This window comes from Carex rostrata, chromosome 13, assembly GCF_964058835.1.
Source record: "Carex rostrata chromosome 13, lpCarRost1.2, whole genome shotgun sequence".
NCBI classification, from domain to species: Eukaryota; Viridiplantae; Streptophyta; class Magnoliopsida; order Poales; family Cyperaceae; genus Carex; species Carex rostrata.
This window is the reverse complement of record NC_135930.1, coordinates 4,260,590-4,325,196: the sequence shown is the minus strand read 5'-3', so window position 1 is coordinate 4,325,196 and position 64,607 is coordinate 4,260,590. Positions and strand designations below refer to the sequence as shown.

The 64,607-nt window shown below is 34.1% G+C and overlaps 6 protein-coding genes and 2 non-coding genes across 12 annotated transcripts in view; 2 read left to right on the top strand and 6 right to left on the bottom strand.

Moving 5' to 3' along the window:
* The first annotated feature begins 7,538 nt into the window (after positions 1–7,538).
* LOC144564672 (vacuolar protein sorting-associated protein 9A-like) lies at positions 7,539–11,191 on the top strand. The gene is made up of 6 exons (XM_078314275.1): positions 7,539–7,738; positions 7,998–8,145; positions 8,537–8,707; positions 9,340–9,519; positions 10,220–10,508; positions 10,830–11,191. Exons 1-6 carry the CDS (start codon positions 7,644–7,646, stop codon positions 11,009–11,011), a joined length of 1,065 nt encoding a protein of 354 aa, XP_078170401.1. The 5' UTR covers positions 7,539–7,643; the 3' UTR covers positions 11,012–11,191.
* Positions 11,192–15,138: 3,947 nt separating this feature from the next.
* LOC144563960 (uncharacterized) lies at positions 15,139–25,013 on the bottom strand. The gene is made up of 15 exons (XM_078313413.1): positions 24,857–25,013; positions 24,682–24,751; positions 24,234–24,361; positions 23,923–24,095; positions 23,691–23,824; positions 22,366–23,061; positions 22,095–22,235; positions 21,314–21,616; positions 19,913–21,137; positions 19,570–19,697; positions 18,819–18,926; positions 17,509–18,522; positions 16,936–17,400; positions 16,278–16,506; positions 15,139–15,959 (listed from the first exon to the last, which is right to left on the bottom strand). The coding sequence occupies exons 1-15, from the start codon at positions 24,934–24,936 to the stop codon at positions 15,502–15,504; spliced, it is 5,352 nt and encodes a 1,783-aa protein (XP_078169539.1). The 5' UTR covers positions 24,937–25,013; the 3' UTR covers positions 15,139–15,501.
* Positions 24,972–26,150, bottom strand: LOC144564519 (uncharacterized). The gene is made up of 3 exons (XM_078314113.1): positions 26,049–26,150; positions 25,184–25,695; positions 24,972–25,093 (listed from the first exon to the last, which is right to left on the bottom strand). The coding sequence occupies exons 2-3, from the start codon at positions 25,683–25,685 to the stop codon at positions 24,972–24,974; spliced, it is 624 nt and encodes a 207-aa protein (XP_078170239.1). The 5' UTR covers positions 25,686–25,695; positions 26,049–26,150.
* Positions 26,151–28,622: 2,472 nt separating this feature from the next.
* On the bottom strand, positions 28,623–28,704 carry TRNAS-AGA (transfer RNA serine (anticodon AGA)). The gene has a single exon. It is a non-coding gene; the product is annotated as a tRNA-Ser (tRNA).
* Positions 28,705–29,189: 485 nt separating this feature from the next.
* ICS2 (isochorismate synthase 2) lies at positions 29,190–33,178 on the bottom strand. 4 transcript variants are annotated; one of them, XR_013514593.1, is made up of 15 exons: positions 32,772–33,165; positions 32,334–32,578; positions 32,110–32,227; positions 31,876–31,992; positions 31,632–31,781; positions 31,474–31,548; positions 31,319–31,387; positions 31,070–31,188; positions 30,921–30,978; positions 30,543–30,653; positions 30,310–30,394; positions 30,081–30,165; positions 29,866–29,958; positions 29,687–29,765; positions 29,190–29,417 (listed from the first exon to the last, which is right to left on the bottom strand). XR_013514593.1 is itself a non-coding variant. In XM_078313906.1 (15 exons), exons 1-14 carry the CDS (start codon positions 33,081–33,083, stop codon positions 29,691–29,693), a joined length of 1,725 nt encoding a protein of 574 aa, XP_078170032.1. In that variant the 5' UTR covers positions 33,084–33,178; the 3' UTR covers positions 29,190–29,417; positions 29,687–29,690. The 4 variants fall into 4 exon arrangements, 1 of the variants encoding a protein (XP_078170032.1); XR_013514594.1 differs by having other exon boundaries at positions 30,081–30,178; positions 30,310–30,360; XM_078313906.1 differs by having other exon boundaries at positions 30,081–30,178; positions 32,772–33,178.
* A 5,131-nt stretch (positions 33,179–38,309) lies between these two features.
* On the bottom strand, positions 38,310–38,530 carry LOC144564885 (small nucleolar RNA U3). The gene has a single exon (XR_013514776.1). It is a non-coding gene; the product is annotated as a small nucleolar RNA U3 (small nucleolar RNA).
* Positions 38,531–50,009: 11,479 nt separating this feature from the next.
* On the top strand, positions 50,010–53,591 carry LOC144564518 (putative disease resistance protein RGA3). The gene is made up of 2 exons (XM_078314112.1): positions 50,010–51,831; positions 51,976–53,591. Exons 1-2 carry the CDS (start codon positions 50,010–50,012, stop codon positions 53,589–53,591), a joined length of 3,438 nt encoding a protein of 1,145 aa, XP_078170238.1.
* Positions 53,592–63,218: 9,627 nt separating this feature from the next.
* Positions 63,219–64,607, bottom strand: part of LOC144563958 (uncharacterized) — a 4,397-nt gene continuing 3,008 nt past the window's right edge. The window contains exons 5-6 of one of the 2 annotated variants that reach the window (XR_013514509.1): positions 64,275–64,361; positions 63,219–63,660 (exon numbers count right to left, since the gene is read on the bottom strand). The gene's annotated coding sequence lies outside the window, so the exon portion shown is untranslated. Of the gene's footprint in view, positions 63,661–63,965; positions 64,373–64,607 lie in introns of those variants that run through there. The other variant, XR_013514510.1, reaches the window with a different exon arrangement.

The window sequence follows — 64,607 nt, the reverse complement described above, 5'->3', positions numbered from 1 at the left end:
AAGGGATTTTGAATTCAAAATAGGCACAGCAAGAATCCACACAATTTAAAACAGTTTAGAGCATCATTAAATTAATATGTACTAATTTAGAGCACCATTCAATTCAAAACAACTATGATTTCTTCTAGTCCTTCGCCACATTAAAAAAATCAAGTGACCATCCCCACCATTTATTATCACTTACATATATAAATAAATCATATATTTTTGCCGATCTTGCTTATTATTATCTTCTATTTATTTTTTTATTTGAAAATATATCTTTTTAATAAAGATATATTTTTGATAATTGACTTACATATAATCAAAGATCTTGCTTATCAATTAATACCCATGGGTCATGTCCACCATGCAATTCTTTGTTAATTGACCGTACACGGTACACCGGGGAAAATTAAATTAATGGAATCCTTATTAAATCATTTATTTTGTTACCAATTTGTACTCAAATTGCTCTGCACCGTAGAAACAGTGGTGTCAATTACAATCTGCACCAGAAATATAGTACAATTTAACGAAAATGATTTGAGTAAATTCTACCAATTCTGTGTATGTAAATAAGAAGAATTATTCCTCTAAGCTATGATTTTTGAAATTTGAGTATTTGAAGTTTATAATTAATATAGATAACTAGTTATTAATTAGAACTATATCTTGTTTGCACATAACAATTTTATTGATAGTCTAATGAAAATAACTACTTGCAAGCATATTCCCCCAATAAGAATTAATAGCAACAGCATATATATATATATGCATATACATATGAGGAGGGTTCAAATGCCTCCATTTTTTGTGCCTCCATCATGCCTCCATTTTTAAAATCTTTAATAACTCAAAATTTAAAACTTAAAAGTCAAAATAAAACCGTTAGATGTGATCTATATTATTTTCTCTATCTGCTCATAAAAAATTATTACATTTCAATTTTGTTTTTATATGAATCAATAAGTTGAAAAATCAACGTCTAGAAATTATCCACATTAGTACGTTTTTTACAAGTTCTTGATGACAACCAAAACAAATTTGAAATGCCATAATTTTTTACACGTGCATAGATAAAATGATGTAGATCATATCCAATGGTTTTATTTTAACTTCTAAGTTTTAAATTTTGAGTTATTAAAGTTATTAAAAATGGAGGCATGGTGGAGGCACAAAAAATGGAGGCATTTGAACCCTCCTCTATACATATAGAGAGAGAGAGTGACTAATGTGTATTCATATGCATATGGTCCGATATGCATATGGTCCAAATTTGAAATTTCAAAATTAAAAATGTCGATCCGAACCGTTCATCTTGTTCTCCATATTAATATGTGCTTGGAGACCAAATTTTACATTTTTCTAAATTTTTTTACTATTTATTAAGCCACTTTGAAAATTGCTGATCCAACGGTGGTTACTGATTTTACTGTTTTGTTAAGCCACCGTTGGATCAACAATTTTCAAAGTGGCTTAATAAATAGTAAAAAAATTCAGAAAAATGTAAAATTTGGTCGCCAAGCACATATTAATATGGAGAACAAGATGAACAGTTCGGATCGACGTTTTGGATTTTGAAATTTCAAATTTGGACCGTATGCATATCGGGCCATATGCATACGAATGCACATTAGTCACTCTCTCTCTCTCTCTCTATATATATATATATAGCGAGAGAGTTGGGCTATGGTGCATTGCAATGTATAGCCTCTTTTGTACATTGGACTATAAATCACTGGATTCAAAGTCCAAATTGTTGGGGTTTACGGTGCTTTAACCAAAAACCCGTTTAGGCTTAAGTTGCGAAATGACCGTAGAACAAAAATTTCTACGGCCAACTTAAGCTCAGGATTAAACGGGGTATGTCCGGAAACTTTCCAAGGCGGTCCACCTTCAGTATTCTTTTGGCATCAAAACCCAATTTAATCTTTTTTACAGATCTACTCCATGATTGATTTCTAAAACTTTAATCTACTTACCAATTAAATAGATTAATATAACATATTTATACCTTGTTTCCAAATCACAGTTGGAATGCAGACCGAGCGAGTAGAGCCTCACTAGGGAAGGAATCGACTCAGAGTATCACACGTGTGATACCTCTATTGGTTATCCACCAGGACTAACCGGAGAGCGGTTTATTTCTTCTGCCAGAAATACCGTAAACTGCGGAATTCTGCAAAAACACTATTCACGGGAAAAAGACAAAAACCCGTAAACACGAATTTTCGATTGCTCAGTTTCATCAATATGCAAAACTGACATACCGCAAAATTCGATAAAACACTATTCATCGATCCCGTAAATATACTTCACAACAACTCGCAAGATTATACGTCAACTACGTATAACTTTCTTTTCTCAACCGAAACACTATTTGGGAGAGAAACCGAGAAAGAGAAAAAATACCGATCCGTTTCGACACGAAACGGTACGAGTGAATTAGCAAATTTCTCTCTACCCTTCCACCCCTATTTATAGGGTTTAGGGTCGGTTGCCAAAAGACCAAAATGCCCTCCAAGTTCGGCCTATTTACAAGATATGTCATTGAATGGATAAGGATGACAGGTCATGTGGATAAGATCGATGACGTGTCATCTGAATAGGATCGATGACATGTCGTGCGGATAAGCACGAATCTGAAAAAACCCGAATGCCCTCGGCCCGAATACAAATAATATTCGTATAATTATTCTGAACAATTATATATATTTTTCTTGCGGTTGTTGTTTCGGTAATTTATACAATGTGTCCTGCACATTTATAAATTAACCGGTTAACTTTTATACAACGTGTCACACACGTTTATAAATTAACCAATGTTTTTCCTTGTTATTTTTACATAACATTTATAATTTAATTATAACACGTATAATTAATTATAACCATCTTACTATTGATCATAACCAATTTATAATCAATCACAATAAGATTCTCCGATTAACTCCTATATGGTGTGACCCAATAGGATCTGTGTTATGTTGGTAAACAGAGTTAAAACTGTTTTAACTTCTATAATCATGAGCGGCATCTGGCAACACATCATGACCATCCAATTACACAGATGATGCTGTACAGTACAATATCACGATCTAGTAAACAATTTACTTGTGTCTGTTCTTCTGTCTCATAGCTATCAGATTAGTTTCAAGGTAGATGTGTGTCATCCTTGCTAACTGAATCTTTTCTTGATCTTGAGCAGATTATCAAATATAATTACTCTTGTAATTATACCGCTAGCAGATAATCTTACTCTATCAAGGGGCCCAGTGATGCTATAGCTCGTATAGAGATACGAGTGACAAATAGTATTCTTGGTAAACTATCACTACCTCAGCTAAGCCATGTATACCGAAGAGCTACCGTTATAACTGCATTTTACCGACAGCGTTTGATAACAATCACACATATACATTTCTTAGTAGGAAAGATGAATACCTCATACTGTAGAACTTGACACTGAATGAAAACATAAATGACACGAACACAATTATATTTAATGTTTCATTCGGGGTCTGTCAAATACCATGTTCCTAGAACATGTATCTATGTGATTAAAATGACATCTCGTGTCAGGTGGTTTGTAAAACTTAACCATCTTTTAATCCACATACTAACCTTATCGCGGTAATTAGTGTTCCTGCTAATTTCCTTGGTCAGTGACTTTTTAAGAGTATATATTATCTATATTATGGAGTTTCACAATTTCAGTCATGAACTCGAAATGATCCATAAATTCAATAATACTCAAGGCAACAAAATGATATTAATCATCCAATTCATGAACAAAGCTTTATGATAAATTATCGTATTATTGACTTCTAGATTATTACACTAACACAAATAACCGATCCAAGTCGTTAATCTTGCTCTTCATATTAATATGTATTTGGAGACCAAATTTTACATTTTTTAGAAATTTTTTATTCTTTTTTTAGATTTATTGAAAATCGTTGTTTTTTTTTATGGTCCAGATTTGTCTTAAAACAACAATTTTCAATAAATCTAAAAAAATAGTAAAAAATTTCCAAAAAATATATAATTTGGTCTCCAAACACATATTAATATGGAGAACAAGATGAACGGTTTGGATCGGTTATTTGGACTTTGAATCCGGTGATTTATAGTCCAATGTACAAAAGAGGCTATACATTGCAATGCACCATAGCCCAACTCTCTCTCTCTCTATATATATAGCTATATATATATAGAGAGAGAGAGAGAGTGAGTGACTAATGTGCATTCGTATGCATATGGCCTGATATGCATACGGTCCAAATTTGAAATTTCAAAATCCAAAATGTCGATCCAAACCGTTCATCTTGTTCTCCATATTAATATGTGCTTGGAGACCAAATTTTACATTTTTCTGAATTTTTTATACTATTTATTAAGCCACTTTGAAAATTGCTGATCCAACGGTGGCTGCAGATTTTACTGTTTTGTTAAGCCACCGTTGGATCAACAATTTTCAAAGTGGCTTAATAAATAGTAAAAAAATTCAGAAAAATGTAAAATTTGGTCTCGAAGCACATATTAATATGGAGAACAAGATGAACGGTTCTAATCGACATTTTAAATTTTAAAATTTCAAATTTGGACCGTATGCATGCATATCGGACCATATGCATACGAATGCACATTAGTCACTTTCTATATATATATATATATATATGTATGTATGTACGCTTCTGTACAAAAATAATCAAACAATAGTTTCTGAATAGAAAATAAAATTTACCATTAATCCAATGCTTCGGTGGTCGGAAATAATAACGTATTGTGGGCATCAAACATGTTGTGTATCGCTGTCTGCTAACTTCATCGGTTCATCTCTCTCCTCCAAAATGAGTTTTGTGCTTAATAGTTAATAGTACGTGTGACATGGTCATGCATAGTGGCAAACTAAATCCAATTTTTGTAAAAAAAAAAATTAGGTTTTAAAACTAATCTGACGAATTTTAAATTTAATTAAGATTTCATACTTAGTGAAGTTAGGATCATCTTAACTTTAATCTTAGGAAGTTCCAAAATGTAAAGCTAGTTTTCCTTATTTAAATAATTAAATTGACCAGTTGTTGTACTAGGCAATCTCATTATCAGAACCAATCATTTATTCATTTTAGTCCATTTAATCATTTATCTTGGAAATTAAAAAGAAAAATTAATTGTTTATTCCATGCTTATATTAAATTCATCTAAAGAAATTATTTAAGATATTCGAAATGATTCCTTCATTTTTCATATTTTCGAGATTTTGTTGCTTTGAAAGTAATACAATTAAAGAAATTAAGACATTCGCAAATTACAAGTACAACATCTCTCTAACTTTGATATATTTTTGTGGAGTTTGGCTAATATAACATCAGTGTCATTTCAGCCTATATAACACTAACTCTAAAACCTATTAAATCGACTTCGAACAACTAATTCAAACCGTTCGAACCGATTTACATTATGAATGATGCGTTTACATACAAAATTTATAACTTTTCGAATTTATTTAGTATCAAATCAAGCGGCAAAAATATTGAAAAATTAGTGTATTAAAATTAATTTAAAAACTCACACATTTGACCGCTTGACTTGATGCTAAATAAATTCGAAAAGTTATAAATTTTGTATGTAAACGCACAACTAATGAAGTAGATTGGTTTGAACGGTTTGAATTCATCGTTTGAAGTCAATTTGATAGGTTTTAGAGTTGGTGTTATATAAATTGAAATGACACTAATGTTATACTAGTCAAACTCATTTTTCTGTCTTTAAACAGAAGTCTGTGGTTGCTACAAAATCCATTCTTAGTGAACACATAAACGTAAGAGATAATTTCACATCGCCTTTAATAACTTCGGCTTCTTAATCCAATACCAATTTATCTGTCTGATAGCTATCCCTTTTTCCCAAATTAATTCTAACTTCAAAAAATGAAATAACATATTATCAACAATATTTATAAATTGGAACCTGATAACTGCCCCTTATATACATATTCAATCTTTGATTAAATCTCTCAATTCTAACTATTTTTTTGAGTAAATTCCGTCGGAGGTTACTAAACTTTTTACTTTGTCATGAATTGATAACTTAACTTTGATTTGCCCCAATCAAATTACTCAACTTTTTTTTTATTTGTTCTAAATTAGTCACTCTATAACTTTTCCGTCCAAAACGCTAACGGAATATGCTCATTATATTCAAAATTCTAACGGAATGAGCATATTCCGTCCGAAATACTATCGGAATGAGAATATTCCGTTAGTATTTTGGATGAAAAAGTTATAGAGTGACTAATTTGATACAAATGAAAAGTTGAGTGACTAATTCGTGACAAAGTACAAAGTTTAGTGACCCCTGCAAAAATGTACCCTATTTTTTACTAGAACCATCTTCTAGAATGTTGCTAGTGCATTTACAGTTTGTGTTAGTTAGCGCATGCGGATGTTTAAACTTAGGTTTTAAACCTAGCATCTTACAACACATTATTTGTCTAATCATTTTTTAAAAATAATTATTATTTTATATAGATAAGAAATTTTAAATAAATATACATATTTTTAAAATAAATCAAGTTTTACTACAACTAATTTCAAGGTACAGCCGAATATTCATTTTAATAATTCTCATATTCATTTCTGTATAGACCCATATCCATGGGTTCTTGTGAATTTAGTATTGCATTCTCATCCTCATTAATCTTAATCTGTGTAATTCCGTAACAAATGAACACGTCTTTAATATCTATAAAAATTAAATTAAAATTTGAAATGCTACAATTTGCTCATTCACGGAAAACTCTACATATAATATATTATACGATTTTAGATTTACTGGATTATGATTAGTAGTCTTTTCTTATGCTAATTGTTTAGCTTTTGTTTTTGTTTACTTAGTGGTCTGTTGTTGTTTTGTGTAATTTCTATTACCTTGTTGGTTATTTCTTGTATGTTTTCTATCTTTTGCTATGGACACTTTATTGTTGTAGACCTTTACATATTTGGTTATGGTACCTAATTTGGGTATCATATCAAGTATGTTTGATTTCAATGAAATTGGTGGTATTACTACTACTTTTCAAAAAAAAAATATTATACGATTTTATCTTATTATCCTAATTTTACTTTTTATTATTATTTAATTCGATTAAAAAAAACTAATGTTAATTGATTATTTGATTGCATAATTTGCAATTGTTAAAAAGGACGTCTCCTGTTTCGTCAATAACTGGAGACGACTGAACTCCACCGTGCACCCATGGTTGATTGACTGTATTCAGATCCCGCAACTCAAAATTTGACTTCAATGCGGACCGTTCGTTTCTGATCGGACGAATAATAAAGGATTAATCAGCATGATACGGATCCGACTTGATTAACTCAAATTTTGAGTTTATATCTCAACCGTCCGAGGTAGAAAGCTGGTCCTTCGATGATCTGCCGAAACAAATCTGACGGTCCAGATCTAAAATCAAAATTTGTGTTACTTTAGGTGATTTGAATTATTGAAATTGAAATTCGAGGTACAATCAATTATACTTGCAAATTATCAAAAGAAGCAAAGAGAAAACAAGGGAAGGAATCATCTGCTCTTTATAGTTTATAGTATGAGCTTCTGCAGTACGAAGAAAGGGAGAGAATAGCAAACTCTTGAGTGCTCAAATGGATTGCTCCAGTTCGTCGGCGCCGGATTACTACGGGTTTCTCGATCGCATGCGCCGACCCGCCGCCGCTGACCTCATTCGCTCGATCAAGAGGTCTCTGTCTCTTTTCCAGCCTAAGATTTCTATATTTTTCAATTTAGCCCTGCAAAATAAATTTATTTTTATTTCCATCCTTGCGATGTTTTGTTCATGGAAATTTTAATTGTTCATTGAAAAATCACACCTTACTACACTTAAACACTGTAAAATTCACGTATGAAGAAATTCATTTCAGAAATTCAAACTGAAAAGTATGTGCTTTTTACTAATTGATTGCAGATGCAATTCTAATTTAATAAGTTTCCATATGCAGTTTCATTGTGTCATTTTCGTTGGACGCAACTAATGCAGAAGAAGATAGTAAAAGAGTACAAGAATTTCTATTGACCATGGAGGGTACAATCAAAGATCATCCTTTGTGGCTTAATGCATCTTATGAAGAAATAGATAATGCAATCGAGGTAATTCTGTTGCTTATCTAATAATTGTGTCTATATACTCAATTTTGGTAATGGAAATCTCTAAATAATGAGGGGAAGATCCCCAATTCTAATTATATCTGTTGATGATACATCTATCTACTCTGCATCCATCAGAAAGAAATTGATATGTATCATAAAATTGTATTATGTTTCATAGTTTTGCTGTCCTAATTTCTACGAGTTACAGAGTTCATTGTGCAAAAATTAAAGGTATAAGGACTACACTGCAAAGTTAGGATGTGAAGGAACTGCATGCCAAACAATTTACACTGTACCATTGTATTTTTCATCATGAATTAAATTTTTTTCTTTACTTTCTGATTTACATATTTATGTTTAAAAATCTGATGAATTTCTTTTGTGCATATAGGGCCTTGAAAAATTTATCATGACAAAATTATTCAATCGCACATTTGCCTCATCACTGGAAGATTCTAAAATAGACTCAGATATATCAGAGAAAATTCGATTGTTACAATGCTTTATCAAACCCAACCATTTGGATGTGCCTAGACTCTTGCATAATGAGGCCTCATGGCTGGTATATTTCCTTGTTACTCAGTTTAATATATGTTTTCAAGGCTGACTGATACTTACACTATGTGCTTATGTCTTAATTGCTTTTATCCTGCTATTGTCGTAGTATCTTGTATGCCCCTGCAAAATGTTGAAATCATGCATACCTAAAATACAATTTCTTTGAATGGGATGAAAAGCAGATTAATTTGAGTATTTGAAAGAAATCTGGTAGGGGCATATGTGGTGTTTTGCCAGTTTCCAGACAAGATTATGAGTTATTTGATTTCTAATTCATTTGTAGGGTTATGCACGATGCTTTTATTCTTTATCGGGGCAGCATAAAATTATTTTATTATCTTGTATACCCCTGCAAAATGTTGAAATCATGCTTATCTCTGAAAAGCATAGGAATGCCCCATATGCTGCTAAGATATGATTGCATCTGTAACCCTCTATATTTCCATTCGCCTCCAGAAAATGACAAAAATATAATTTCTTTCAATGGGATGAAAAGAAGATTAATTTAGGAATTTAAAATGAGATTACGAGTTATTTCTAATTCATTTGTAGGGTTATGCATGATATGTTTATGCTTTACAGGGGCTGCATAAAATTGTTTTTGTATCTGATGCTACTTCAAAATTTTGACACCAGCTAGCGGTGAAAGAGTTGCAAAAGATCAATGCTTACAAGGCTCCAAGAGAGAAGTTGATGTGCATCATGAACTGTTGTCAAGTTATAAACAACTTACTACTGAATGCATCAGAATCCCTGCACCATTCTCCAGCTGGTGCAGATGAATTTTTACCAGTTCTAATTTATTTAACTATCAAGGCAAGCTCACGCCCCTCTTGGTAACTATCAATTTTTTCATTTTTTTTATATACTTTCCTGTTTACTCATGTCCGGTAACTGTACCGGCTAGGGTGTTTAAATGGTAGGTTCAGTTCAAACCAAACTAAAATAGTCAAACCAAAATTACATTCGGTTTTCAAAAATCTAACCGAACCAAAAAAACCCAGTGATTTTGTACCTAAAGAAAAAAATGGTAAAACTATTCCAAAAAAGATAAAATTTGGTCTCCAAGCACATGTTAATATAGAGATCATGTTGAGGAATTTGGATCGACTGTTTGGACTTTGAAAATGGAGATAAGGATGTGAGGCATAATTGGGGCCCAAAAACAATGGGGCATTTTAACCCTACACCTGCATTAGGGTATTTTAAGTGCTGCTTTATGAGTAAAGTAATGGTAGAAGAGTATATATACTACATGTCATGGAAAGGTCAATCTTATCATTTTGTTACCCTAATTCCTTCACTAGAAGTAGTAGTTGTGATTATGACCATGTAAAACATTATGAAGTTAATTGTCATGCTCTACAAGCTAGGTATTTTCTTGCGAATGATGAAAATTCGAAAATTGAGTTTTTTTTTATATTCTTTCCAGAAAGTTTGGTTTTTTGTTTTGCAGAAATCTTCAAGTTAGTAATAACATCACTGATAACTATATAACATGTCTACATATTTATAGGCAAATCCACCACAGCTGCATTCAAATTTGAAATATGTTCAATTATTCAGAAGAGAAACAAAGCTTGTATCAGAGATAGAATATTACCTGACGAATCTCATATCGGCAAAAACATTTATTTTAAATATAAATACACGCTCTCTTTCAATGGAAGAAGCTGAGTTCGAAAATCATATGAGAGATGCAAAATTGGCCATTGAACAGTCGACAACTGATGGTGGGCCCCACTCAGCAGATAGGGACAGTGCTGCTGGTTCAAAAAGGAAGGGGAAGGAGATCATTAATGAAGGTATATTTATAGTAAGTTAGTTTCTTTCTTTTTTTACAAATGACACCCTGTGTTTTCCTGTATTTGCAGAGGTGTTGGGATCTCCTTTGTCCCTGAAATATGTTTTTCTTTTTTGAGCTAATAGGCAAAACACTTACTATCTATGTAGTATTTACTATTTTAAATTAAATAAGAAATCGAGGATTGAAGAGTTGAACAAGAGACAGGTAGTTATTTCTCTCTTTGCAAATAATTTAGACTAGTACCAAGTGTTAAGCATTACAATAAATCCTTTTTATCTTCTAAATATTGGGAGTATATGCTTTTGCCTGTTAATTTCAGAAATTAGGTTTCCATTTATGGATGCAAATCCAGAGGAATTAACCCGTGAAGATGTGAACAACCTACTTGGTACATACAAGCAATTGGTGAACCGGTACGCTTCTCTCTCAGCAGCTCTTAAAAGACTCTCTATAGATGAAGACCGACTTCTCTCTATGGGGTACCCACCTGTAAGAAGATAGTTTCTAGCGTGCCGAATCATTCTCTTAAGAACCGGTACAATTATTTGGTACATAACTTCTCCTGTTCTTTTAAGATGCAATGATGATAATGTTGCATACCAACTTGTATAGTTTTTTTTACTACATAACTTGATTGTTAAATTGTAATATTAGTTTCTAAAAACTATGTTCTTGATCCCATTTTTTGCTAATGAACTGATTGTACTTTTAAGGAATGGAGAGGAAAATAGATGCCAATTACTAAAAAAGTGTGCTAGGTTGAAAAGTAGTAGTGCAACAAGGCTGATAACATTTTAATTATTTTTTTCTTGTTGTTAATATTTACTTAGAAAAAAAAAAATTAAATGATGATGAGAGAATAATCTAAGATTTTTCCGTTATTTATGAATGAATCCTTTGCATGTGATTTACTTGGGGATGGAGCCAAGTAGAGTTAGGTGGAGTTCGGATCTCCTAAATAACCCAGTAAAGATTGGGACTGTCAGATTCAAATCGGACCATCAGATTAAAGGGACCCCATGCGCTCCACCTTGAATCAAACGGTTGATATCTAAACTAAAAAATTGTGTTACTTTAGAGGATCCGGACCCGAGTTAGGTGTTGCCGTGTTGGCACTTGTATATTTTTTATTCAATTTTTTTTTCAAGAATATACTATTTTTTATGTGCTTTATTAAAAAATATTATAAAAATATACTCGGCTTAAAAAAAAAATTGCCTACTCCTAACCTTTTTTTTTTTCAAATATGCTTTTATTTTAATTTTTTTATTAAATTTTTTAAAAGATACTTAATATTCAAGATAATATAAAATTATGCGTCCCATCCAGCTAATTATCCTGGCTACGCCCTTGAATTTACTGATGCCATTAATTTGTTGTTTGGCCAATAATGATCTTCTCCAATGATACTCGTATTGTTTGACTACAAAGAGTACACATATATCCTGTCATGGTTGTGAATTTGTGATGGCATCTAATATCAACTTTTGTGCGGTATAACTCAAGGGATTTTATATCCCATAATATTCCTATCTAGTTTATGATAACATCTTAGCTCTTAGTGAAGCTGGGCTTCTAAACATAGTCTTCTCTAGGGCTGCACAAAAAGTTTGTAGTTTGTGATTTGATTGAGTTTGATTCGAAAAGGTTTGAAAAAAATCAATTCGAAATAGTTCAAAATTAATTCAAATCAAATTCAAACTGGAACTGGTTCGTTTGAAATAGGTTCACGAACTATTTTAGTTCAAATCTCAAAGTAACGTGAACCGTTGATTTTCACTGATGATTTATATTCGCTGATAACTTAAAAGCTAAAACATAAGACCGCCCAGTCATAAGTCATAACTTGTAAGTCGTTATTCTCGCTCTCAGTTCTAAAATCCTAGACGACTTTCACCTCTAACTTTCGGCGACTATGACCACTCTTTCTTGTCGTAAAAAATTTCGTAAAAGATTTGAAATTGAGTTCGAAAAAATTTGATTCGAAATTAATTCAAACCAAACTTAAACTGAGGTAAGTTCGATTCGGTTCGATTCGTTTGCAGCCCTAGTCTTCCCGATCAAATTCCTAATTAAATTAAAAAATAAAAATATTAAATAATGACTATTTGATAGAATTAAAAATATTAAATAATGACTATTTGATAGAACAACATTGAGACAAAACATGTTAGGTATTTTCTTGCATCATTTTGTGAAAATTTTACACATCTCGTAAAATTTTGATACTACGACCCATACTAAATTCAGAACAGAAAAAAAAATCTGATGTACCAAAGGTCTGATACAGGATGTTACCTTGTAATTCATATTTCGGAAAATTATAGTACGGTGTTGCCTTGTTGACTATAATCTAACAACTGATTGACAACCAATTGTTGATAATATCTTAAAACTCAATAACCAGGTTTTAGATAAGGAATGACAATTTGCCGCAACTGAAAATGGGGATGGATGGTGTCATTGATAAATTACTAGTGTCGTTTTGGACAGATAAAACTGCTACTGCTATAACCAATTCTCCTTAAGACTCATTTTGGGTGGTGTCACCATAACCAATTACTAGTGTCGTTTTGGACAGATAAATTACTAGTGTTACCTTGTTACCATCTTTAAAAAAAAAAAAAAAAAAACCATTTAATCATTTTTTTTTCATTTTTACCACCTTCGTAGGTTTAAACTGCGGAACACCTGTTTAAACCTGTGAAACCATATGGTTCCAATTTTACCATCCTTATATTCACTACGGGACCAATCTAGTTCCGCAGGTTTAAACTGAGAAACCACTCGTCTCGTTCCGCAATTCAAATCTGCAAAGGTGGTAAAAATGGAAATAAAAAAAAAATGGTTAAATTATTTTTTTTTAAAGATGGTAAAAATAAAAATGTTGGAATATATCTACAAAATAAAGTAGAGGCATAGAGCCCCGATTTTTTTATTTATATCCAAAAATTAAATTAAATTTCAAAAACTAACCGAACCGGCTATCAAATTTTAAATCTACCCAAACCGGTTAACCGTTAACCGGACCAAATTTCCGGTTAACGGTTAACCGGACCCAAACCATGGGTCCGGTTAACGGTTAACCGGATTCGTTGGTTCGCTGAACCGTTAACCGAACCCAATTTTTTTTATTTTTTATTTTTTTATTTTTTTTTTACTTTTTTTTTAAAACAGAAAATTTTTAATTTTTTTTTTCTATTGAAAATATACATGAAAATTCGTATTTAGATTTATCAAATTTACACCAAAAATTTTTGTAAATCAAATATGAAATTTAAAATTATAGAAAAATACACATACACATACACATACACATACACATACACATATACATATACATATACATATACATATACATAAATAATATACGGTTACCAATTTTTTTATTTTTTTTTTACTTTTTTTTAAAACAGAAAATTTTAAATTTTTTTATTTTTCTATTGAAAATATACATGAAAATTCGTATTTAGATTTATCAAATTTACACCAAAAATTTTTGTAAATCAAATATGAAATTTAAAATTATAGAAAAATACACATACACATACACATATACATATACATATACATAAATAATATACGAATTTGATATTTCATAAATAATATACGAATTCGTATATGTATATGTATATGTGTATGTGTATGTGTATTTTTCTATAATTTTAAATTTCATATTTGATTTACAAAAATTTTTGGTGTAAATTTGATAAATCTAAATACGAATTTTCATGTATATTTTCAATAGAAAAATAAAAAAATTTAAAATTTTTCTGTTTTAAAAAAAAGTAAAAAAAAAATAAAATAATTGGTAACCGTATATTATTTATGTATATGTATATGTATATGTGTATGTGTATGTGTATGTGTATGTGTATGTGTATGTGTATGTGTATGTGTATTTTTCTATAATTTTAAATTTCATATTTGATTTACAAAAATTTTTGGTGTAAATTTGATAAATCTAAATACGAATTTTCATGTATATTTTCAATAGAAAAAAAAAAATTAAAAATTTTCTGTTTTAAAAAAAAGTAAAAAAAGTAAAAAAAAAAAAAAAAAAAAAAAAAAAAATTGGGTTCGGTTAACGGTTCAGCGAACCAACGAATCCGGTTAACCGTTAACCGAACCATTTCAAAGGGTCCGGTTAACCGTTAACCGGAAATTTGGTCCGGTTAACGGTTAACCGGTTTGGGTAGATTTAAAATTTGACAGCCGGTTACGTTAGTTTTTGAAATTTAATTTAATTTTTGGATATAAATAAAAAAATCGGCATAGAGCCTATACCTACCATTTTAGAAATTATCTGGTTCAAACAGGAAATGCATTGCATAATTTCACTCTCTCAATATTAGATGAGTAATGAAAGAAATACAAATCTGGGGGTACTAAAATTCACAAATAATAAATCTGGAGGCACCTTGTGAAAATGTTGGTAACAACCTTAGTTGTATAATTTAACCAAACGAGATACGGTCACATAGCTGGGTAATATCTTTCATTGATTATTTAATTCTAATATTTCTCATATTACGAGATTATTAACTGTCAACAATTAAAGAATGATGCGTTAGTAATTTTGTTATGCTATTATATTTTAAAGTGATAAATGATCAGTTAATCTCATCACTAATATTTAACTTGGGATCTGATCATCTCCTATGATTAATCTCAGTTAATTAGAAGGCATCACATATACTGATATACATAGCATAGCTAAAACCTCTTCACCCTTCCTACCCACAAAAAATGTAAAGCAAATCATAACTTGATTTCAAAAACTGATGCCCCTCTCTCTCTCTACATGGTCAAGCCCCAGCTCACTAAATTCTCATATAAAATGACTGTACAAAATGTTAGCAATATTCTAAACCTAATCATCATCTGACAAGTACACCACACCATCTCCAACTGCCACCTGTCCCAATCCAACACCACTACCATTGCCAAAAGATTCAACAGGTTGATTCTGATTCTGAGTTTGAGTTTGACTAACAGCAGCTGTGCCCTCCCTGAGGGAGGGAGTCAAAAGATTCCACAAGGAAATTCTGAGTTTGAGCAGGTGGGGCCTCCTGTGATCTGGCAAGCAAGGATTGGAGCTGCTGCATGGGGGTTGAAGTGGGGGGTGGGGCTGACATGTGGGGCCGGGCACGAGCAAGATGAGGTGCAGGTGCAGTACGAAGTGGTGGGCCAGGCCGTGGAGGGAGAGAAACCGGGCTGAATGTAGCCCGGTTGGGAATTGGAGAAGCAGTTGAAGGCCGTAGTGGAGAGGAGGTAGAAGGGATGTGAAGCGATGCAACAGATGGTGGTTTGAGAGATCCATTTGCATTTACACTGACACTTCCTTGCCGAGATGCTGCAGCTGCAGGAGCAGGTGCTCTCTGGATTTGCTGTGGCACTCGATGTTGCGGCAACAGTTGTGGTCTATGTCCAGTCATATGGCTTCTTACTGCAAGCATTACTTAAGTCTCAACAAAACAAACAAATAGGGAGGTATTGGTTTAAAATGAAAAAAAAGGGAGAATTTCATGTATACCCATAAAAAATCTCCTACATATTTTTATTTTTTAAAATAAAGGGTAAAATGGGAATTTTATATATTTAAAATGAGTATTAATTAAAAAGTCAAAAATTGGGGTAATTTGCGAGTTTTTGAAGTTCAGAACGGCCAATATGATACTATTGTAATTTAAAGATTTTTGAGGGGTATAAATGAAATCCCCCCCCCAAAAAAAGAAAAGAAAAGAAAAGAAAAATGGAAGCGTACAGTGGGAGGAAGCAGAGGCGGAAGGAGAAGCGGAGGGAACATTCCTGTGGTCAATAAATTTTGCATGGAACTCCTCAGCCAGGGACTGATTTAAAAGAACTTTTTTGTAGACATCCTCCAGCTGCTGCTTCTGATGCCGAACCGTGTTCTCATGCTCCCGTACCATCTCCTCATATTTCCTCTTTACCGCCTCCATCTCTTCTTCCATTAACATCTTTATTTGCAATCTCTGTTCTTATCACATAAAAATACACTTTAATAACAGCAACCGACAATAGTACCAGTGCAATCACCAAGTTTTTGGTGGGCCAAACTCCAAAACCTATCGATTAGCTTCAAACGACAAATCCAAACCGCTAAAACCGATCTACTTCAAGAGTGATTTGTTTACATGCAAAATTTATAATTTTTTAAAATTATTTTAGTATAAAGTCAAGTGGTAATAGAAAAGGGTTTATAAGTCAATTTAATACATTTATTTTTCATCATTTTTTGACCGCTTGACTTTATCATAAATTAATTCGAAAATTTATAAAATTTGTAAACACATCCTTGTGAAGTAGATCAATTTAAACAGTTGAATTGGTCGTTTGAAGTCAATCAAGTTAAAAGGATAATTATCACAGAAGAAAGAAAAGGAAAGGAGAGGAACACAGACCCTAGCTTCATCATGCCTTGCCAGAATGTTCTCTTGGTGCTTGATCCTTGCCAGCTCGTTCTTTAACGGGTCAGCATGGAGCCCATGCGGGAAAACCATTGGTGACGCCAACGGAAGCATCTGCCATAGAGCATTGTAATTAGCCTCTGACCCATTGTGAGGTATGGAGCCCACGTTCTGTGTACCGGCATTCTGAAATGGTACAGGTAAAGAAACCGGGTTTTGAGGCACTCTTCCCCAGCTTTGATGAGCAGCTACATCTCTTGGTACAGAAGCAAGTGCATCCGGAGGAAGAAGAGCATCCGATGTGTAAGCCGTCGTGGTATCTCCGTTTGCAACTGCAACGTCAACTACAGTAGGAAGCGTAACTGCTGTTAGAGATGGAGTCGACTCTACGGCTTCAACAGGTGGAGTCGACTCTATCGTTTCAACAGGTAAAGTGGATTCTGCTACAGATTGAGTTTCCTGAATTTCACCAGAAAAGCACATGTTTTTAATCAAAATCAACAGGAAATAGTATTACTTGTTAGAAGCAAATAGCAACAATGATTAACACGAGGTCTGAACTATTACCTGTTCCATAATTGTATTCTGAACATCTCTATGCTGAGCTGTCAATTCAGTAGTAGTGTCTCCCTGTGCTGCCACTGTAACTGGCGTCAATTCCCCAGCAACTACTCCAGTTTCTTCAAGGGGAGGTGAAGGAGTATGATTCGACGGCCCTGATGCAATGTCACCATCCCCATCACTTTCAGACAAATTCTCTTTCTGAACCAAAGGTGCAGTAGGAGCATACCGTTTAAACACCTGCACAATGAACTCGCTGCAATCCGATAAGGGAACATTTGCAATGTCATCCTCCAGATTACCCAATTTTGCATTTTGAACCCATTCTTCTTTAATGCTCCTCTCCAGTTCCCTTGCAGCCATATGTAATTCCTGCAGCCTCTTCCTCCCCGTCTCCATATGAGCCTCGAATGCACGCATCTTTCTCTCAAACTCCTCATTCACTCCTCTAACCTTTTCCTTCATATTTTCAAAAAAAAAAAAGGCCTGCTCCTCCATGCCACAACCAGAATCTCTCTCGAGCTGAGATAGGTGCTCTTTCATCAACTGCATTGCCTTTCTCTCCTTGAACTGCTCCATCTCAGTAACCTCCTTTTGCTGTTTAGTTAAAAGAGCCTCTAACCTTCTAGAAGAAACCTTTTCTATCAGGTCCAGTTGCGCATTCAATAGTTTTTCCTTTGTATTTTCTTGCTCTACCTCCATCTCATTTGCTGTTTGATTTTGAAAAGGCATTGGAGCAGGCATTTCAATCATTTCTTCATCCGAAGAGGGAATCTCTGGAAGGGTGATCACCTCCTGGTTGGGTACCTTGAATAGTTTGTTGTAGAATCTGATAACCGGGATCTGACCTGCCAGCATGGCATCTGCTTTCTCTTGAAACTCCGCTTTCAATGCCTTTAAACGGCAGTAGACGAATTCGACAATATCAGCTTTACAGTTGTACTGCAACTTTTCGGATGCAAGAGCTGTCAGCTGTAACGGGTCGACCCAATGTTTGAAGAGAGACGCAGCTCTCCAGCACTACAAATGACCAAAATTTGTACATCATGACATCAACTAAAATACTAATACAGGGTTTTGTGATAAGCAAGCATAATATGCTATACAGTTTTGTATTGATCCTCATATAGGAAATTTAGTAAATACTATTCAACTAGATGTGGCACTAGTCCAACAAGTGAGTAAATTTGATTCACTCATTTATTCATTTTTCCTCTCACAGAATTACTTTATTTAGGATAAATTAGAGCATGTGTTTTGCTTCATTTCTCTTTGTTATATAACTGTAAAGGAGGGCCCACAGGGCTCAAACTAACCAATGAAATGACCAATGTTTGTAGGATCGCTGCATCTCCGCCATTATCAACCTTAAAATTGTTCATAACATACTCCAACAGCATCTCAGCCATTGTCTTCACATAGTCCTACATAACAACTCAACAAACTCAGCACACACTTCGGCAAAAAAAAAACTCCACACATAAGCATTGAAAGTGTACTCACATAACAAATCTATATCTGCTGAGATTATGGGAAAAGAAAGGGAAGGAGAAAAAAAAAGACTGAGGCTATTGGTAATATGCATATTACACGTCGGCCTGTGCTATGAACTCATATCTATTTTTAAAAATCTAAACTCTCGATCTGAACCGTTCTACATGATCTTCATATGAGAATATACTTGCAGACCAAATTTTACATTTTTATATCTTTTTTGTTATTTTCTTACATAGGTAGAAAACCACTTGATTTGAAAATTCTGTACCATCCAGAAAGTGATATTCTATCTTAATAAATAGTAAAAAAAAATAAAAATCTAAAAATGTAAAATTTTCTGCCTGGGTACATTTTTCATATGGAGATCATGTTTAACCGTTTGGATCGACTATTTGAATGTTGGAAAAAGATACATGGATCCATAGCACAGGTTGATCCGTAATATGCATATTACCATAGCCTCACTCAAAAAACAATACAGGAACAACATACAAAGTCATTTTTGGTGTTTAATCTTGTGGCGTATATCTTATAAGTTGAACTAAAAACAAAGATAATTAAAAAGCATACTGGAAGCCCGGCAGATTGACACAGGCTGAGCAGTTGAGGTTCAAGTAAAAGATGAAGGTCCTTTTGAATGCTTCTTATATTTGCTCCTACTTCAACTGATGCTAAAGCAGCTGCTTGATTTGATATCTCTGCAAATTAATCATCATACACCAATAATTGCACTATAAACCTTTTCCTTCTGCTAGTTATTGCATCATGAGTTGATATTACTGCATCTTGGTTATATATTAACCAGCAACAACTGCATCTATGGTTCTATATTCTTTTTGGTTTTGATGCAGTTTTTCATTTTTCAATCCCTCTTTTCAAAGAGTTGTACATAAAGAAATAAATAAATAAAAACCTTGTTGAGAGGGTCCAGCAATGATGCCCGAGTAATCATCCCAAGTTGAAACTGCTGCAGGAGAGTTCCTAGCAGACGCATTTGAACCAGTTTTTCCTCGGGGAGACACAATACCAGCCATACCAGTACTGGCCATACCAGCCATACCGGTATCACCCCCATTTTTCTTCTTCTTCTTCCTCGACTCCTCAGTCTCCCCTCCTCCACTAGGCCCCGCCCCAAGAGGCTTCTCTGAGTTATCAAACGGACGAACCTTCCTTCTATTCCTCTGCAAAGGGCCATCAGATTGTATAAACCTCCACTGTGGATTCTTCCCTTCTAAAAGACCCGACCAGAACACTGGTGGGTCCCCATGCAATGAAGCAACCCCCTCCTTCTCACCTATCAATGGACCCAAATCGTGTGAATAGAATTCGCCAATCGGCTGAGCCTCAACCAGCAGAGATGCCGCTGACTTGGCACCAGCACTGCTCTTCCCAGAAACCTTGTCCATTATCTCAGTCATGACAGCATCCACAAAGGCCATGTCCTCTGAGGAAGCATAGGAAGAGCGGTAATTTTCAAGTGCATCATCAGGCTGAAGATGGAGCTCATGCAATTGCGAAAGGAGGCACTCAGCGCCCCAGCTGAGCAGGGAATGACTGACGGTGGGGACCACACCCTGCAAAGTGCTGTCTAAGAAGACATCCTGTTTGGCAAGGCTAAGCACCTTCTCCTCAACAGCACATGGAGAGTAGAAGCGAAAGACAGGAACTCTGTCAGGCTGTATGTTGATCCTCTGTAGATTCCGAGTATCATTCATGGGATTCCAGTCACTGTCATAGATTAGCACAGCATCTACAGCTGACAGTTTCAGACTGGGTTGGCACGCACGGTTCTCAATGAGGAAAACAAACCTCCCCTTGCTCTTGTCATTGAAGTTATTCATAGCGATTTTCTTTTTTGACATCAGTAAGCCCCGCTCAACATGTTCATACGCTTCAGCACCAAATCTCTGCCCCAGAAAATCATCGAGGAAGTCTCCTATTTGGTTTCTACCAGAACCACCGCCTGACTGAAACACAATAAGTACCCGTAGGCCCCGCTCTCGCATCTCATGCAGCAGTTTGTCTAGCAATAGCAGCTTACCAGATGCATAGACCCCAATATTTAATATCTCAGATGGTCTCTCCTTTGTTAGTGCCACTTGCAAATCTTGATAAATAAGGTATGGATGGTCACAACACTGTAAACAAAACAGTACAGAAGGAAATTTTTAATTCTATACTGAATTAGTCATATGCACAGACTCTTGCATACAACAGTAAACAAAGGACATCAAATTCAAAACTGTAGCAACTTCTCAAATTAAGGTTTGAATTCAAATTATGTTAATAATATAGTAGGGATGTTAATTTTTACCTTGCGTAGTGAGAAGAGCATATCCCGAAGCGCCCCCACTTGATCGTTCTTAGAAGAAGAACGAAGGGCGAAAGAATTAGATAACAGAGTTGAACAGTATGATTCCAGCTGCACCTTTGAAAACCGTGCCGGGACCCAGTACTCCATGACCTTAGATGTTTCATCTTTTCGTTCATATGCCAGGTGATGCCCCAACTTCTCTTTGCAATGAGCCAGCATATCACTTTTGCTAAGGCTACTATTTGAAATCCCATGGTTTGGGTCCAGGTAGGAGAGCATGTTCACATACTCTGATAAATTGTCCTGGAAAATAATAGTAGAGGCTGTCAATAATTGAACTCTTACAGTGATTTATAGTTCTAGTAATGATGCAAACCGTTATTTTCTAACAAATTTAGAAAACTTAGAAATAAAAAATAATAAATGACGGAAGCATGATTTGAATACATAATGAAGCACTCTATTGAAAATTTAAAAGTTCTAACTACTACCAGCATCTAAGCACAATAACACTAACAATTCTATTGTGATAATGAAAACAAAACCACTAACAAGCAGTTGAATTAGACTATACTTAGACTACTCAAACCGGTTTTAAATACATTAACATGAAACTTTAGACTAACCCAAAGATGCTTTGAATACTTGAGCTAAAATAAATAGAACTTGCAAATTAAATAGACAACAGGTGTTAAGTTGTTTCAGTAAAGTACACCAGATTAAGTACTGGAAATCTGCTTATGAAATTAATATGGTCAAAAATAAATGTTGTTGAAAATACCCTGAGAGGAGAGCTTAATAGGAGAAGCCTGAAATCACAAGAGAGATTCTTGAATTTCTCGAGATATTTTGAAATGCGCGAGTTTTGACACTCATCTATGATGAGTGTCTCCCACTCAATAGAGTCTAACATCTCAAAATCCTATAAAAATAGAGAGCGAGCGAGAGAGAGAGAGAGAGAGAGAGGGGGGGGGGGGATTAAAACAGTAAGAGAAATAATCAAGGAACATGAAATATTTAGGTAATGCATGCATATGTAAAGAGATGGTCACCTCCAAAATAGCATCGGGATGAGAAAGTAACACTTGAAACATGACACAACCACTCTCCTCATAAAACTCAAAATCTCGCATGAGTTTTCGTACCGGTTTGGTACCAGTATAACTAACAACATTGATATTAGGCACTAGACGCTGAAATTTCGACTCCCACAAAGGCAAAGACCCAACACTTGAAACTATAACAATCGGGCGGCAGATATCCTCTATAACCAACATAATGAACAAAATCGTCTTTATAACTCTCTCCTGCTCATCAAGGAAAACCGCATTCTGTGAGTTGTGCCAGAAAAGGCGAAGTTGGTTTACAGAGTGAAGGTATTCGCTGTTTAAACCCGGTGGGAAGCAACCTGGCAACTTTTCGAGCCTTTCAAAAGGAGACTGCTTGACCTCAAGTGCTCTGTTAATACGCTGCGGGTATGAAGAGAAATGTGCCTGTTGCCGGCGAGATTCAAATGATTTAATGAGAGAGGCACTTTCTTCAGTGCATAGAAAAGGAGAGGTCTCGAGCTCCCAAGTGGCGTGCTCATAGCCGAGGTCACACCACTTGACAAGAAACTCAGCATTGCAGTAGGGTAGGTTGTCTCCGGGTCCGTCATAGAACTCATATGCAGTGCTTTCTGGCATTAGACGACGCTTTCTCAGTAGCCGTTGTGGTTCTGTCCACTCCTGCTTCCACTTCGGTAGGCTCTGTCACCAAGAGACAACTTATCACAAATCCAAAATTTGGAGGCCTGATATTGTATTAGGTAGTTGTAGCATGCATCCACCTTTTATAACATCTCTTTGGTGTTTTGAAAAGGGGGAGGGTTAAAATGCCTCATGCCTTTCATGCCTCATATCCTATATCTCCGTTTTCAAAAGTTCAAAATGTCAATCCGAACCGATCAACATGATATCTATATTAAAATATGCCTGTAGACCAAATTTTATATTTTTTGAAAAAAAATTACTATTTTTTTAGATAGGTTTGTAGTTACTGTTTTTGGATGGTCCAGAAACCACTATTTTTTACCTATCTTCAAAAATAGTAAAAAAAATATAAAATTAGGTCATGTTGAGCAGATCGGATTGACAGTTTGAACTTTAAAAACAGAGGATATATAGAATGTGAGGCACAATGAGGTATGAAAGGCACGAGGCATTTGAACCCTCCTCTTTGAAAAAATAACATTCAATTTTAAGCAAATAAAATAAAATTGTAGATGTGTTATTCGTTTCTTAAATAACACATATAAAAGTTAGTTGAGAATATTTTTAGCCTTCTATCAGATAATTTAATTTTTAAATGATAAAATTTAATGAATTTTATCAAATACCTTCTTATCCCTATGCATCCTCCCCTTGAATTTTAATAGGAGTTCTGGGGCCTCAACAGCAATTTCGGCCTCCAGGACCCACCGGTTGTGCACATGTGCCAAATTCTTGTACTTCACAAGATATAGCTTCCCTGCTACAAACATCACACAAACCCAACAATTTACACAACAGAGCAAAAAAAATATATAAATAAAAATAATAATAAATGGATTTATTAAAAAAAAAAAATACCGTCTTTAACATCCCAGATATTTTCAATGCCACCACATACTGAATAAACACCAAATTGGATCCTTTTCTGGATGCAACTGACGCATAGCCATGCGCCAGGTGGATTTGACTGAAGTGGTGGGTCCAAGCAAGACAGATGGTATATTTTCTTGCAATTTTTCCCATCACAGCACCTGCAAAGCCCCGCTTTTATTTAATTCACTGTATACATAAACGTAGATAAATAAATCATCTATTAAATCAGCAAGCAAGGAAAATATTAAATGAGAACTTCAGATAGAGACGGAGGAGAGAGAAAGATGGATACATACAAAAGAACTCCAGGCTTTCGGCAAGTAAGACAAGTATTAGGCACAAAGTCTATTTCACAGGCCGGATGCTCAGATATGTTAACGGCATCATCCCTAGCAATCACTGCTTCTTCTAAATCCACCTTTCTCTACACAAGAAGACAAAAACCATGTTAAATTATTAAATGAGCGCTTTTCACCTTCAGAAATAAAAAAAAGAAATAAAATAATACCTAAATGCCCTCGAAAACCAACTAATTAGAAGACTGACATTTATCTGAAACATTCTACATATTTTTATCTTTTCCTAATAAAGGGTAAAATGGGTATCTTATGAAATTAAAATGAGTTTTAATAGAAAAGACAATACAATGGCTAAATCTGTGAGTTCTTGAAATTTAGAAGTATAAATACGATATTATAAACTTAAGAGGATTAAATTCATAATTTCGAAATAAAAAAATAATACCTCTGCAGTTGAACCAGTAGCAGGAGGATCATCTGCCTTACATGGTGGTGCTGATAATATCTCGCACTCACTTTTATATGCATGCATGCAAGTATTGATAAGAACAGAGAGCGAGCAGTTTCACTTATTTGAATTGAATATTTATTAAAAAGAACAAAGAAAGGAATATAAATACATTTCATCTGAAGTAAACTCCGCTCTAGCTTCCTCTACTGAAATAACATGTTCTTCAGCATTATTCTCCGACACCTTCATAGTTGAGTTTGCCTAAATCAGAACATGTGAAAACTTTAACATATTATGCAAGTCAACATGCATGTAAAAATATTTAATGAGGAAAATAGAAGAACCTCAGGATTATCTACGATCAAATCTGTGTCTACTGGTGCTTCAATTGCCTCTGCTTTCTCCACTACATTTTATTTCAAAAAGCAAATTGATTGAGAGTTTAGACCCATAAAAAAAGAGTAAATAAATAGAAACAACAAAGAAGGGTAGATACCAGTAGGTGAATGTTTGCTTATTTTGCAACGAGGCATGAACAGCTCCTTGGATCGTTTTGCATGCATGTGAAGTCTCCGCCTCTTTGCCAACGATCCCTCTTCCTTTTCGTTTTCATTCAAAGGTGAACTCGAACTTAAATCCCTCTTGCATGTTTTTGAATTCTCTTTTTCTTCTAGTGCCTTCTCTTTTCCCTTTGATCTTTTCTTAGGAGTTTTCGCACTTGAACCGGACCCACCCGAAACCGACTTCATCGAATTTGAAGTCGGGTTCTTTCTCTTAGTAGAAGAACCAGGTGTACTGCCACTCACTTGGGTTTTTTTCCTTGTTGGTGTTTCTCGTGTTGACCTTCTTAAAGAAGAAGGGGTGATTGTATTAGAGCTCAATACTGAAGATTTCTTGTTGCTATTTGAATCTTTAGAATTTGGTTTCTTTGCCACCAAATTGGCATCGGTGCGAGACTTTTTATCTCTTTCGTTCCCTTTAGATCGAGTTTTCACCATTATTTAGTTCCTAACAAACAATGGTAGATAATGCATTACTTAACCATCCCAGAATCAGATGAAACCTCTCATATAAGAAGATATATTGCAAAATAAAAGGATTCATTTCATTTCACCAGCTGCTGTCAATTAGACCTGTGTGCTGATTGATTATTTATAAATAGGTTGCTACATAGACCTGTCGGATAAGCAACATTCTTGACTCACTTGCAAGGATTGAAGAACAATACATCCGACATTATCAAAGAAAATAATAAGAAAATAATAAGGGTTTAGGGTGGGTTTAGGACATGACCCGCCCAAACGATCACGATCAGTTGAACAAAATCAGGAAACCCTAGTTGTGGTGCTATACCTTACTACCTAGGAAGAGAGAGCGATGTATCTCATGCGTGCCCGTATCCGAAACGGCGACACTCGAGTAGAGATCGACGCTACTGGAAATGAGAACTTCAAAGAGAGCAGGACCCTGCTATCCAAGTCCGCTGCTCTCCAAATAGGAGAGCAGGACCCTGCTATTCAAAATCTAACAATTGAATTTTTTAATACACGAATCTCAGCACAGATGAACGGTTACGTTTTGAATAGCAGGATCCTGCTCTCCTGTTTGGAGAGCAGCGGAGTTCAGCGCCCAAAGGGAGAGGCACTTTCACAAATTCACCCCTCGTCCCTTGCGCTCCCTTGAGTTAGATACAAACCGTCCGATCAGAGATGGAATGCAAGGCATTTTTCAAAACTCGTGCTAAACAGATCTGACGGTCCGGTTCTAAACACAAAATTTGAGTTAATTCAGGTCATATGAATTCGCGTTCCCTTAGTACGGATCCTCTGAAGTAACTCAAGTCTAGTTCTACTGTTGTAAATTGAGGAAATTGGAGATTGCACACAAAAAAAAAAGGATTTGATTTAAATTGAAACTTAAATTTTGTTTATACTTTATAGCAATTAGTCTAAATCAAAGATCTAAAAACGAGTCGAGTGAATCTAGACAAAATTAATTTATAATCTGCTCGTGCCAGAGCAAGTTGAGCCAAGTTTGACTTTAGTCAAGTTCACCATGAGCCGAGCCGAACAAACTCATCAACAGCTCGTTTGTGTTGTGAATCATACATAAATTAAAGATTCTCGTTGATTTAATATGAGCTGCGCATAGATCAAGAGGTGAAAAGAATTTTATCTTTTTTTTTTTTTTACAACAAGTTTCATCATATCATATCATGATTGGCACAAATTGGGATAGTAAGAAAATTAAAAAAGAATTTCATCTTCTTCTTACAATGAGCTGAGGAATGAGCCGAATTAAGACTAACCTAAACTATGATTATATCATAATGAACCAAAATCAAACGAGCTAATTACCAAACTTTTTTTCGAATTGATTTCAAACAAGTCACGAAATACTAGATATTTTGTCATTCCTAATTCAGAGAAAAATATATTTCTTGCCGACATTTGACATGCAAATGAGAAAATTCAGATTTAATTCGGTACCGGACAGTACAATTTCTAAATTCAAACTGTTGTTTAACTTGGCACGAATCTCAATCTGACTCCTATATTTATAATAGGTACTAAATTTCAATCGCTCGGCTGGGATCATCTCTATCTCCGTCCAATCGAACTCATGCGTTGTTGATCACCCTTTCTTCACAAATCGTATTTCTAGGCTTGAGTTGCTTTGCCAATCGCCCAGTCAGCAGTCGCCTTTTGATTTTTTTTTTTAAATATAGTTTTGATTTTTTTTTTTTTCATAAGACCCGAATTCGCTGTATTAGACGGGTCACGTGTACAGTAGAGAGAGAACAAAAAGCGATTAGGATTTTTAAAAAATGATCACAGACTCATGGCTTGGGCTTAAGGATGTAAAAATGTCACGTCGTGGCCGAATATGTCACGCCACGGTTTTGTCGCGGCACGACACGTGTGTTGGTCATGTGATGTGACTCGTGTGTCTTGCATTGTGACTATTTTTTTTGAAAAATTGACACAGCTCAGTATATCATGCCAAAGATCTGATTGCTGCATGATACGAATGGTATAATTAGAACCGTTAGATCTTGATCGAATAGTGCATCTTAAATAAACTAACATAAATTATGAAAAAATAGATAATGTGATCAAACGTGATCCTCATGTGACTTGATCATATTAATGCTCAACTGTTTTGAGCTTTGTAATTAGAACTTTTCTTCTTTTTTTAAATAACTAATGCTCAACTGTTTTGAGCTTTGTAATTAGAACTTTTCTTCTTCTTTTTACTAACTAATGCTCAACTGTTTTGAGCATTAGTTACTGGTAAAAATAGAAAAGTTCTAATTACAAACTTTGTAACCAAGAAAAGTTATAATTTCAAGGTGGGACGGCGCGACTCACGCGACTCTTTACTTTACTTATTTTCAGTTTTTATTACCAGTAACTAATGCTCAACTGTTTTGAGCTTTTCTTGGTTTTGTGTTATTTTATTTTCTGCGGATACAAACTTTGTAACCATTTAATTCAATCAAATATGGGCATGTGACCCTTATTTTTTCTAAAAAAAAAAAAAGAAGAAAAGTTCCAGGGTAGGGCCTCCTGTAGCAGACTGTCTTCGCCTCTGGGAATCATACCACGTGTCTTGTAATTCGGAGCGGTACCGGAAAGGATATGGATTCCAAATGAGAGGGGATAGATGGCAGAGATATATGGCTCGACTTTGTTGAAGAAAATATGAACGAGCATGCTTTGATCAAGAGAGAATTAAACTAACTTGTTAATTCATGCATGATTCGCAATTCATAATTGAAAAAATAAATTAAAGTAGGGTAAATTAATTACCTTTCATAACGTTGAAACGACAAATCAATGATGCAAAAGAAGAATTGCTTTCCCCAAGACCAAGACACTGTACAATCAAACAATGATATGTTGATAAGATTAAAAGCGAAAAAAAAAAAAAAACGTGGTCGGCAGGATTCGAACCTGCGCGGGCAAAGCCCACATGATTTCTAGTCATGCCCGATAACCACTCCGGCACGACCACCGTTTTTATTTTGTTAGACAAAATTATCTTTAAATTATTTAAAACCTGTAGATAGATTACTAAAACCACTACAAGATCTATATGAATATAAAGTGTCCGTTTTAAGATTCATGCCAAAAAGCTCATTCTACACGATCAAGTATTGCACTGAATTTGTACAACCGAAGTAAGATTTCCCTTTTTTTAGTAGTAGTGATACGAAAAAGCTCTCGGTAATCGGTATATCCCGTTGGCGGTAAAGTGTAATTTTTTTTTTTGTCAATTTCCAACTAAAAAAACAGCTTAATTACTCTCACGTGTCATTTGTATTTCAAAAGAGTGGATCATTTTCTTGTTTTGCAATCTTCAAAAGAGTATTTGCATGATGCTGAGAGTTTGAGCAAAATAGGTTGATTGGGATAAAAATGCTTATTCTTGTTGATCCCAAATACATATTCTTGTCCTAATAAGTCTATAATTTTGCTGGTATATATCTACGCAGTAAGAAAAAGAAATGTGAATTTTTCTTATTGCAGAGGCAAAATGGGATATACATATTACATACACACACCAATTGGATTCTTAATTACAATCAATCAAAACTAGCATTTTGAATCTTTTTTACTAATTAAACAATTATCCAATTAATATTAATTTTCTTTTCATGCATAAATGCGTGCTCCAAAATTGGTATCAATCACTCACAACTAACAAGTGACCAGAAGAAATACTACCTGCAAAAAAAAAAATGCCAAACTCATTAATTTACACCAGGGTTCTAAATAGCACACTATAGCGCCGTTATAGCGTTTTTGTACCATAAAAGCTATGGAGCTATTGGCGCTATAGCACGCTATAGCGGCGCAATATGACAATAGTATTGTTTTTTAGTTGTTTCGCTATGACGTGATAAACGCTATTTAAATCTTTAATTTACATCAAATGAAAGGAAAACAATTAATCATAGAAATTTGTGTTCAGGTTCTTTTGAGCATTATATTACCTTTTCAAAGGGAGGTTGTGATATTTTCTGTTTCTTGATAGCAAATTTCAGGCTCTTTACTTTGCAACAGCTTTGTGAACTGAAAAGAAAACGAAAAAAAATCAAAGAAAATACTCATTTGAAAGAAAATATTTAAATAAATAAACAAAATAAAACACACAAAAATATTTCTTTTTGACCTGGGATGCTTTGAGATCAAGTTCTTCCCACTCAGAAGAAGGATTGGTACCTTCAACAATACCAGCACCGGCATAAACTCGTGTGCTATTGCCCTGTATTAATTGTGGTTATATAGTACAATCAATGACAAACATATATATATACACAATTGGAGATGAAGATAAATTGCTACTGAAAGAAAACTGAAAAGAGAAGGGATATATATTTTAATTACTTTGCCGATTAAAGCTGATCTGATACCAACAGCAAATTCACTTTCTGCTCCACCAAACCACCCGACAGGTCCCGCATACATTCCTCTATCAAACATTTCTACAAAATTTAAGGAGATCCAAGTCTTTTGATTTCTTTCTTATTCATGTTTGTATATTATATTTCTTGTATGTACTTCAGTCCGATTAAATTTGCATATAAATTAATCGTTCACAAAAAATATTATGTACCATTTTCTTCTATGAATCTTCGTGCCTCTTCTGTAGGCAATCCACCAACAGCTGGGCTAGGATGAAGAGTTTTTAAAACCTCAAACTGTTTAACAGTTAATTTAAAATGAAGGTGAAAACAGTACAAAACCAAGCCTAATTCTTTTTTATTAATTTATGTAGAGTGACAATCAATCTAACATATCATACGTATGTATATACATATCAGCTAACATATTATATTTTGAAATCACCTCATGATCCTCTGTAGGTAGTTTGCCAGAAAGCTGTGCGCACAAGTGCTGTACTCGAGGAAGTTTTCTCAGTGCCTTTTTAGGCTCTACAACTACTTCATTACATATAGCCTGCACAAAATTCATGCTTCTTCTGTTTACAAAATAAGGAATATATATACAATTTCACACATATATGGACTTATATTAGCAAATAGATATAACATCTCATATAAAAACATTTCTCAGCTTTGAAATAATATATGCTCTTTTCTTCCTCATGTAATTAATTAGCTAGGATACAGAAAATAAACTTGAGCTTGTATGAGCATGGATTTTTAGGGGCATATATGTAATATTTGCAATCTTTGCAGGGGTAGGCTTGGAATATCAGCATACCTCTAGCTTTCTTTGTATGTTCTCTCTCACTATTGTGAACTCAATATTATCTTTTGGACTGCAAATAAGAAAACATTTACTAATCAATAACTTCATTTTCTGCGGTACGTGTGTAAAAGGAAAATTAAAACTAGAGACAGAAAGAAAACCTGAAGAGCAAATCTTGACCGATATGAAGGTCTTCAAATTTTGTGAAACCTCGAGGCCGCGTGCCTGCCAAAGCCTCGCTTGCAATGTTTAAGTTCTTGCGGTGAAATAGTTGCTCTGGCTATTCAGAAACCAGACCTTTATTTAGTACATCACAGTACTTACTTTCCTTTTTCAAATTATTTATTTTGTTTTATTTACTTTTTTTAATTAATGTTCTCAAAATTGTGGAAATATATAGATGAGCATACACTATTTCCGACAAAAGCGGGTGCATTAGGTGGCTGGATGCAGAACTGATATGCATTTTGACCCTCCACCTGTCATATAATTAGCCTTAATTTACCAGTACCAGTATCATTAATGCAATGAAAAAAAACAATTATTTAGTAAATTAATCAAGTACCCTCAAACAGGCAAGTAATTCTATCGGATCAATGCATATGTCGGTGAGGTATCTGCTGCATCTTGCTAACACTACCTGAAGAATGGAGAATTAATTAATTTCCATTAAAAGTTTCTTAATCAAAGAAGCGAAGGATGACTCAATTCAATTCAATTCACCTTAACTAGATCATAATCGCAGCTTCTAATCATTTGAAGAGCTTTCTTTACAGAGTTATCCCAACACGGTTTCATCGGAACGTGACTCAGACTAGCAATATTTGTTCCAAGGTTTGACTCCTTGTTAATTTTTGTCAAGTATGGACATATCTGCTTTAATTTTAAGAGAGATGAGAAACCAATAAATTAAAGAAACCTTCAACTTCAAATTTCAAAATCGTTTAATTAGGAAGCATGGAGAAACCTGATGAAGTGTTGCTTGGAGTTGACGAATGGCTGTGTGCCAAGTGTACTGAAGAGAGTCATCCCATGCAATAGTCATCGCAAGAATTGAACCATCCTCTAGCTCATCAAACTCAACCTGTGCTTCATCACATCCATTGATCATGAATCATACCAATTTAGTATTTTGTTAATTGTGATTCAATTTTCAATAATTAATACTGATATTCCATGAGAATATTGATTGATTCAATACCTGAGGGACCATAAAGTAGAAAGAACCATAATCCTGCCATTCAGGGGAAACATTACTGCTCGCATCAAAGCGAATGGCGCCATATGCACGGATTAGTGGGCTCTCTCTCGACAGAAACCTTCATCCAAATTAATTAAAATCCAATTGTACTACTTTTGTGTTACCGGCATGAAACTAGACAGGGACAAATTAAAGATGAGAAATAAATAGGTACCAGTACCTACCTCTTGATGGAGGTCCAGTGGTGACTGGAGAACGGGTCAGAGCCCCGGAAAAAAACAGCAGACCCGATTCCGGCAACGCTTACAGGATTATTACTTGGATCCAGATCAGTAATGCTACTGGCACTGATGGGGAAATCAATGGTGCTGGTGCCGGAGCGGGCTGAGAAGAAGCAGCGTGGGAACAAGGACTCGTGCTTCTGTGCATGCAGCCACTCGATCGCATCCCCCCTTTCCCTTATCGGCACCTGCTCTTTCTCATTTCATATTTCCAATATACATATATGTTAATTTAATTATATATATCCTCATAGTCAAACTAGCTCATTAGAAATTTCTGTAGTAGATAAGAAAGCAGCCAGGACAGGACAGCATTAATAAATTATTAATTATTTAATTTCAATACAAATTTAGACTAATTAAACAAGAAATTGTAATAACCTGGAGCCGAATAATGCCGGAGGCGAAAAGAGGGGGTTGGGCCTGCAGAGCAGAGAGTGCCAAGATGAGTTGTGCTGGGGCCGAGTGCAGTGTAGGCACAGGGGGCAGCGTGTGCGTCTCAGAAATGCTGATGGGGAATTGAACCTCATCGCCGCAACAGTCGCATCCATTCATTGAGATTGAGACAGAGCACGCAAGCGGGAGCTGCCTAGCATTACTATGCCTGTATCTATATTCATTCATCCTTTGCTGCCACTGCCAGGCAACACCGGCCGACACTCGCCACTTTGGGTTTATAGCTACTGCTGCCATTGATGAGAAAGAGAGAGAGAGAAAGCAGAGGAGATCTGGTTGGTCTTCTTATTGTTAAAAAGAAAGTGCAGTAGAAGAGAAAGTGTAAGAGAGATAAGAGGCATTGCGTAGTAATTCAAGTTGTTGCAAGAGATAAGGGCAAAACTGTCAAAAACGCTTTCAAATTTGAGTGGTGTAGTGAACACTTGGGAATTCTATCCTCTTAGGTAGCAGAAATATTGCGGTTTGATCCGGACCGTCCAATTTGATTTTGCACGAATATTAAAGGCATTCCTTGCATTCCATCCGGTCCGGATCTAAACTCTAAATTTTAGTTCCTTTAGAGAATCCGAACTCCTCCAAATTTGTGTTCGGTAGGTAACAGTGGCACTGACAGTTCAGTTGCGTACTTTATTAGGTATTGATTAAGACAAAAATATAAACCACAATAAGAAATGGATAGAAAAATAAGATTAGGTACTAATTAAGACAAATGTTATTTAAAATAATAAGTTCGGTTGAACTGCATTTGAAGAAAAAAAATTATTATATTACAGCTTCATATGATGCTTTCGTTCAAATGAGAAGGAAAAACCAACAAAAAAAAAATTCATTTGTACATATTCAGAATTTTACATTTTTAGAAATATATAAAATATTTTGTCAGAAAGAAATATGATTTTCTTTTAAGAATTGAATCAATGCTTCGATTATTTTAAGCATTCATACAGGTGCTCAATTGCCGCCACATAAAATCCGGAATTTAAAGGAACTCAACTGAAACATTTATTCGGTTCCTGTAAGCATTTATAATAGAGCTGGCTCGGTCTGAGCTAGATCTTAGCTCGGCTTGTTAATTATGAACCGAGTTACAGTTGAGTGAGCTGGATCTAGGACATCTGAGCTAAAACTTAATCTTGAACTCGTGACAAGTCAGCCCGAGCTAGCTCGCTGGATCTGGCTGGATCTTATTTGAAAAAAAAAAAAAATATATATATAGATATATATATATATACAAACTTTTTAGATCGAGCTGAACCGAGTTAGACAGTATAAAATGCAAATAAATTCATACAAATTCACAGATTGATGCCTAGCCGAGCTAGCTCGTGAGCTAGCAAGCAAGCTAGTCCTTAGCTTGAACTCGTTAATTCTGAACCGAGCTGGCTCGTTAACAGCTCGGTCCAATAACAAACGAGCTGTTAGCAAGCGAATCAAGTACGAGTTACGATTGAACCACGAGCTACGATCTTTTTTGGCATCCCTAATCTAATCAGTAATATTGATTTTGTGCAGCGATGATTGAAAACTTATAGAACGTCTACAACGGAAAAAAAAAATCATCTATGTCATTTCCATAATTAATTTGATATATTTCTAAATAAAAAAATATTCGGTCCACTTTTGTCTTCTTTCCAGTAGAGTGAATATCCTTTCAGCTAATCGGACCAAGTACAATTCTGAGTTATGTTTCTAGATTGGTTTCAGATTAAAATCGAAAACTCTGATCTTCCTATCCATCGACTGTTAAAAGAATCTGATAGAAAGAAACTGATTTGGCTTGGGGGTGAATTTTTTATTTATAGAAATTATTATTAAATAATAAAGAGAAATATAATGGGTTTTAGTTTTTTGATGACATAGATGGATCCGAAAAAAAACTCGGATTCGAAGTGTTTTATTTTATTTCAGAAAAAAAAAATTCAACACTCATTCTATTTCAGAAAAAAAAATCAACTACTCTTTCTGTTTAAAAAAACACTTTAAATCTGAAAATTTGGTTCCAAATTTTGAGGTTATGTAAGATCTTTTACTCGGTTCCAGTGATGCTACGTAAAACATGTCTAAAAAATTATTTTTAGTAAAAATTAAAAGTTAAGTCAGTCAACTATTTAATATTTATAAAAAAAAAATTCAAATATGTTACGTATTAGAGAACTAGTCTTTGGTTTAGTGGCAAATCTCTATGTAAGAGGTTATAAGTTTAAAATCCGGATGTGAAAAATCATTTATTATAATAACAAGGGTATTAAATAATTTGGTGACTTGACTTCCAATTTTTACTCAAATATGTCACGTATTCTCCCAAAAATTTTATAATTATCCAAAAAAAATACAAAATTACGAAATCTACTTAGTTACTGAATAAATTTTAAAAAATAACCCTTCCGTTTACTGAGTAACCGGATGTTGATATTCTTTCCGGTTACTCAATTCCCGAAAATTGAAAAACTGTCCGGTTACTAGCCGGAAAATTGAAGAGAGTAGGTGCTAACAGTAATTGGCTCCCAAATTTCTACATTACTTGAATCCCCTTCGTTAGTGTACCAAGTTACTGCATTTCTTTTTTTATTATCAAAGTGACCCGTTATATGAAAAGGATATGCCGACAAATGACGCAAGAGAACAAAAGTAGATGAGGGTGGGTACTCTTTTTAATTGTTGATTTAAATATTCATTTCTCAATGCTAAAGTTTTGCGGGTTTTACGGCTGGGACAATGCTGGAGACCAATCATAAGGTCTTATTTGTGCGGGACCCAGTCAAATCCTACTTTGACTCCTCAATCCCGACTTTGCATCTCAAAATGGACGGATGAGATGGACTCAACATATGACTCAATAATTCGAAATTTATAAAAAAATTTGTTCCGGTTTTCTTAATAACTAAAAAAAGAATAATTATTTAAATCCCCACACTCCAGTACCCCCATTGTACCCCCCATCTCTTAAACAGATTTTAACTTCCCATAAACTAACTTAACTAACTAATTTATTCAAAACACTAGTATAAATACTTGGAAGATAATAAATTAATACTTGCAAATTAAGATATTAATACTTGCAAATTAAGATATTAATACTTGCATGTCTAACTTGATATAACTATATGGAGGGACCACTCAAACTACATGGGGAGAAGAATCATACACATTTTTAGATGTGGGTTTTTTTTTTTTTCTTTTTTTCAATATCTTCCACATTTCTCACGTTCTATGAGGAATTTTGCGAATCTAAAACCACGAATGTATTATACGCAATTTTATCTTTCAAATGAGATCCATGATGACGTACTTTCGGATTCATCGTCACACAAGTATTTATACCGCATCATGCAAGTATTTATACCGCATCATACAAGTATTTATACCTATACTTGTAAGTATTTATCCCCAATCGTGGACCCCGCATCTCCGCATCACATTTCCCTAATCGTCCCTGCGTCAACTTTTCTCTAACAAAAATAGTTGACCACATAGGTATAAATACTTCAGTGCATAGATATAAATACTTGTAATACTTGATATTAATACTTTTAAATGTCAGCAGTGTCATATGTGAAAAATACTAGGTATAAATACTTAAATGACGAGGTATAAATACTTGTATGATGACGAACCCGAAAGTATGTCATCATAGATCTCATTTGAAAGATAAAATTGTGTAGAAGACGTTCGTGGTTTTAGATTCGCAAAATTTCTTATAGATCATGAGAAATGGGAACAAGATTGAACAAATAAAATTGGGGGTACAATGGGGGGATGAGAGTGCGGGTACTCATATCATCTCCCCTAAAAAAAACCGAACTCATTTCCGGTTACTCAATAACCTGATAATCTTCAAATTTTTTCTAAGTTCTGAGAATTGAGTAACAGGAAAAAAAATAAATATCCAGTTATTTAGTAAGCGGAAGGGGTGTTTTTTGAAATCCATTCAAAAACTGAATAGATTTCGTAATTTCGTATTTTTTTTTAATATTTATAAAAATTTCGGCGTATTCTCACATGCACAAAAATTAGCTCTCATATTTTAATTTATAAATTTGAGACAGATATGTTAGACTTTGGATTATTAACGCCAACTCAACAATATATAGATTTCATCAAATAAAGCCATCCGAACAAAATAAAGCGTTCTAAGTAATACATAAATAAATTAGTTCTCTTTTCTGCAGTTAAAATTGATGGATGCGTCTGAATTTGGAACTCGAAATTATTACAAAAGCATGTGACTCTAATTTTTCTTCCAACTTTTTTTGTTATAAAAAAGGCTAATCCCTATTTCATATCACTGAAATAAGATAATTACAAAAGCATGTGACTCGAATTTTTCTCCAATAAAATTAAGTTTTTCGGTTTTAGTAAAATCTCATTTGATTTTGGTTTACATCCGGTTCTTTTGCAATTGATGATATATCATGCTAGATGTAAATTTTTCTCCAATAAAAATTTAATTTGACTATTTTAAATTTTTATTCATTCTCTTTATCTTAAATACAATTTTTTTCGATAATTCAATCCATTATTTTTATCATCAATATGATTATTTTTATAATTAAATTTCTTATAAATATAATCATATATATCTTAAAGGAAATAATTTTTTTCTTTGAATCAATCGTATTTAAGATAAAGAGGATGATAGAAACCATAAATTGAATTACCACGCTTTTAAAAATAAAAAAATCCAATAAAAGCAGCGGCTTCACATGCATCATAGATAATAGATAAATGGTTTTTAATCGGAGAATTAAGATTTACCATGAGAGAACGGAAATGGCTTCTTCCAGGTCTGTACATGGTTGATAAATTTAACAAATCCTTGTTCAGAGCTAGAGCGAGAGGAGAAGCGACAGTGTGGCAATGGCAAGAACTTGCGGATCCGGATCCGGCTAGTGCTGTTTGGGTGCGAGTAGCCCAATCATATCTGTTGCAGTTGCGCCATGGGTTCTCATTTTATCGGGTTTGGGATTATGATCCGATAGAGTTCCAACCTTGTGAGAGGCTTGCCGTTGCCGGCCACAGCTATGCTTGTGTTTTCAGATGAAGTTACATTTCAGTCAAATTATTCATATTCTCAATCTTTCCATTCTTTCTCCGTATGCTTTCATCATCGTTTTTGTGTTTTAGGCATAATTGACTTGGTGTTTTAATGTCGAATTAAGTGAATTTGCACGGTACCAGTAGTACCTGTCCTCTGATACTGATACTGGTACTTGAGTCGCTGATATATTTCAACATATTGATTCCTTTATTCATCAAACACTAATTTCCCAAAATGAGTTAAAATTGAAAAGTCGCTGATATATTTCAACATATTGATATTGATTCCTTCATTCATCAAACACTAATTTCCCAAAATGAGTTCAAATTGAAAAGTCGCTGATATATTTCAACATATTGATTCCTTTATTCATCAAACACTAATTTCCCAAAATGAGTTAAAATTGAAAAAATAAAAATATTGTTAGTCTGTCAGACAACCACTGAGCCACCCCAGCAAACCAGAGCAAGCTGGGAACGATCATCTACAGCCACAGATACCCTCCCTGAGGAGGGATCAGAACCATTAATCACGCTCTGGTCCAGTAGTCATAAGGTCATCAACCAGACTTCGGTGCCTGTCTTTTTTGCTCTCAAGGAAGCAGTAGTACGATCCTATAGAACAGATCCTGTTCAAGTAAGGTCGTGAGATAGCAGCTCTTCTCTCACTATATAACCGTTCATGAAGAAACTTTATTTACTCTCGTGGGATAAATTAACCTACAAAACCGGAACTATGTAAGAAAGCGGCCAGAGATTATTTGGGACTTGTAGGTTTTGCTCTTCATTAAAGCCCATTATTAGGCCCGTATTCTTTGTGCGGCCCTCAATTGTGGAGAAAAAAAGAAGAAGCCAACACCCGTATTTGTCTTGTATATATTATTGTTGAGTTCTTCATTGTTTTCAAACTGAATATATACTTATTTTGAACTTTGGTAATAAATTCTAATTTTGGGAATCAATCGCTGTCCCGGAGATTCCCTAATCCTAAGAAGAAAGAAACAAAGAGGCGGATAGGAATTTAACTTTGGTGCTTTATTATAACGATAGGTGAATTTAATAATAAAAAAAGAGTGAGTCTATGGTACTATGCATATTACGATTTGTTACCGTGCTATGGCTCTATATTTGAGTTTTCAAATCCTAACGGTCGATCCGAACCGTTCATCTTGTTCTCCATATTAATATGTGTTTGGAGACCAAATTTTACATTTTTTGAAATTTTTTTACTATTTTTTTGGATTTATTGAAAATCATTGTTTTTGGATGGTCCAGAATTTTCAGATCAAGTGATTTTCTAAATATCTAAAAAAATAGTAAATTTTTTTCAAAAAATGTAAAATTTGGTCTCCAAACACATATTAATATGGAGAATAAGATGAACGATTCGGATCGACAGTTAGGATTTGAAAACTCGAATATAGAGCCGTAGCACGGTAACAACCTGTGATATGCATAGTACCATAGATTCACTCATAAAAAAAAATATATCAAGCTATATTTTAGAGTGAGGTATAATTAAATAAATGACGCTGATAACAATCCTCGCAGTCTCCACCCCGCATTTATCCCCGCAGATACGGCCAAAAAAAACATGGGGGGACCGCTCAATCATTAATGAGCGTTTTAAAAACTATGGGTATTTAACTTGAAGCATCAAAGTATTTACCTTGAATTTGTCATGTATTAAACCCTCTGCAATGATATCTATTTATGAAAGAATAAATCAATCCATTAATTGTCCCCGCACAAACTTTTTTTTTTTTTGAATCGTCCCCGCACAACTGGGGACCATTAAACATGGGGGGACTGCTCAATCATTAATGAGCGTTTAAAAAACTGTGGGTATTTAACTTGAAGCATCAAAGTATTTAACTTGAATTTGTCAGGTATTAAACCCTATGCAATGATCTCTATTTATGAAAGAATAAATCAATCCATTAATTGTCCCCGCACAAAATTTCCTTGTTTTTTGAATCGTCCCCGCACAATTGGAGACCATTAAATAAACAATCCCCTCACCCAATGATAAATACCCTGAGACATAATGATAAATATTTTATATTACATAGGTAAATACTTTACATTATATAGATAAATACTTTATGTTACATGCATAAATATTTCTCAGGCATACTTGCAACTTTCAGTAAAACATCAATGATAAATACTCTCATGTATAATGATAAATACTTTATGTTACATGGATAAATACTTTGTATTACATAAATAAATACTTCTCAGACATAATTGTAACTTACAGTAAAACATCAATGATAAATACTCTCAGACATAATGATAAATACTCTATGTTACAAAGGTAAATACTTCTCAGAAATAATGATAAATATTTTTTTGAACATCAACGGGGATTGTTATTAGATAACAGTATAATTAATGCGGAGATTGTTTTTAAAGGAATAATTAATGCGGGGATTGGTATTAAATGACAGTCTAATTTAATGCGGAGATAAAAGGAAACTTTTAACGAAATTAGTGGGGGATATATGGCAGTTAAGGAAGAGAGAGAGTGCGGGAAAAATTGAGGGATGGGAGTGGGGGTTTTCATATAATTATTCTTAAATAAATACATCATGAATAGAAAACAATCTATAAATTTTCATTAAAAATAGCAGATAAACATAAAATTTACAACTTCTTTCAACTATGAAGGAACTTAAGTCACCACCGGGTTATTTTAAATCTGGGCTGCAAGTGAGCAAAAACAAATTGCAATTACAAAGATAAAAAAAAATTTGAATAGGTTTTGTTTTATATAGCAAAAAATATTTAAGGTTCTAATTAATGTGATGAGCTAAATTCATTTTTGTGGTCAGTTTTTGATTTTTTCCCCCTTCAATTATTAGATTATATGCTCATGTATTTATTTGACGTTGTATTATAATTTGTACTGTTTCAACAGATAATGTTGCTTTGGGATTATGTATTGCTTAATAACATTTCATTTAAATAACAAGACTTAAAAAGGAGATGATGAAATGGTAAGAAATTTGTTAAGAACAACAAGAATTAGGCTCTGTTCGGCTCCATATTGGAAATGGATATAGGAGTGGAATTCAAATTTTTTTGAACTGATTTTGTAATGTTTATGTGGAAAAAAAAAATTTAGTCCGAGTAAATTTTTTTTTCCCACATAAACAGTAAAATCCGAACATAGTCTTAATCTAGATGCGTAGGAAATTACTACTGAGCAACATACTATAATATTTTAGAGTGAGGTTGTAGTACTTTGTAATGAATACATTGGTCCATGCTATGGATTTTTTTTGTTTGGTTTTTAATTTCGAAATAGTCGATTTGAATTTCTCAACATGATCTTCATAAAAATATACTAATAGACCAAATTTTACAAATTTTATATATATTTGTTTTGCTATTTTTTAAATAGGTCGAATATCATCTAATCTAAAGATTTTGGACCATTAAAAAAAGTGATTTTTTATCTATCTAAAAACGAGTAATTAAACAAATATAAAAAAAATGAAATTTTGGTTTCCAAATACATTTTTATATAATATTATATTGAGTACATGATTCGAATTGACTGTTTAAACTTTAAAAACAAAATATATGAATTTATAGTGCGCTTAATCCGTATGTTGCAAAGTACCACCCCCTCACTCAATATTTTATATATAGAATGCCGATATATACTATTTCCACTAATTACAATTTATTTATTTTTTCCAAAATAATTAGTCACACTGAAAAAAGCGCAATTTTTGCAAGAGCTTCTATATCTCTTGACAAATAAAGACTAATTAAGTGAGTCTTATAATTTACAGTATCATTATTATAACAACTAATACTTATATTTTATTTGTATTCTCTATTGTACAGGTCTCATGCCAGAAAATATTTTACCGTTGGAAAATACGGTGACATTTTGGGGACAAAACATATCAACAGTAGAAATAAAGAGAATTCTATTCATACATCCGTCTATTTAATAAGTTTCGATTCAAACCGTCTAATCAGAATGCAAACTAGTGGTCTAATTTAAAAATTCATGAATCTCTTTTAATATTCGTGCACTTCCTGCTTGTAAAAATGCCGAAAATTAGTGAGCTTTTGCGTGCACATCCATTGCTGGCTTCCTGCTCAGACCAGATTGCCTCTAGAGAGTTCCACTATAGAGAACATGAAATTACGGGGCGCCACCATGTATAAAGAAGGTTCCAAGCGAATTTCAGTTGGTGTTGTAAAGGTAGGTTTTCTTTTCAAAATGCTAATGTTTAGGACTTTTAAAGCCTCTCATGTGCCGATCAATATCATTTGCAAATAACCCATAATAATTTTGTTCTTTTAGTCATTAATTATTGACACCCAAAGCACTAAACTGACATGAAGTTCTAAATCGAGAAAAATTTACCACACTGTTCGTGGAAATTTACTGACCAAATCTCAAACCCAAAAATATAAATGTTATTGATTAATTATTAGTACGGAGAACTGAAGAAAAGTGTCATCTATAGTTGGGGCAAATTTCACAATAGATAAGAAATGTCTTTTTACACTCTAATATAATGAGTATCAGCTGAAAATATCTCAAAATGGTTGTGGTATTTGCAACAAGAGAACCTATTCAAAATCAATTCTCTATTGAAATTATAAACCTTTCTCATTTTTTTTTTTTTTTTTTTGTTGTAGTGGAAAGGTACGAGTCTGAGTACCAAGCATGCATTGCACCCAATTTTCTCGCACTCTAGCACATTGGGTCTGTATGAAGTACTAAGTGGGAAGTCTTACATATATATGTGACATGATAACAGATTCTGTGGTACACTGTTTCTTTATTGAAGCCGAAAAGAAACAAACTTTGCAAAAATCTGATCCCGAAATAGAGGGGAGGTTCACTATAATCTTATTTTATAATTTATTTTTGTTGTACATGATATTTTTGGGACCCATCATTTCAATCAAACATAGCCCCTCAAATATGGGACCTAACCTATCATTTCTTCCCTCTCCTTTTTCTCCATGGGGCTAGATGTGAGAATTGAGGAGTAAGTAAAATAGGAGCGTGTACATTATCAGGGGCGGAACTAGAATATTGAGATGACGGGAGCTAGGAAACAAATAGTAGTGTAATTTTATTTTATAGAGGGGGCTAAAAGTATTAATACATATAAAAATTATAAAATTCAATGGACAAAATTACAAATTTTCAATGGATGGGGGTAGCTAAGCCTCCTTTTGAAACCATTACCTTCCGCCCCTGTACATTATAATTTCTACGTTTTTATGGGGCTATGGATGTTACAGGAAAGTTCTATTGTCATAATGAGGTTGTTGCTTCCGCAACTTTTCGAGAAAATGGCATTGCATGAACTGAGAGCACTAGTCGCCGAGAGGTCCATATTAAAATGCAATTGCAAATAGAAAATAACTGTCAAATAAAATTATCTTCAAACTTAATTTCAAATTCTCTACATCCATGCAATTGCATTTCAATTGCATTTATACCATGTCAGCTAAATTTATATCAATTTTTTTCCGTTGACTGATGAGATATAAATCCGAAATTTTTAAAAATGCCATTATACAAAAATAAATAAACCAAAACGCCATTTTCGATTGGAAATTATAAATTTCGCATGGCCGCTTCTGAGGGCAGCGGGCACCTGGAGCTGGGCCGCTTCTGAGCAAAGCGGTACATTTGTTGGGCCGCATTAAAGCCCAGCGGGCTGGGCCGCATTGGAGGGCAACGGGCTGGCCGCTTTGGGGCGTAGCGGCCACGCCTCAACCCAGGCAAGCGGCCATGGTACCGTATATAAACCCAGAATTACGTTTTTTTGATATCAATCCTCATTTCTCATTCCATCCCTTCAAATCAGGTAATTTTCTTCTTCTTTCTAAATTTAAATTTTAGTTTAAAATAGAAGTAGGATTAGGAGTAGGAGTAAGGTAAATATTTAGGGTTTAGGATCAGGTAATTATGAAATTGTACCAAAATAATTATGAAATTGTATGTAAATTGATTATTGATCAAAATAATTGTAAAATTGTACCAAAATTGATTATTTGACCAAAATAATTATCGCATTGTACCAAAATTGATTATTTGACCAAAATAATTATCGCATTGTACCAAAATTGATTATTTGACCAAAATAATTATCGTATTGTACCAAAATTATGAAAATTAGTTATTGACCAAAATAATTAATACCCAAACTATAATTATTTTTTGAAATTTAATTTGAAATCCTAATAAGACCAAAATAAATACAGCATGACATCTATGGGATCTGGACCGTCTTCTAGTAGGGATATACATTCTTCCAGTAGAGGTGCACCAGTACCCACTCCATATGAGATGTCACAGTATGTCGATGCGGCATTGGCATCTGTGGTCCCCGGTATCCGGCACCGCACTGATCGGGTATCAGACTTTCTCTGGTACCCGAATGCGGAGCACCGTATCTTGGAGGCTGCCACTGGAGTAAGTTTTATACTATTAATAAAATTATAATTTTATTTCAAATTTTATTTCAAATTTTATTAATATTTTTTTTTTAATTTAGGGACTAGATACAGTTACAGTACGCCACAACAAAATGTGGCTTAAGTACCAGAAGGCATATGCAGGGACGTTGCGTGCCATGGGATTGTACCAGCTATCCCAGATGGCCGAGGAGATTGCGGATCCGGGATTGTGCTCTGGGCTCATTGAGCGATGGCGTCCCGAGACCCACTCATTTCATCTCCCCCACGCTGAGATGACAGTCACCCTACAGGATGTCAGTTGTCTATGGGGTATGACCATTGTCGGGGAGCCTGTGACGGGCGTCGAGTATGGAGATTTCAGATCCTTGTGCGAGGACCTGTTGGGGATACCGCACGCTGCTTTGCAGAAAGAGAAGAAGAGAGGCTCCAAGAAACAGATCTCCCCAGGTATCATCAGCTTGGCAAAGCTGAGAACCGCCTTCAAGGAGTTTCCAGCTGCTAGTAGTCGTCCCCCTCAGGTATGTAAATTTTATATTATTTACTTATACAAAATTTCAGTTTTCTTCTAAATAATATTTTAATTAAAATAAATAACAGGCCACCATTGATCAGCACTTGCGTGCATACATTTTGGAGATGATCACAGTCAAATTGTTCCCTGATTCACACGGAGATCAGGTACGGCTGTGCTATCTCCCATTGCTGGCTGATTTGCCCAATGCGAGCAAGTACAATTGGGGGGCTGCGACTCTCGCATGCTTGTATAGGTGTGTGACTTGAAATTATTGTTTACAAATTTCAATATGAAAAATATCATCACTACACCGGTTGTTAACACTAACATTGTACAGGGGTCTTAATCAAGCATGTCTGAAGAAGAACAAGACATTTATTGGACCATGCATGTTGTTGCAGCATTGGTCTTGGGCGCATCTGATTGTTGGCCGTCCGACAATCACTTGCAAGACAGATGTGCCAGATTGGGGCAGACCCGAGCCAGACACATGCCCTGCATATGCGCATATGTGGAGCTATCCGAAGACCTATATCGGGGCAGGTCATGGCGGGACTCTCGGCATTAATGTACCAACCACATCTGGGGTCCTTGCACTTGAACCTAATCCGTTGTTTGTCACTGTGCGTATTCTTAATCTCTTTATTACAAAGAATGTGAAACTTGTAAATTGCAGCTTTCATTTCCTCCTTTGAATCATAGGTTTGTCCCTCTGACAATTCATTTTCAAACTCTGCATGTCTACCAAATAACCCCACATTTGCTTCCTGAAAACCTGACAGGTCATTGAAAGCTGCAATCGGGTGCTCAACCCCGCGACCCATTATCCGAAACCCTTTATCAACCTTGAATTTTTTTGTCTGCCCGAGCACAGGCCTCGTATCTGCTGTGTCACTGTGATCGCTCATGCAATCAGGATCAACATCCCCCCAATTTTCCTCTGCCTCTTGTATTTCCGGATCCACCGTCTCCTCAGTTTCCTCCGGATCACAAGGCTGGGCTCGGGATCGATGGGAGTGCTGACTATTAGACGGTCGGTCCCTCTGAACTGGGCCTTGACTACTCTCAGGCATGTCAATCGGCAAAGGGATTCGGGACCGACGGGAGGGCCGACTAGTAGACCGTCGGCCCTCCTGAACTGGGGCATTACTACTATCAGGCATATCAATCTGGAAAGGGGGTTGGGACACTGGACTTGAGGAGGTTGAGGCATTAGCCCGAATAGCACCCCGGATTAACCTTGCAAGGGGGTTAGGACGCTGGAATCGGTTAATCTCCACAAAGAGTTCAATTATCTTGTATCCACCCCCAGAAAAACTAATTGTCTGGTTGTACAGTACCTGCCAGACTCCATCATTCTGAACAGGAAAAAGTTGGAACCAAGTTTGGCCTGAACCAGTGGGCATGCTAATTTTGGCCTGAATATCAAGGTCATATCGATCCTGATTCAATCCGAGGTTCTGAGAAATAATCGATTTCAGAACCAACAAATCAGTACCTGAGATTACAGGTATCACAGAAACAGGCCCGATACTGTAATAAACCCCATTAGGGCCTGTTAAAATCTCACCACCAGTGTAAATAGATACCATAACAGCCATTTGGTATGAGTATAAGAAAACCTAAAATTAAAAATTAATTAAATTAATTATAAATACTAAAATTTTTTTTAAAAAAAATAAAAATAAAATACTTACAGCTGAAAAGAATGGTTTGTGTCCGTGAAATGAATTTCTCTCAACTCTCTGCTTCTTTGCTATCTATAAATAAACTGGCGTCCATGGCCGCTGGCCCGCGTGCAGGCCTGGTGCCCGCTACCCCCGCAAGCGGCCAGGTGCCCGCTATGCTCCAAAGCGGCCAGGTGCCCGCTATGCTCCAAAGCGGCCCAATAAAATAACCGCTTCGCTCCAAAGCGGCCACATTCAGGCTGCCCGCTTCCCACCAGAGCGGCCATGCGATTTATAGTAAATCCAACCACGAATGGCGTTTTGGTTTATTTATTTTTGTATAATGGCATATTTAAAAATTTCGGGATATAAATTCAAAATACGTAAAACCCCTGGGATCGCTCTCTGTTCCTCCTCTCTACGACAAATTTCTGAAAACTGCTGGTAAACTAACACAAATTTCTGAAAACTGCTATATTGTATTCTCTCAAAACTCAAATTACAGAAGTTCATACGTATTTAAACCACTACTCTATACCTAAACAATAACCATCCACTACTTTCTAAAAATACAGTTCAATCTAAATATAACTTCTGTTGTTTCCTAAAATGCCCCTGCTGTCCATTATTCTGAAACTGCTACTACATGTACTAAATATAGACTCTATGCTAATCATGAAATACACTAACTCAACTATTGATTCAATATTCAACAGAATCCTCCAACATTTGAGACTGTTAACGAAATTTATTTAGTTCAAATTTAGCTAAGATTCTGGGTACTTGGAATTTAGCTTCGGGTTCTAGTGGCTTGGTGTAGGATAAGTTCCCTGGGGCTTTTTTCAAGATTTTAGTTCACACAGACCAATTTATGTTCCGACTAAATTATCTGGAACTTAATAAGGATATCTTAGAGGGTTAAATCATATTCCCATAACTGTTCTGCTCTATCATTTTGAAGATATAACAATCATTGCATTTTAAAGTTTTGAATCATTTTTAGTGATTTGTAACCAGGTTTCTTCTGACAGTACTCCAATTTTAGCATACAGTCAACCATATCAATTTTAAAATTCACTCAGTATGAAATTTTGATTCCTTTTCTCTCATGTTGTATTTAACCGTTATTATTTGGCTAGCTGTGGATCTGAAGTGAACCCAAACAAATTACAACAAAATCAAGTCTCCAGGCCTAATTATGTTACGCAATAAACCTCTAGTGAAAAATATCCACTGAATGTAGTGTGTTTGTTATGTACTTGATTCCAAATTTTGTGGCAATTTGAGAATATTTTTTTAACTTTAGGTGGATTTTGAGATATTTTCGAATTTATCTTGTAATTAAATGACAAGAAAAAAAGACTCAAAACAAGAAATTTAGAAGAAAAGAAAAAAAGTAGTTTCTTTATTCAATCCAAGGATAACACTACAATGTACATACCTCGATTTTGTCTTGTTATAGAGAAGGCTTCGTATGGACCCCACAGACAGTCATCCTGGCCCGAGATCTGACGGGATGGTCCCGCCACACGGTGATTCTTTAAATCTCTTTTGTCCCTGCTGCGTCTATTCATCTTTTTGTTTCTGACTTGAGGTTCTACATCATTGCACCAGTCCCAGTTAGGTATATGTTTCCTTAATGACTGATGAGTTAACTTTTAACAAATTTAATTTATATGAAAATTTTGATTTATATTGGTTTGTAACGTTCAACCTGTTTTGGCATCGCAGTTGACATGTTATAAAATTTATAATTTCAAAACACACCCGTGCCCAAAAGAATATATTTTCTTTTGGAAAAATATAATCGTTATTTATTATTCATACGTTATGAAGAAAATTAATAGGGTAATACATTAATCTAGTGGTTAATAGATTTTGATTAATTGGAAACGACTGACAGTTCATTAATTATTTAATTAGAAAATAGAGAGTCCACAATTACTGACTTCCTCAAAGAGTAATAGTATCTGCATTGAAATTTGATTTTTTTTTTATAATAACACGTTAATGTGTATTGTATTTTTTTTTTTTTAAATGTGACTTAAGTTTTAATTTAGAATTTTTTTAAAGAAATTGCCTTTTAACTATTTTTTATAAAACATAATTTTCTATGTGCACTCGTTAGTTCCTAGTGGCAGACAACTAACATCATGGAGTTCCTGGTGGCAGACATGAGACAACCAACATCATGGAGTGGTATGTTTATTTTTCTAAGATATAACGGCTTTATTTATCAATCACTGGCTTTTTAGGATGATTCTTGTACTTTCTGTTACGTAATTGTAATTTGAAAAGGCATAACTTATCTAATTATTTTGATAATTTTATTTAATGACTCTTATTAGTTAAAACAAATATTTATAATTTAAATTAATTAAAAAAATACAAATATTCGAACTCAGCCTGCTTGAATGCGGGAGCGAAATCTGCTGCTATTCAAATTTGGTGCTATCCTCTCTATCTCTCTCTACCTTTTTTCTTCCCCCTCTCTCTCCTCCTCTTTTAAAGAGAGAGATAGGCACATAAACGAAGAGTAGCAAGCTGCTATTCTTTTAAGAATAGCAGCAGATTCATATCCTTGAATGCGAGCCATATATTATAGTTGTCGATTGTCTTAAGAATAAAATGAAGGATGAAAGCATAATTTTATCATTAAAGGGGTCTAAAAGTATTAATTATTTTACATATTCTCATATTTTTAATGAGAATTCGGTGCAGAACCAAATAAAATTAGTTTTGAATAGTTTTTACCGAGTTCTTTAAGCCATTCTAAATGAAAAAAAAGAGAGAGGAAAAGATGCACTTCAGAGGGAAAGCACCCCAATTTGATTCCATAGAATTTGTTTAGTAGGGACAAAAGTACTCCAATTTGTTTTTGACCAAAAAAAATAATATATACCGTAAATCTTGGTTTCCACTTTTTGACTTGAATATGACTTTTTGACCAAAACATTAATTTACCGTGTAACGGGTCACTGATGTTGTACTTTTAGATTTTCTGTAGGTGGATAGACTTATTAATTATTTGCTACATATAATGTTTACTCTTTGCATGCCACAGAGATTATGATCGCTAATTAATTAATTGTTTAAACTCAACTTTGTTGCGGATTCATCTCTTATGCATCTCTGGAATTCTGTTATTGAACATTGCAAAAAAGAAGAAAGAAATCTATGATCGCCAATAATGCTGTTTGAACTCTTTTAACTTCATTTCATCTCTTTTGCTTCTCCTGGAAATCTATTATTGTCTCTGTTTTTCACTGTGTATTTCATCTGTCCTTTCACTCTGTTTCTGGAAATCTATTTCATCTCTTTATTAGCCGATCTTTTTTCTTCTACTACAAATTGTTAGTTTTCTTTATTGTACTACTGTACACAACAACCCTTGCTAGTTAAAAACCAAAAAAAAAAAAAAACTGAAAAAAAAACCCAGAGTAGTAGTAAGTTAGAAGAAAACAATCTCCAAATATGGCTCTTTCAACTGTTACTGAGTGGTGGGGATCCGCAATCATTAGCAACCTAGTCGACACGGCTTATTCCTACTTGGCCGAGTGTATGTTGCCAAATGATATTAAATCTGAGCTACGTAGGGTGAAAGCAGCTCTTCCCAAGATTGCAGCTGTCATGGGTGTTGCCGAGTCTCTAAAATTGAAGCACCCAAATTCAGGGGTGAATGCTTGGCTGGAGGAATTCAAAGAAGCTTTCTTAGCAGCTGAAGATGTGCTTGATGAACTCAAATACCGGGAGCTTGAAGACATGGTGAAAGCTCGAGACCAGGTGAGTGGGTCTTCCTCTTCAATAATTGGTTCGCTGAAGAGAAAATTCACTGGTTCTAGTATTAGTGAAGATACATTGAAGAGGTTAAGGGAGACTGTAGAAATGTTAGATCTGGTTGCCGCAGGTGTTGGCCATTTCTTCCAATTTACCAGTGCACTAGATTTTCATGGTCTTGCAAAACAAAATAATCAGCCTATTTACACTTGTAGTCGAGAGACTACATCCTTTTTAACTGAAAGCAAAGTGGTTGGCCGTGAGAATGAGAAGGCCATGATAATTGAATGGTTAAAGAAACCAGTATCTCATGGAAATTTATCTGCCTTAAGTATTGTGGGGGTGGGTGGATTAGGGAAAACCACTCTTGCACAGTTAATCTTTGAGGAGGTTAGCAAAGAGAACCATTTTGACAAAACAATTTGGGTTTGTGTTTCAACAAGCTTCAATGTTGTAGATATAATAAGAAAAATCCTCCAAGAACTAGGTGAAAAATGTCGTGAGAATGAATCGTTGAATTGCCTTCAGATAAAATTGAAGGAAAAGATACTTTCAAAGAAAATTCTTTTTATTCTAGATGATGTGTGGAATGATGACAAAATGGGTGATTGGGAGAAATTGATTCCCTTGAAATTTGGACAACAAGGAAGCAAAATTTTACTCACAACTAGAATGAAATCAGTAGCTGACATGCTTGCTCGTGTACTAAACTTGGAACGAGAAAATCTATTGTTAAAATGCTTGGAAGAGAAAGAATTGTTAGAACTGTTTAATGAGTATGCATTTTCCGGTGTTAACCCTGACAATCATAGAGATTTGCAAAAGATCGGAACTGATATTGTAAAGAAGCTCCGAGGTAGCCCCCTAGCAACAAAGGTGATTGGAAACCTATTGAATTCATACATTGATTTCAATTACTGGAAGAGAATTTTGAGCTGTGATTCACTAATCAACTTAGAGCAAGCTAAGGATGTGGCAGATGTGCTGAAATTGAGCTATTACCATCTACCAACAAATTTGCAAGAATGCTTTAGATTTTGCTGCATATTTCCTCAAGATTATATGTTCAATAAAATAGAGTTGATCAAAATGTGGATGGCCTCTGGATTCATACGCCAAGAGTTACATGGAGGAGCAAGGCCAGAAGATATTGGAGAAGAGTACTTCAATCATCTGTTTAGAAAATCTTTCTTTGAGCGAGATTTTCAGACAAATAATGGGTATATTATGCATGATTTGATGCATGATTTGGCACAAAATGTTTCGAAAGGAGAATGTTGCAGAGTAGAACCAAAAAGCATATCTGATATTATACCTAGCACTGTACATGTCTCCATTCATGAAAGTGAAATCAAAAGGATATCCAATCTTAAGAATTTACGCACCTTGGTAATAACCTTGTCTGAAGATCAAATCAATCGAGATCAATTTGTTCCCCCAAATGGCTCACTAAAAGAAACTTTGCGTTTATTGGTTATACAAGGGAAAAATTGTAGATGTGAATTGCCGGAGGAGATTGGTAGTTTGTTGCATCTTCGCTTTCTAAAGGTCAAACTCAAATTACATATGAGGCAATCATATAGATATTTGCTTCCTAATTCAATTTATAAGCTTTACCATCTACAAGTACTTGAAATGCCCAATTGGTATTGAAATTATTCAGATTATGAGGGAGTTGAAATAACTGGAATGACCAATCTTATTAGCTTACGCTATATGAGCCATCCCAGCATGGTGATGCAAAAAATTCACCGCGTACACAAGTTAACCTCTCTACAAGAGTTGGATTTTTTTGTTGGACGAGAGAGTGGTCACCATATAGATGAGCTAGAGATGCTAAACAATCTTCGAAGGCTTTCTATTCATAATCTTCAGAATGTAGGTAATCCAGTTGAAGCTATGAATGCCAAACTATCCAAAAAGAAAAGTCTTATTTCACTGACCCTGAATTGGAAAGGGATCAATTCTCCTGACCCTGAGCAAGTCATTGATAACCTCCAACCCAATGGAAATCTCAAGGAATTGACCATTAAGTATTATAAAGGTCACAAATCTCCAGATTGGATGATGGCTTCATCTCATCTACACCTATCATCCCTCACACTTGAAGGGTGTCCTCTTTGGGAAGCACTACCTTTTCTTGGGCAAATGCCATATCTCAAAAAACTTTTTCTTAAAGAAATGGATGAAGTGAAAGAAGTGGACTATTCATGTGATAGCTCAAGTGATTGTGCCTTTCCATCTTTGGAGTGGCTATATTTCTGCAACATGTCAAAATGGAAATCCTGGACAGAACCACACATTTGTTATGGCTTTCCAAATCTAAAAGGATTTGCAATTGAAAAATGTCCAAACCTGGCCAGAATTCCGGCCATTCCTTTTTCTCTATTCAGATTTCATGTAGATAATGTGGGACTCAATTCCCTTCCAAATATGCACCATGGTTCTAACATTACAGCTCCAGCACCATCATTTATGAAATCATCACTTAGAGAAGTACATATTACCAAATGTCCCAAATTAACAGCATTGAATGGATTTCTGCAGCAAAAAAACCTAGACTTACAAGCTGTTGTGAAACTAACCATCGAAGACTGTGAGAATCTGGTTCAGCTACCAACTGGTGCATTTGGGAACTTTGTGTCACTAAAACACTTAGTTATAAAGGGAAGCCCAAAGCTGGTAATAGTTGATAACCAAAGCATCATCCTGCCTGTGAAACTAGAATCTCTTCTATTAGGAAACTGTGGCGAACTTGATGTGCCATTGCTAGAGTCAGCATCACAGCTCTCAACACTTGCTGAGCTTTATATTAAAAACAGTGCAAATATTACTTGTATCCCTTCCTCTGAAAATGCATTTACATCACTCAGACACCTGTCCATCCGTGGATGTGACAAGCTCATTGAAATTTCATCTATGCAACAAGCACATAATGTCAACACAGGAAACACCTTGATCTCTTTAAAAAACAGTTCACTCTCCATTGATCACCTCTGTCTCCTTCATATTGAACCATTTAGATGCCTAAGCTTCGTTAGTAATCTGAAAGTTGAAGAGTGTTCCGGGATGGAGGCCCTTCCCGAGAAATGGCTCTTGCAAAACAGTAGTACCCTCAAGACATTGATCATCTATGATGGAAGCTCGCTGCGATCATTGCCTGTTACAATGGTGATGCTCACTGCCCTTGAAGAACTTACCATTTTCAAGGCTACTTTGCTAGAAGAAATCCCAGAATTGCCTGCTTCTCTGGTTTCTCAGCGCATTCAAAGTCAATAAGCTCTCTGATTCTATTTCAACCGTCCTCGTAAGTATTATTATGTTTGTTTTTCTACCTAAATTTTTCTTGTTTCGTTCTCTATGTTTCCAACTTCTGAATCCTCTCAGCGACTCTTTCAATTGATTAGGTTCTCCTTTGCAACCCTTGTTCTTTGTATAACTTCTTATCGATGACTCATGCAAACACAAACATCGGCCCTTCCAACGAGTGCCATGTTGCTGTTGTATAGGTGTGGAAGTCCAGAAGAGTAGAGGATGGAATTATGCAAGCTCCACTGCTTAAGCACAATGGCAAAAATGTAATTTCTTAAATACCATGTACAAGATACAAATAACTGCCACTGTAGTTTATTCACCAAGGTATATCTCTCCTTCTTCCCAATTTATTAATTTCTGTTACATTTATTTTTAAATTAAATTTCAGAAATACTAACATTTCAAACTTCTAACTATGCCTAGATGTAGCCAGTCCGAAGCCCCTACAAGACGAGGAGTGTTATTTAAAAAGTTTGAAAAGTGTCTATTAAATAATTAACAATTGAATGTGAAAATCTAAAACCAAAAAAAAAGATGAGAACATTGTTTAACTCAGCCACATAATATATGTTGCAAATGGAAAATATGAAGTTTCTTCTGGGTACAATATTTGTTTGAACAACAGGATATTTGATGCTTATATAAGACCTATTGAGACAATATAACTCACTACCTAGTTGCTCTTTTTACTCAATTTAGATAGTATTTGAGTTAGAGTTTTTTGCAGATAAAAAACAATATCAGCAATTTCTAAGGCGTGATGAGCAAAATTTCCGAAGTGGAGGGACTATTAGCTTAATTCAAGCACCACTCTAACCGACATAAGTTTGTGCAATTGGTACATTGAAAGAGCCTGTATGCATTATATTAAGTGTTTTTTTATCTGGTCTTTCCTATTTTATTTTGTGTTTAGTAGTGATTCATATGGGTGTACCAGCTTATGCTATGCTGGTTTACTAATGTTGGAATTTTTTTTTTTTTTTGGTGAATAGAGTAATGAATAGATTTGAAAGCATTTTTCTACAGGACTACATAACTCTCTAGTCTCTAGTTGTCATCTATTAAAAAAATATTTAAGGTTTTTAGATTTTTTTTTTTGCCTATTACAGATTTGTCCATCAATATATGTTTGGCAAGTTAAATTAGCAGCTTAGTGCTAACTGTGGTTCAAAATCAATTTTCCTAATTTTTTGTTTTCTAGTATTTTACTTATGTGCAAATCATGAAGAACTAGATTAAATATCCCAAGCTGTTGTAGTCGGTATCGTATAGTGCTTGCATTAACACTTTAGCATTGGAGCTATTTAGGATTTTTACTGGTACAAATGTTGTACCAGCTCAATCACAAACTGAACTGCAGCTTGATTGACCCTCTATAGGCCAGTCAGCAACCTGTTTTTCTGTGATGAATTCTGCAACCTTTGATCTGTTAAAAAAATGTATTTAGTAATTAGAATTAAGCTTATTTTCTTGGTAGTTGGACTTTTGCCCCAACTTGTTGACTTTGTAGGGGATTGGTGTTGGATAAGTTCACTGGGTTATTTTTCTATTTTTTAGGTCAAATAGATCAATTTATGTTCCGACTAAATTAAACAGTTAAGTCGTTAAACCATGCTACCATAATTGTTGAGCTCTATCAATTTCTAGTTGTTCAGACCAACTTTTTTAGTGACATGACATCTTGACTGCTCATGAGTTTCAATCATTTTAAAGTTGTACCAATCATTGCATTTTGAGGTTTTGGGTCATTTTTCAGAATATCTTTAGTGATTCTTAACTAAATTTCTTTTGGAACTATTGGTGAATTTTGGGGATTTTCGAATTGGTGTGGTAACTGACAAGAGAAAAGACTGAAAACAAGAAATTTGAAAAAAGAAAGAAGTTTCTTAATTGAATCCAACGACAACAACACACATACAAGTCTCTGGCGAGTTAACCACTCAATCAGGTAGTTTCGCTTTCATTCCCTTCTCCTCCTCGGCAACAATAAACATCCAGCACTGGAACAAGCTTCTTATGGACCCCACAGGCAGTCATCCTGGCTCAAGATCTGACGGGGTAGGTCCCGCTACACGGCGATTCATCTTTCTTCTCTTAAATCTCGTCTCCGCTGCGTCTCTCTCTTTTTCTGACTTCAGGTCCCACTTCATTACACCTGACTAGTGGAGACCCACTCGCCAGCTTAGCATTCTCTTCGTGGTTTCTCATTTCAAATCGGCCCAATGGCGACTGAACTGGCCCAACTTGCTTTCCTCCTTCCTCTTTCCTTCTTTTGACCAGATCAAACCTTACCCCAATGATCCTCAAGTTTTCTGCGTAAAGATAGAGCACTTTTTGCTGGTCATTCGTTTCTACAAATTATTCTTTTTCTTTCTGCTTAGCACTATCTCATGTGACGAACCAATTAATACCTGTCGATGAAATACAGGATGTTGTTTCCATATCACAATATTTATTATATCACCTAATAAAAATTGGGAAAAGCTAGCACAGTGCATATCTCTAGTGGAATTCATATCACCCGGACTGTCTGATCAGAACCGGATTGGTACTATTCTGATCTGACGCTCCAGATTTAAACAGAAATATTCTATTATCTTAGACGATATGGACACATTGCAGGGTAGCCTAGGCAATGTACTAGAGGAAGAAAGTTGCATTTAGATATATGGGTTTTCCAACATGTCTAATTAATTACAGTTTGATATATTTAATATTGGGTGAGGCTATGGTAATTTCTAATGCGCAGATTGTTCCGTACATTGAATTCATATGTTTGTCTTTAAAATTCAAATAATCGATCCAAATTGCTCAACATTATTATCATATGAAAATATACTTAGAGATTAAATTTTATATTTTTTGAAATTTTTTTACTATTTTTTTTTTGGTTTCTAAAGTACAATTTGTATCCCAAAATTATTAGAAATTTTAAAGAGAATCCAATAAAGAATAAAGATTACCGATGCATCCCAAAATTAATCTTGTCATTGTTTTTACTTAGATGCATCTCCACCAAATGCATTTGTACTATAAAGGGCTACTGTACCAGAATATTTACACACCAATCTAGTACATAATTCGCAAGTATGTAATATTCCCACAAAATTCAAAATAACATATAGATTATATTTAAGCACTGTTGACCCAATTCAGTTAACAAAAAACCAGCAAACAACAAAAAGTTAGCAATTAAACACTGAAATTAACCCAAAAAATAGCAATTAACATGAACTAAAATGAATAACACCCCAATGTATTATTTGTACCAATTTGAAATGTGCAGTAGAAAATTTTAATTATTTATATCAGAAATGAACGACTGCAATTAATTTGAACAGTTGAATTGAACATAATAACAGTAAAATAGACAGCCGTTAACGACAATAAATATTGCATTATTTTATTTTTAAGGGGCTAAATGAGTTTCATCAATGGCTAAAAAGATTCTCAAGTTCACTATTAGAGAAAAATACTTCTATATCGGTTGAAATCGTGTTCCATCATCGGGTTCTGAACCGTTGCTTATCGTCTCGATAGGAAATGCACACACATATGCCATCGGTTGAAACCGATGGCGTTCAGCTCTAATGCTATCGGTTGAAAAATTAGGGACCGATGGGAGTAATAGTTTTTGATTGTTAAATCAGCCGTTTAATGTAGAAACACTATCGGATCTACTTTGGTAATGAACCAATGGCGATCCTACATACGGTGTTTGATATTTGACGCCATTTAGGGTTTACTGCCATCTCCTACGGTTGTTTTGATCGATGGCAGATGTCACTTACACCGTCTGTTTTACTGCGTTGGCATTTAGCAGGTCTCTTGATTATTTTAGCTATGTCATCTGTTACTAACTAATTTTGAGCCGTTAGTAATTTATGTGAATATTTTTTTTAATTGTGCTTTTATTAGAATCTAACCCCGTACGTATATATATTATATATCCATCCATTTATATTAAAAAACATGCAATATAAAACCAAAATAATATAAAACGATGCAAGCTAATATGAACAGAAAATTAATATAAACAAAAACAACTAATTGTATTGAATAAGTGTTCGTGGTTTTTTTTTTCTATTTTGAAGAAAACAATGTTAATGTGAGATTTTTTAAATATTGGGTTGTCACTAAAAAGATTTCGGATTTTAATTTCTTAGATGTTCTGATAAGTACCAGTTTCATATTATTATAATTTATTTACTAATTATTCAAGCATAATTAGCCACAACCAATATATATAACTGAGTCATTGCCAATAATCTCATTCAAAAAAAAAATCTGATGCTAAGGAAATTCTTTAAAATCTGGAAAGAATCATTGATCCAACTTAATTGAATTATTTATAAACAATATAAATGGATGGGGGATAAAGGCTTTTTTTTCCATTTAATTAATAAAAAAACTTAATTGAAAATAATTTTTTTAAATATAGCTCGTTATTATGTAGTAATGAAATATAAAAAAAAATCATTTTACACTCGGCATAAGTTGTTAAAGATGATTTTAAAAAAAATGATATCCATCTCATACTTACAGACAAATAATTTATATAAGAGTGCGAAGAGTGTCGAGTGTATTGGACCTAATTCGATTTGTTGGCCGTCTAGTTCGATCCGTGTTGAAATTTTGTGAATCTGGACACTGATCAAACAGACTATATGAAATATGAGGAGGGTTCAAATGTCTCCATCATGCCTCCATTTTTAAAAACTTTAATAACTCAAAATTTAAATCTTAAAATTAAAAAAAAAACCATTGGATATGAACTATATCATTTTATCTATGCACATGTAAAAAATTATGGCATTTCAACTTTGTTTTGATTGTCATCTTGAGCTTGTAAAAATGTATATAAATGTGGATAATTTCTAGACGTTGATTTTTCAACTTATTGATTCATATAAAAGCAAAATCAAAATGTGATGATTTTTTATGGACACATAGAGAAAATAACATAGATCACATCTAACGGTTTTATTTTGACGTTTAAGTTGTAAACTTTGAGTTATTTAAGTTTTAAAAAATGGAGGCATGATGGAGGCACAAAAAATGGAGGCATTTGAACCCTCCTCATGAAATATAATGTTATTTTATACAAGTACTTGTGTTCAACTATTTTAATATTGTAATAATATCAGATGTATGTTATTTTATACAAGTACGTACTTGTGTTCAATTGCAACTTAATCATGAATGAAATTTATAAGTATATATAATATAGTTTATAATCATATGTGACATATACTTTATAATTATATATGACATTCTTTAAATGAAATTTATAAGTATATATGGTATATAATTTTTGATCATATAGACATCATATATGACATATACTTTATAATTATATATGAAATTATTTAATCATGTATCACATGTAATTAATAACCAAATATGAAATTCTTTAATCATGTATCACATGTAATTAATAATCAAATATGAAATTTATAATTAAAAATGAGAAGTAATTTATAGTCATATAAACTTCATTATAACATATAATATTATATCATAAAGTTCATTTATGTATGTTTTGTCTGCAATTAACATTGTGAAACAACATGTGAAATTTCTGCGCAGCATTTTGTATTTCGCTGAAGGAGTATGTTCATTTCCCTCTAATTTGACCTCTATAGCTCTATTCCTCTTTTCATTCCCTCTTCAATTGAAGTTTGGTGTCCCAATTTAATCTTTGCCATATACAGTGTATTGTTGTGACCAAGTACATCGTCATTAAAAAATACAAATAAAAAAGTTGTCAACTTTGATTATCCTCTTATATCTTATTTATATATTATATTTGTCCTTCAATTCAATAGATTTGTTTCTCATTATATGATATCTCTTGTTATTTTATTTTGCAATTAATTTTGAGAAACTAAGAACTTATTCTAAGACCATACAAATCAGTTTAGTTCATTGGTTGTTGTTTATATATTCTACTTAAAAGGGTCTCATCATGCAACAATGTCTATTGATTCATGATGTTTGCATTTGTATGATAATGACCATACATGGCAACTAATAATTCATTGTAACCAACACTTATTGTCACACACAACAACATAAATTTATTATTCATTTAATTTGTGTGTAGCTCATTAATCATGTATCAAATGTGCAAAGAGTTGCAACTCAAAAAATCAGAACATAGGCAAAAAATAAAAATGTCTATCGTAGAATTTTAACTTAATTGTTTTTTTACGCATTGATCACATTTGTGTCCTTAATTTCATATCATTGGAGTTATATCTTTAAGTAACTTAGAGCATCAATATTCGACCTTTTATTCTAATTTCAAATCCAATAGCTTAGTTTTTAATGAGAAGTTCATCCCGACTATTAAAACAGCTATAGAGTTTGCTAGGCATAACAACATATAAAGTTTTCACACAAAACACAAATACAAAGTCACCTATTACGTTTGGGGCACATGAAAATAAAGCGCAAAATGCTGATACTATATCTCCATCTGTTTTTTAATGAGCAGATACCAAATATGGATAGTAAACAGATATCAAAATTTAAAACCAAATCCGCCTTAAACGGATACGGATACGAATTCAAATATGGATATAAAACGAATAATGGTCGGATAATTAAGATATATGAATTTCTAAGATACAAATATTAATTAAAAATTAAATATAAATATTAATGATAACTATAAGTTGATAAAGGATTGAGAAATAATCTATTCATATAATATATATATCAAATTTAATATAATATGATAACCCTAAACCCTAAACTCTAAATCCTAGATTTGTTGTAGAAAGTTCCGAAGAGACTAATTTTTTTCAGAGAATTTGGAGAAAAAAAGAATGTTATTTTTCAAACTCAAGTGTCAAGAATAAACAAGCAACAACTCGTCGTAAAACATCGTGATCAACTGGCAAAAATGGAATTCATTCATGGCTTACGAAGCATAAATTGTTTGTAATCATCGTACTTTTTCACCGATGTTTTCAAAATTCGCGACCCGCTACATTGTCAACTATTACCTCCTCCCTTCAATGCTCCTTCTCCACTATTGGAGGGAGAAGAGAACAAAAAATAAATTTAAAACTTAGAATAGAAAGAACTATTGTGAAATTATTTTATATATGTTATGTTATGTTTTGTACTTACGCACAAAAAAGGTTCATAATATTATTGTTGCTTGCTAATATTCTGATGTTTTCACTTGATATTGTTTCGGATATTTTACAAACAATTTATCTGTTTATTTTCATTTATATTATTTGTTCTCCCCCGCTTCATTACATATTTTCCCACATTATCTGATTGTATTGTTATTCCCATCGAATCATTTTGTTTTATTGTTTATTACTAATATTAGCGTTATCATATCCCTGAGCAGATAAATTGAAGATAAGTGCATAACTGTTAATTTATTGTTTACTAATATTATTAGTTTGTAATTTTAATTAATTAAATAAAGTATCGTTATTCTAAAATAAGTGAGTGCAGATGAAAAAATAACTAATTTAACAAATTTAACAAATAAATGTCTAAATTAAAATTATAAAGAATGATGGCTATATATATAAAATTCTTCCAGATCTATATTTAAAAGCATAATATTAGTCATGATCCTCCTTTATATGGAGGTTCTCTCTTATATAGAGAACTTACCATACAAAGCAAATATCTTTGTTATATATATTAGGGTCTAGGCACCTAACTGTTTAATATCTATAATGATCTTTCATCTTAGTTTTGAACCTACGACTTCTCACGCAAAGAGAATTATATTTTATCGCTAAATCAAAGATTTGGTTCTCTTAAATCTTGTGTATTGTGTGTATATCTTTTTTGTGGTTGTGAGTCTTAAGTCTTAGCCCTCTTCCTCAATCATACAAGACCACCAAAAAGGAAAATAAAAAAAAATTGAACTCTCATCTACCCAAATCGACACCACACAATAATAAGCTCGCCATTGTGATGTTTTCTCTAGCTATTCTTGCATGTATTCTCATTATTATTCTTCTTATTGCATATTCTGTAGTCACAGAGGCACCATCAAAGGTCACAATTATAAATGCCAATTTGAGCCGGTTCGAGCTTACCAGTAGCAGCAAACCTTGTCTATCCTATAACCTAACTATTACTATGAGCATCCACAACAGTTATTGGTTCGATAGAGCCGTGTATCAGGACATGGAGGTAGATTTTTACTACAACATGGAGAAATTCGACTCAGTAAAACTTGAAGAATTTAGTATTAAACCAAGAAGGACCCTCCCATTTAGTATTTCAAGAAGTGGCAACTCTACCATAAGTGTAATTGTAGGTGGTACTGGAGGCATTGATGCTCCTTTTAGAAGATCAAATGAGACAAGATTCTTTGAATTGAATATTTGGTTAAACAAAATAATAAATGGTGAATGTCATTGGTCATATCAATGCAAACTGAATTTGCAACTGATCACATCGCAAAACAACAGCACACAAGGAAGCTTTAATCCTTTAACTTCAAATAAATGTCCAATTGCACTAGGATTGTCAATGGTACACCCTTTTATATATCATTTTACATGATAATACCTATTATTTATTTTGCTACCCGCTATCTTAATCCGTTATCTGAATGGGTAAGGATAGAGCATGGATAAGAGTAATTTTATACGAGTATGGATATGACAATATATCCACCCGACACATACCATACTCATTGAAATATAGAAATGATTTTAAACTCGGCATAAGTCGTTAAAAGTCGTTAAACATGATTTAAAAAATTTGATGTCTAGCTCATACATACGGATAAATGATTTTCTGTAAGGGCGCGAAGGGGACTTCGCAGCTTCTGCGAATCTTTAATTTAAAAAAAAAAAAGGGGGGGGGAGTTTGCTAGGCATAACAACATATAAAGTTTTCACACAAAACAACAACACAAAGTCACCTATTACATTTAATTGGAGCACTTGGAAATAATATTTTCGCTGATAGAGAAGGAACCAGAATCAGACTTAGATCCAAGAGGAGTTGGGTACCACCATTTTCATACTATTTCGAATTGATCTCAAACTTTTTTGCTCCCAAGTCTGTATGACTCAATCATCTGACACGTATTCGTTTCGCATCCTCATTCGTAGATTATCCGTTCTGTGAGTAAAGCTAATATACACTTAAGTGTATATTAGCTTTACTCCCGTTCCGTATCCGTTTAAAAAAGATTTGGTTTTAAATTTTGACATCCGTTTTCTATTTGTATCCGTATTTGTATCCACTAATTGAAAGGCAAATACGGATTTGATATCAGCATTATCCACTCCGAATCCGCTCTATTTTCACCCCTATTGCATGATGCAAATAAAAAAAATATGATTGGGTAGTATATAATTTCATAATTATTTGAATTAGAGTTTGTGCGAAGAGGAAGAAGAGAGGAGAGAAGACGGACTTAAGTAAACTAAATTTATTACATTTCTCAAATTGAATTGTATTAGACTTAGTTCTCTCTCATACAAAAAGTCTACATATATACAATAACATAAATAATAACCATATTTTTTTTAAAAAGAAAAAAAATATGTCAGACAATGCATATTTGGCTCCGCCTATGCAAAGTTTCTATACGGCAAAACTAAAATAGAGATCATCAATTTGTTAATTTAAGAAATTTGATGGGTGTATTAACATAGATGAAAATTTCAATATAACTTCAACAGAGAAGTCTGATTTAATTTAACATTACATAGGCACTGGATTTCTAGAAGAGGTCTCAAAACTAAACTGGCAAGGTAGATACAGCAAAGAGCAAAAAAGGCGACACCATGCCCACTCAAGAAAATGAGAAGAATGGAATGGAGGGGTAGAGGAAGAGGGCGGCTAAGTTGCTCGATCTCTCTTTTTTTTCTGGACGAAAGAGCGATGTTTCCATAATCACTTATTGACTAGTTAATGTACTAGTACAAGAACATGTACCACCTTACCAGTATAGTACCATACTACCAATTGGTAACGGACGTCGTCTTCACAATAGCCTAATCCCAGGAGAGAGCACACCACCAACCCGCTATTAAATACAAGACCATTATATATCAATTTAGTTACAATTGGAAAAAAAAAAAAAAAAAAAATTAGAAGTCAAATTTGGTCATATAATCGTGTAATTACGAATGGCAATACAACACCATTACATATCAGTTCCAACCCAATTTAAATCATCATAAGCTTGACTTGAACAAAAAATAAAAATTCATTAAAATTGACCAGATTCATAAATGACCACAATGCCCTTCCCTCTTTAATTGATCTGTACAGGAGTATTGTCATTCATGATTTATTGTGACTTCTTTCCACTGATGACAATGTAAATAATTAAAAACTGGATTGTTGTGTAGTCATATTTTGCAAGAGTCAAAGTACTGGTGAAAAGGAAAAAAGAATAAATAACATTGGTCGGGTTCAGGTTCAGGATCAGAATTGAAAAATTCTGTGGGTTTCTGGTTTGGATCAGATTTTACTACTACCAGCATGTACTGTATTTGATTATTAAGACCTCAACATCTAGCACAATCTACATGCTGGGAACTTGAGACCCATGTACATTCCAGGTACTGATTAGGTCAACATATAATCTACAGGAAACAATTTTTTTTGAAAATGCTCTAAAAGTTCAATAAATACCTGTAAATCATAAACACTTGGCCTCCATTCTTTCATCTGCTCTCATCCTGAGACCCTCCGATAAATAGTACCAGTAGCATACAAGATCTGGTACCAACCTGGTACTTGTTTCAGTGAGCATCTCTAATATATATTTAAATCTTTTCAGAGCATCAATTTCAGAGGTATACCTTTTAGTTAACCATATCTTCTGAACTTTTATCTAAAACTTTTAACTAGTTTTGTCTAACCATTCTCCTCGCATCTATATCCAGTGTGGATAAGAAACTCCCATTTAACTATTCATGATACTCCTGTGTAACATATAATTTTCTTATTGGAATATTCAGTCAT

Excerpts from the sequence above, each read along its gene's own strand:
- LOC144564672 (XM_078314275.1), top strand. The coding sequence starts at position 7,644 with ATGGATTGCTCCAGTTCGTCGGCGCCGGATTACTACGGGTTTCTCGAT. Across the intron at positions 8,146-8,536 it reads AAATAGATAATGCAATCGAG|GGCCTTGAAAAATTTATCAT; the intron begins GTAATTCTGTTG and ends TTGTGCATATAG. Across the intron at positions 9,520-10,219 it reads TAATTTATTTAACTATCAAG|GCAAATCCACCACAGCTGCA; the intron begins GCAAGCTCACGC and ends ACATATTTATAG.
- LOC144564518 (XM_078314112.1), top strand. The coding sequence starts at position 50,010 with ATGGCTCTTTCAACTGTTACTGAGTGGTGGGGATCCGCAATCATTAGC. Across the intron at positions 51,832-51,975 it reads TGAATTGCCGGAGGAGATTG|ATTATGAGGGAGTTGAAATA; the intron begins GTAGTTTGTTGC and ends GAAATTATTCAG.
- ICS2 (XM_078313906.1), bottom strand. The coding sequence starts at position 33,083 with ATGGCAGCAGTAGCTATAAACCCAAAGTGGCGAGTGTCGGCCGGTGTT. Across the intron at positions 31,993-32,109 it reads TCTACTTTATGGTCCCTCAG|GTTGAGTTTGATGAGCTAGA; the intron begins GTATTGAATCAA and ends GATGAAGCACAG. Across the intron at positions 31,549-31,631 it reads GCGATTATGATCTAGTTAAG|GTAGTGTTAGCAAGATGCAG; the intron begins GTGAATTGAATT and ends TCCATTCTTCAG.
- LOC144563960 (XM_078313413.1), bottom strand. The coding sequence starts at position 24,936 with ATGAAGGTGTCGGAGAATAATGCTGAAGAACATGTTATTTCAGTAGAG. Across the intron at positions 24,096-24,233 it reads CGAAAGCCTGGAGTTCTTTT|GTGCTGTGATGGGAAAAATT; the intron begins GTATGTATCCAT and ends GGGGCTTTGCAG. Across the intron at positions 23,825-23,922 it reads TATCTGGGATGTTAAAGACG|CAGGGAAGCTATATCTTGTG; the intron begins GTATTTTTTTTT and ends TGATGTTTGTAG.
- LOC144564519 (XM_078314113.1), bottom strand. The coding sequence starts at position 25,685 with ATGGTGAAAACTCGATCTAAAGGGAACGAAAGAGATAAAAAGTCTCGC. Across the intron at positions 25,094-25,183 it reads AAGCAAACATTCACCTACTG|TGGAGAAAGCAGAGGCAATT; the intron begins GTATCTACCCTT and ends AATAAAATGTAG.